This window comes from Peromyscus californicus, unplaced genomic scaffold, assembly GCF_007827085.1.
Source record: "Peromyscus californicus insignis strain IS unplaced genomic scaffold, ASM782708v3 Scaffold_7__1_contigs__length_154581171, whole genome shotgun sequence".
Taxonomy (NCBI): domain Eukaryota; kingdom Metazoa; phylum Chordata; class Mammalia; order Rodentia; family Cricetidae; genus Peromyscus; species Peromyscus californicus.
Window position 1 is genome coordinate 145,191,237 of NW_026294595.1, and position 72,089 is coordinate 145,263,325.

The 72,089-nt window shown below is 45.7% G+C and overlaps 1 long non-coding RNA gene across 1 annotated transcript; it reads left to right on the forward strand.

The window, feature by feature from the left end:
- The first annotated feature begins 56,680 nt into the window (after positions 1-56,680).
- Positions 56,681-60,005, forward strand: LOC128102051 (uncharacterized). Its single transcript, XR_008215307.1, has 3 exons — positions 56,681-57,347; positions 58,169-58,299; positions 59,515-60,005. It is a non-coding gene; the product is annotated as an uncharacterized LOC128102051 (long non-coding RNA).
- Positions 60,006-72,089: the final 12,084 nt, after the last annotated feature.

Below are 72,089 nucleotides of genomic sequence, written 5' to 3' on the forward strand. Positions count from 1 at the left end.
GAAGGACAAATAGCTACGTAAGGGCCAGCTGGAGAAGAGTGGACAGAAACTCAGCAGGACCCTGAGCCCCAGGCATCTCCCCTCATCTTCCCTACATAGTCCTCACAGCCAGTCAGGTATGTGAGTGGCCTGGGGTGCAGTTAAGTCATTAGGGGTACTATGAAGAAGGAGAAAGAAGAAAAAATAAAGATAAAATAAAATGGGCCCATTCAAATTATTTATTTATTTACATATGTACTTTTTTTTTTTTTTTCCAGAGCTGAGGACCGAACCCAGGGCCTTGTGCTTGCTAGGCAAGTGCTCTACCGCTGAGCTAAATCTCCAACCCCCTCGTCCCCTTTTTAAAAAATTTTTTTGAGACAGGGTTTCTCTGTGTAGTTTTGGTGCCTGTCCTGGATCTTGCTCTGTAGCCCAGGCTGGCCTCAAACTCACAGAGACCCACCTGGCTCTGCCTCCCAAATGCTGGGATTAAAGGCGTGTGCCACCACCGCCACCCGGCCTCATATGTACTTATTTAATTAGCTTAAATGATTAAATGAGTATGAGGTCTCTTTATGGCTTTGCTAGGCACTCTTAGTTTGGGTTGATCCTTCTCTACTAGCTCCTCTGCCCCGTCTCCCTGCCTCACTCTCCATTTAAATCGTTTTATGGGACTGGAGAGATGTTTAGTAGTTAAGAGCACCTGTTTTTCTTCCAGAGGACTCAGGTTTGGTTCTTGTCACCTACCTTGGGTGGCCACAACCACCTGTAACTCCAACTCCAGGAATCTGATGTCCTCTTCTGTTCTGTTCTCTTCAGGTACCTGAACTCAACTACACAAACCCACATACAAACACACAAAGAACACAGTTTCTTGTTGTTCTTTGAGACAGGATCTCGCCATGTGACCCTGGCTGTCCTGGAACTCAATACATAGACTGGGCTGGCCTTGAACTCAGATCTACCTGATGACACTCACCGCCAAGTCCGGCATACATACACATAGTTAAAAATAAATATTAAAGAGCCTGGAGAGATGGCTCAGAGGTTAAGAGCACTTGCTGCTCTTACAGAGGTCCTGGGTTCGAGAGTCCCATCGCCCATATGGTGGTTCACAGTCATCTATAACTCCAGTTCCAGTGGATCAGGAGCCCTCTTCTGGCCTTTGTGGACACTGCATGCACATGGTGCACACACAAGCAGGCAAAACACCAATATAAGTAAAATCTAAAAGTTAGAAAAAAATTCACACACTCCTAGCATCTCTTTTTGCCTTTATTTTTAAACTTCATATTATTATTAATGCTGTTATTATTAGATTTTTTTGTGAAACAGCATCATATTACAGAGTTCTGGCTGTGAAAAGTTGTCTGTGAGTTTATGTTTTGTGTATGGATCAGCCTTGAATAAGGACCTACTGAATATGCAAGGTCAGGTGTTGAGAACCTCCATGGTTCTTCTGCAGAGGACGGTACATCAGCTACATTGAACAAGAAGGTGAAAAGTGGTTTTTTTTGTTTGTTTTGTGTTTGAGACAGGGTCTCTCTAGGTAGCCCTGGCCAGCATATAACTCTCTGTATAGACCAGCTTGGCTTTGAACTCACTGAGATCCCTCTGCCTCCTGTGTGCCAGGATTAAAGGAGTGCGCCACCACACTCAGCCCCCCTTTCTTCTTTTTAAAATTACATTTATTGATTGATTGTATGTAAGCAGGGGCGGAAGTCAGTGGATAGCTTGTAGGAGTCGCCTTCCAGCACGTGGGATCCAGGGATCGAACTCTGGTCTTCAGGCTTGGCAGCTCGCTCCTTCAGGCCATCTCACGGGCCTCTGTTACTGTTTTTATTCTCGGCCAGCAATCTTTCTCATTGGACTTCTCGAACAACCAGTGATTGCTTTTCTCGGTCAAAAGTACTGGTTGGTTATGCCACAATCTTCAGATTTTAAGTTGATAATTCCTTTCCTCCTATTTATAGCTCTATATAATGGGCGTATGTCTACGGCTTGGACTTCTACCAAACAAAACACCCGTTGGGGTGTGGGGGAGGGGAGGGGGAGGAGGAGCAGGGTTCGGGAGCGGGGGTAGAGGTGGAGGGAGGGAAGGAACAATACTAGCAAGAAGTCACTTCACAAGCTCCCTTTTTGTTTACACGAAGAACATATCCAGGTCTGACCTGAATGATTAAAAATACGAGGAAACGCCTCCAGGTCCCCAGAGTGCATTCCCCTCGCGGTCCTCACCTGGGGGTCCAGGGAACAGGACCCGGGATGCCGAGGAGGATGGACTCTAAGGATACGGGAGCCGTAGGGGGAAATGCCAAGACTAGGTCGGGCTGTCAGGTTCGTGGCCGTTCTCTGCACTTTTTGGCTCATCTTCCCCCCTCCCCCGCCACACCCCGCCCTCGAATTTGCCCTGAGTGTGCAAGGCTGCCAGGCTGCAACACGCAGCCGCAGTACATTGTGCAAACGGCGTGGCAGGAGGGGCTGGGCTGGGAGAGAGCTGTGAAGGGGGTGGGGGAGGGAGGCACCACGTGATTTTCTGGAACGCAGCCTCCTGGCTTCTTTATTTCGATATGGCAGTAAACTAATTTCCTCTCTCCAGAACGAGTTGGGTGAATGGAAGAACTAAGTCGCGTTCCTCTGGAAAGAATTGCTTTTGAATGTTGTGAAGGAATTTGTCTTTGATTCCCTTCCTCGCTCTGAAGAATTGCTCCCCGTTCAAATCAAATGATTTATTTCTTTCTCCGTCTGAGAAACGCTTTCCAGCCGGGATTTCCCTTTCGAAAGAAAAGCTTTGAGTTTTATGTTTTTTTTTTTTTTTTTTCCCCCTACAAAGCTTTTCTGAATGGTGTAGGGACCAGAGAGTTTGAAAAGTCACTTTACATACTCTGCCCCTTAGTGGAGTGACAGCCAGACCACAGTTGAATCCCAGAACCCGAGGTAGCGTAGGAGATACTGAGTTCAAAGTCATCCTGAGTCACATAACAGAGTTGGAAGCCAGCCTGGGCGATATGAGACCCCATAGACCCCACCATAGGCAAGCAAGTGTTCATCACTCTAGAACGGAGATAACTAGCTCCTGTGTCCAATACACTTCCCTCCTTAAGCTCATTCATAGAAATAAAGTCGCTTCTATGGGACAGATAATAACTGGCTTTTAAGTTCACATTCTTCTCTTGACTTCTACAGAGCCAGTTGTGGGGGGCTTATGACTGTCATCCCAGCACTTGGGAGGGAGTTCAAGGCCAGCCTGAGCTACATAGCAAGCCCCTGTCTGAAAGACAGACCAGCAGAGGGTTGGGTAGGTAGCCTGGCTGGTAGGATTCTCGCCTAACATGCAAGAATCCATGCAGAGATGGGAGTCCATAATCCTAGCACCTGGGGAGTGGAGGCAGGAGGATCCATTTCAAGGCCAACCTCAGCTACGTAGAGAGTTCAAGGCCAGTTTGGGCTACATGAGACACTGTCTTAACAAATAAGCAAATACATATGTATCACATACATGCATACAACCATGCACGCCAGTGGTGGTGTATTTCCTGATATGGCTGGCCAGGACACCCCTGGTTCATGGAATGTCACTTTAATTCCATTTTGCAACAGGAATGTAGGCTGTGGTGGGTTGTGTACCCAACCCACGGTGGCTCAAAGCACCAGCAAGTCAGGTAGGTCTCTCCGCGCTGACTGTGGCGTTCCACCCACCCTCAGCTTGTCTCTGAAGCTGTCTGATTGTCACTGGGCTTCTCGTGTGCAGCAGAGGCCACTACACCTCACCCTGGGCTGTGTTCGTTCTCGGCCTTCAAACGCAGCGTTTTCTATTTCAAAAGCTGTGTGTGGCTCAAGGAGGCCGAGCTCCCCCACTCCTCACGGATTTTATTCTTTTATTAGCTCTCTTTGCTTTTTCAAATGACACCAAAGATGAGTTCCTTTCTTGGTACGGGATATTTTTTTAGGTCAAGAGAAGGGATTGTGTGGTTGAAAAGTGTCCCGTCAGAATGATTTTGAAAAGAGTGGAAAAGTTTGAATGAGCAAACAAGAAAAGCCACAGTGGGTGTCATGTTCATTCATAAGAGAGGTGGGTGAAAAGGAGCAGTTTGGTGGTCTTTTCTTAAATTACTATCATTTTACTTCTACATTTTTATTTTATTTCTATTTATATGTATTTGTGTATGTGTGAGAGGACATCTATGTCCCAGCAGATGTGGGAAGATTGGGGAGTGGTGGGGAGGCTCTGGAACTAGAATTACAGGGGGTTGAGATTATCTTTTTATTAAATTTTAATTTATTTAGTGTGTATGTGCTAATGTTTGCGTGGGCGTCACAACTTGTGGCTCTCTCTTCCCACCAAGTGGGTCCTGAGGACCTGACTGAGTTGTTAGACTTGGCTCGAAGCCCCCTCAGCAGCTGGGCCATCTCACTGGACCTCGGTGTTCCGTACCTTTTTTTTCTTTTCGGCAAGTGCGATGTGTATTTGCACATGTGGATGTCAGAGGACAACCTTCTAGATTTGATTCTCTCCTTCCAGGGATCAAGCTCACCTGAGCTAGCCTACGCGGCAGAGTCCAGTGTGGTGTGCGTCAGATTTGCTGTGCAGGTATCCTGTGGGAAATTCCCCTCACACTTAGGATCCAGGGGACAGCAGAGAAGAGGCTGTGCTCCACGACTCTGCTTCTGCCCTTTGGCATTTTGGCTTCTGTCTCAGACGAACTTGTTAACCTCAGAAAGTGATGCACACATTTCCAGAGGGCATCTGAGTTTCCATAGCAACTTTCAGTTGTCTCTACTGAGGACTTCCTTATTCCAGTGTGGTGATACGATGCTGACTTGGTGCTTGTCCTTCAACGTGTGTGTGTGTGTGTGTGTGTGTGTGTGTGTGTGTCACACACACACACACACACACACACACACACAGAGTCTCATGTAGCACAGGCTGGCCTTGAACTCACTATGTAGCTGCTGGATACTCTGCCTCTATCTCCCGAACACCAGGATTACAGATGTGCTCCAGTGTGCCTGGTTTGTGTGGCACTGGGGATGGAAGCCAGGGCAGGCATTCCACAATTGAGCAATATCCCCAGGTCAATAAAGGAAATATTTTATGTTTCACTTTTTGTTGCTTCTGACTGTCTAGTGCAGATGTGTTTCACCTTACCCGCTATTGTGACTCCACATCTGGTAGGAATGACACAGGAAGACTGTATTTCACTGCTGGACAGGATTATGATAAGATTATGCAGGGAGTGGGCAGACTCGGTGAACAAAACCCACAGAGCATTTTAGCAGGGCCATGGTGGCACATGCCTGTAATCCTGGCACTGGGGAGGCAGATGCAGGCTGGTCTCTGTGAGTTCAAGGCCAGTCTGACTTATATTGGGAATTTCAAGACTGTCAGGGCTATGTAGTGAGACCTTATCTAAATCAGGCAACCAAACAAACAAGCAAACATCATAGTATACAGATGTAGCTAGACTGTGCTTACTGCTGCCTCCCTCACACAATGTGTTTTTCTTTTTAATGACAAAATTTTTTTTAAAGTGTGTGTGTGTATGTGTGTGTGTGTGTGTGTGTGTGTGTGTGTGTGTACGTATGTAGGCCTTGGAGTCAAGTGGAGGTCAGAGCACAACTTGGGGGAGTCAGTTCTTTTTCCACCACGTGGGTCCTGGGGACTGAGTTCTGTTCAAGAGGCTTGGCAGCAAGCAGCATACAGGCTGCGCCATCTCACTGTGTTCGCGTTGACTATCTTTTTGGCCTTAAATGTTGATTCCAGCTGGGTGGTGGTGGCTCATGCCTATAATACCAGCACTCGGGAGGTAGAGCCAGGCTGATCTCTGTGAGTTCAAGGCCAGCCTGGGCTATCAAGTGAGTCCCAGGAAAGGCGCAAAGCTACACAGAGAAACCCTGTCTCGAAAAACCAAAAAACAAACAAACAGAAACTTGGTGAATGAATGATGCAACCTGTATCACCGTCTTCCTTTGCAGTCATGATTCAGGGAGAAACGGAAACAGCTAAATAATTCAGAGTCGAGATCAGTTTCTTGGACGCTGGTTATCCCTGGGACAGCAGTCCGACTGTGTTTGCCACTGTCTTCAAGAAGCTTTGAACAGTGTTTGCCTCAGGCATCCATGGAGTATGGCACGAAGTTGGTGTCTCTGCAAAGCCCCAAACAATGTCTGCTTTATCCATCCAAGTTATTGGGTAATTCCTTGAAAAGCAGGGGCCTTCGTTGTTTACTGTCATGAACTGCTCAAACAACATTTTCAAGTCTTTCTCTGGTCTGGGGTGTGTGACTTAGCAGTGAGCAGCTTGCCCAGCATGGGTGAGGCCCTGGCTTAGCTCCCATGCGCTGCAAAACATAAAAATCCAGGGGTTTTGCTGAAGCAGAGTCAGGGTTAATGACAGAGAACTGATCTGTGTTCTCAGGTTGAACAGAAAGCTGCATTGAGGCAGGCATGGCGGCGCATGTCCGGGAGGGAGCCCAGCACTCAGGAGCTGGAAGCTGGAGGGTCAAGAGTGGCTATCTGAGACCCTCTTTCAAAACTCAAAATGTTCTAAACAAAACAGCTGGTGTCACCATCTAACTTCTGAGTGCTGACAGTGGAGTTGCCAGGAGCATAGGATGAAGGAATAGACTGAAAGTGTGGGGGGGCTATCAGGAGGAAGTGGGCATGCCCTCGGGTTGGAGCAGGTGCTTCTCACATCAAAGGCCTCACTTCTTCACTGTGGCAGGCTGTTGTAAACCAGGCTCCAGTGCCCGTCATCTGGGAGACGGACGTCCAATTTAGCATAGAGAACCGTATCCTGAAGTAGGGCCTGATGATGGTTGTCTAGGGAGGCTTCGCTCTCCGCCTCCCCTAACTGCCTTCATCAAAGCTTTTCGGGGTTGACATCTGAGTCCTTGGTTCAGAGGCTCTCATTCTAATCCTTGTCTTCTGCTCACTGCTGTGTGACTTTGAATAACTTCTTGACTGCTCTGGGCTCTCATTTTTCACCAAGATCATGGGGCTTTAGGAGTTCTTGTATTTTTTTTCTTAAATATTTATTTTATTTTATGTCTATGAGTGTTTTGCCAAATGTATATATGTGTGTCTGCTGCTTAGGGATGTCAGAAAAGGGTGTTAGATTTCCTAAAGTTGGAGTTATGAATGGTTGTGAACTAACATGTATGTGTTGGTAATCGAACCTGGGCCTTCTGCAAGAGAAAGGAGTGCTTTTTTGTTTGTTTTTTGTTTCTTGACATAGGTGCCGTCATGCCCAGCTGTAACAAGTGTTCTTAACCACTGAGTCATCCCTATAGCTCAGTTCTTGTAATATTCAAAAAATTAATTTTTAATTTTCTTATTAGGTGCATATTGGTGTGTCTGTGTGTAGGCATGTGCACATGAGTGCAGTACCCTCAGAGGCCAGAATACGGTGTGAGATCCCTTGGATTTACATCTGCTTTATTCCCTTAAGCCAGAGTCTCAAGGACCTGGATAGGCTGGTGGTCTTCCTGTGTACACTCCTCATCACACTGGGTTATAGGTGCAGAAGCCACATCCGATGTTTTAACATGGGTACTCGGGATTTGAACTCAGATCCTCATGCTTGCATTTACTCACCGAAACGTCTCCCCAGCTTGCTGCTGTTGGCTTTTTGAGATAGGGTTTAGCTGTATAGAACAGGCTGGCCTCAATCTTGTGCCTCCAGAGTGCTAGGATTATAGCTAGATAAGTGTCACCACCACACCCAACCTGCTCTGGGGCTGTCTTAATCCAGTCTAATCAAGATTACCATCATCATAAGAATAGTGATGTTTGTATAGTACTGATTATTACAGGTTCTGGACTTTGACCCAAAATTCACACATTGAAATCTAATCGCTAATGTGATGATGTTTGTAGGTAGGGCCTTTGGGAGGCAATAGGTCACAGTAGTGGAGTCCCCCTGAAAGGGTGTAATGCACCTTATAAGACAGATTGATCATGTTGACCCCTGCCTGCAATTCTAGCATTTGGGGAGGTAGAGGCAAAAAAACACCATGAGTTCAATGCCATACTTGGCTACATAATGTATTTGAGGCCAGCCTGGGTTACATGAGATCCTATGTCAACCAAGAGGAGGAGGAGGGAGAGGAGGAGGAGGCCAATAGAGCTCATTGCTTTTTTTCTAGCCTGTGGGGACACAAGATGTCAGCTGGCTGCAACCTGGAAGAGGGTCCTCAAAGATGCTCCCCTGCTGGTCTAGTGTTTTACCCTCCCTGGAAATAAATTGGAGTTATTAGAGCCCCCGGGCTATGGTAATATGTCAGTTTGAACCAAGGCAGGACATTTTATGTCTCAGATACTTTCCTACTTCAATCATCACTTCCAGAATCCATCAAGGTAGGTGAGTCAGTCTGGAAATAGACCCTGCCCAATGTAATAAAGCAGGTTCATTTTGAAAGACGGCATGAATCCTTGCAGAGCGTCTCTCTCTCTCCTTCCCTTTCTTCTCTTCCTCTTCCCCTCCTCCCCTCAGTCTGTCCCCGACATTTCCTGTATGCAGCAATCTTTACACACTCCTGCCTAAGACACAGTGGGAAATGAATAAAAGAACGGCTGTGGATTAGTAGGAAAATTAAAAATATATATAAGGGGTCAGAGAGATGGTTTAGTCAGTAGTTAAGAGCACTGAGTGCTCTTGTAAAGGACCAGGTTGGGTTCCCAGCACCCATATGGCATCACACACTTATCTGTAGTGCCAGTTCCAAGGGATCTAATATTCTGGCGTCTGTTGGCTTCAGGCACACATGTGGTTCACATACACACATGCTGGCAAGACATTCATACACAGAAAAATAAACCTTACTTAAAAAATTATTATGTTGTCAGGCGGCAGTGGCTCACACCTTTAATCCCAGCACTCGGGAGGCAGAGCCAGGTGGATCTCTGTGAGTTCGAGGCCAGCCTGGGCTACAGAGCGAGATCCAGGACAGGCACCAAAACTCCACAGAGAAACTCTGTCTCAAAAACAAAAACAAAAGCAAAACAAAACAAAAAAAATTAAAGAAACATATTTGAAAAGTGTGGCACAACATTCACTAAGAAGCGGAGACATCTTGTAGGAGGCAGAATCTCGAGTGGGTTTTTGTTTTCTTTTTTTTTGTATTTTTCTTTAAAGTTGAACTCTGTTGTTTTAAACAAAAGCCTCAAGAAGCCCAGAAACAACATAAATGCACAGTGGGGCTGAAAAAAAGGAACAAAGAAAGAATCTATTAATAAGAATTGGACTCCAGCCAGGCACGGTGGCACGCCTTTAATCCCAGCACTCAGGAGGCAGAGGCAGGCCTGGGCTATAGCGTGAGTTCCGGGACAGCCAGGGCTACACAGAGAAAGCCTGTCTCTAGCCCCCACCTCCTCCCCAGCAAAAGAACTGAATTATAACTTTCTCAGCTGCACTACGGAATTGACTCACGCTGAGTGACAGCCCCGGCTGATTCCCCGAGGGCAGAACACCTCTCACTGTACACAGCCACCACACTCAGGGTGTGCTGTCTGCACCGGGCACCCCACTAGTCACACTGCAGAGCAACACAATGCCTCTTTTTTCTGTTCTTTTCTTCCTGGCTTGAGCTACTCATTAGGTCTTCTGCCCTGTGTGACTCACTTCTGAAGCCACATCTACATATAACCACAAGAATGAGTTGAAAAATGATTGAGGGTCGGCAAAACGGCTCAGCGTTTGTAAAGGAGCTTGCTGCCAAACCTGATGACCTGGGTTGGATCCTTTCCTTGGAACCCACATGGTGGAAGGAGACAGCTGACTCCTACAAGTTGACCTTAGACCTCCACACATGTACTGTGGAGCACCCCCCCCCCACACACACACACACAAACAACCCCCAACACACACACACAAATATTTATTTATTTATTTATTTATTTATTTATTTATTAGTTTGGCTTGGTTGAGGAGACATAGCTAGTTAGTAGGGTAGACAGGGTACACATAGCTAGTTAGTAGGGTAGACAGGGTACACATAGCTAGTTTTAGGCCAGCCTGGTCCACACAGTGAGACCCTGTTTAAAAAAAAAAAGAACTAATAGCTTTTTAAATTTTCTGTCGTGGTAGCATATCTTTAATCCTAGACTGGGGAGCCAGAGGCAGGCAGACCTTTGTGTGTTTGAGGCTAACCTTGTCTATATAGTGAGTTCTAGGACAGCCAAGGCTATACAACGAAACCTTGTCTCAAAACAGCACCTCCAAATTTAAAAAAAATTAACTTTTTTTTCAAGACAGGGTTTTTCTGTGTAGCTTTGGAGCCTGTCCTGTAATTTGCTCTGTAGACCAGACTGACCTTGAACTCACCGAGATCTGCCTGGCTCTGCACCACCATCGCCCGGCTAAATTTACTTTTTATGTGTATGAGTGTTTTGCCTGCATGCATGTTTGGGCACCATGTGTATGTCTGGTGCCCAAAATGGCCAGAAGAGTGCATCGGATCCCCTAGAACTGGAGTAACAGGTGGTTGTGAACAGGTGCTGGGAACTGAGTCCAGGTTCTCCGCAAGGGCAGCTAGTGTTCTTAACCAGTGAGCCATCTCTCCATTACTTACAAAACTTTATTAATGGGACGGTGAGGTGGCTTAGTAGTAAGGCACTTGTGACTAAGCCGTATGACCTGAGTTCGAGTCCTGGGACCACATGGTGAAAAGGAGAGAGCACCATTCCCTCATGCTGTCTTCTGACCTCTACATGTAGAGCAAGGCATGTGTGCACCGCTCCCCATACACACACACAATTTTTTTCACATTTGTGTGTGTGTGTGTGTGTGTGTGTGTGTGTGTGTGTGTTCCACAGCACATATGGGGAGGTCAAAAGGTACCTTGGTGAAGTGCATTTTTTCTTCCACCTAGACAGGGCTTTCAAGGATTGAACTCAAGCCATGAAGCTTGTCTGGCAAGGGCTTAGCAGCTGAACCACCATTCCCCTTTACTTACCAACACCATCATTACCCGCCGAACTGTGTGCTTCGACACAAACCTCTTCTGTGTTGCCGGGCGGTGGTGGCGCACGCCTTTAATCCCAGCACTCGGGAGGCAGAGCCAGGCGGATCTCTGTGAGTTCGAGGCCAGCCTGGACTACCAAGTGAGTTCCAGGAAAGGCGCAAAGCTACACAGAGAAACCCTGTCTCGAAAAACCAAAAAAAAAAAAAAGAAATTTTTAAAAAAGGTTTTTGGTAAAAAGATCTTTCTTTCTTTCTTTTTTTCTTTCTTTTTTTTTTCCAAGATAGGTTTTCTCCGTGTAGCTCTGGCTGTCCTGGAATTTGCTCTGTAGACCAGGCTGGTCTCCAACTCAGAGATCCACCTGCCTCTGCCTCCCAAGTGCTGGAGTAAAGGCGTGTGCCACCACCACTTGACTAAAAATGTTTTTTAAAAAAGACAAAAGCAAAATTCACCCTTTATCCCACATGGTTGCATTACCTTCTGGACAATTATTCCAAATTATCCTCATTTTACATGTGCAATACTTTCATTTATTCAGTTATTTATTTTGAGATAAGGGTCTCCTGCCTATAATTCCCTATGTAGCTGGAGAGGGACTTGATTTCCTGACCTTCCTTCCTTCCTTTGGTGAGGTTAGTGCTGGAGAAGGAACCCAAGCCTCAGGCATGCAAGGCAAACAGTCCACCGACCGAGCCAGACTCCCCTACACTTAGGTTACCTCTCAGTATAACCCCCAAAGAGATGCGGATTTCAAGGAACTGATCGGAGTTTGTGTGACTTGGATGTAAAATCTGGGCTCAGCACCGACACAGAGACAACAAGGAAAAGTCTTCTTTCCCAGCTCTTTGGAAACCCTTCAGGAGTCTCTCCAAGTAGAGACGAGTCTAGTAGATCTAAGATGTAATTATGTGATACGTAACGAACAGCCTGCTCCTCCAGTAGAAGATGGAGCCTTCTGAATTTTTCTCTTTCAGATTTCTGCATTTCTTAACAAGGCCAAATGAATGGGGTTCAGAGATGTTTTCTGTACAGACAAGAGCATGCTAAACAACCCTGATTCCCAGGAAACAGTAGACATTCGATTAAAATAAACAAGCAAAAAACAGTTGCTAGGCGTGGTGGCTCATGCTTTTAGTATCAGCCAGGGCTACCCAGTGAGACTCCATCTCAAAAAAAAAGAGAAAAAAGAGAAAAAAGAGCGGACCCGTGCAGGCTCCAGAGGAGATGTCTTAGCCAGGAACGGCAGGTGCTGCCATGCCCGATGACCTGAACTGAGTTTGATCCCCAGGACCCATACGGTAGAAGACTTCCACACCTAGGCTGGTGGCATGGGTCACTCCCAGCACACACACACACACACACACACACACACACACACACACACACACACAAAATCACACACCAAGAAAATATAAATAAATAAATGAATTATTTGAGACAGGCTGAGGGAAGTGTGTGTGTGTGTGTGTGTGTGTGTGTGTGTGTGTGTGTGTAAGTTGAAAGCCTAGGGTAGAGGCAAATTCACACTTGTAATCCAAGTACTTGGGAAGTTGAAGAGGAAGAATCAGGAGTTCAAGGCTAGCCCTAGCTTTATAGCAACTTTGCCACCAACCTGGACAACATAACACACACACACACACACACACACACACACACACACACACACACACACCCCAAATTGAATAAAGTCAAGTCATGCAGCAAAGCTAAAAAGCACAGCACAGCTTTATCATCACATGAATCTAATGCGACAGAATTATTCAGTGACAGTTAATAGGGTAGCTGTTGTATAAGAACATGCTTTAAATAACCTCCGGCTCTCCAAAGGCGGGGACAGCAAGCCGAGGACTTCCCGCACCTTCCATCAGGTTTTGTTCAACTGAGGTGGTATTTAAACAGTCTGAAAATAGTGGTCAGCATTTCTTACGTAAGCTCGTACAGCGAAGCTCCAGTTCCTGGCTTTCCAAAACATACGCCCGTGGAGCCACACGGAGCCCAAACCGCAATCTCCACGGCAGTGGAGGGCCTCGGTGTGGTGCCGGTCCTGGTGCACTGCCACACCCCATCTGCTAGGCAGGGGCACCCTGGCTGCCTGCCCTCTTACCTGTTGGGCACCAGTGGGTGTTTAGACTGGAAGTGTGTGCTCGGCAGGGCTCTTTATGGCAGGCTGCTCCTGCCGTTCAGAGAAGCTGGCCTGTTCTCCCTTCCAGTTTCTAAGACCTGCTAGCTTGTACTTTGTTCTTTGTGTTCAGAAAACCAGCCCGGAGTAGAGAGGAGGTCTCTCTCTCCTGTGACTTGGTGGCATCGGGGACGCTGAAATCCCGGCTCCGGAGCACATGGGGTGGGGGAGGGGAAGAGCGACGGCCGGGAAGAGCAGGGGATTTAGGGAGTAACAGAAACACCGGTACTTACTATATTATTATGTTCTTTTGGGGGAAAAACAAAACAAAACAAAACAAATCTCGTTTCTACTGCTTTTATTTTATTTTTTCAAGTTGCCCCCTTTCTGTGTGTAATTAGAGACCGGGACGTAGTTTGCTGCTGTTAGAATGGCAGGCGTTTTAGACATGGCAGATTCTCCCTAAGATAAACACGCTGCCCAGTTTCCTGAATAAACGAAATGTAGCACAAGCGCCCAGCCTCTGCTGCGACTTGAAGGTGGCCTGGACGGCCTTGCGGGGGTTTCTTCTCCAGCCATAGGTGTTGGTACCAGCGCCTGCTTTTTCCTACTGTAATGCTACCAAACTCTGAATTTTGCCTTTATGAAGAATACAGCTCCCCCATTATTATTTAATTCGATTGTATGCTAGCCTCATCCTCTGCACTCTAATTTAAATGGAACTGTGAAGGAAAAAATGCAAATCCCCTCTATTCAAATCCAAAAGAAAATAAATGGATTTTTTTATGGCCTAAAGGAGCTATTCATTACCAAATCATTTATCTTTTCAGGAAACTCGGCTTATATATCCCATAAGCCAGTGTGCTGTCTTTATTTTCTTCGATTCTCTCCCTCCTTTGATACATTTGCTGTTCTTCCAAATCTCCCGAATCTCTGCCGATAGGGGCAGTTTGTATCAGGCAGAATAAGAATGTAATTAATATCGCTGAACAGAAAGCAAAGCTTGTATAAAAGGCTTGGCCATGCTCGCAGTAAAAACACAATCATACGCAGACCTAAAATTTACTAAGCTGAATTTCCTCCTTCTTTTGACAACAATCACAGTGCTTAAAAGGACTGGCACTTGGCTTCACAAGTTCGTAAGGGTGGAAGAAGAAAGGATCCCCCACCCCCACCCCCACCCCACTCTGAGACAGGGTGTCTCTGCAACAGCCCTAGCTGTCCTGGAACTCGCTTTGTAGACCAGGCTGGCCTCGAACTCAAGAGGGCATGTTTTTAACTGGCTGCCTTTTATTTCCTTAGTGCGGATCTCCTGGAGAGCTAGAGGGACTGTGTGTTTCTTACTGTTGGAAATTTGGCATTTGTAAACCAGAATGGATTTTTGCTAAGCACTGCCCTATATTTATCTCTTGATTAAAGAATCACGTTTGGAGGCATGGCTTGGAGAGGGTACCCCAGCACACGAACAGCTGGGGTGTCCCAGGCTGCACACCTCTCACCTTGCTGGCCCCAGAGCGCCCTCCATTTATATATATATATAAAATAAAATAGAATATTATTATATATTAAGATTTAATTTTTATATTTTTCTTATTATTTATTTCATTTTAGTGTGTGTGTGTGCACATGAAGCCATGGCCTATGTGTGCAGAGATCAAGGAACAGTTCTGTCCTACCCCGTGGGCTCGGGTGATCTGGCTTGGTGGCAGTGCTTTTATCTACTATCTGCAGTATGTCACTGAAGACCTGACTCCATTTTCATTTTCTTTCTTTTAAGACAGAGTCTCATTTTGTGACCCTGGCCAGCCTGGACTCACAAAACTCTGCTTGCCTTAGCCTCCCAAGGTCTGGTATTAAAGGTGTGTGCCATCACTGGCCAGCTTAAAGATTTATTTTTATTAATTTAATTTATGGATCTAGAAAGATGGCTCAGTGTTAAAGAGTACTTTCTGCTTTTCCAGAAGACTGAGTTTGATTCTTAGCACCCATGTTGCTATCACAATTGCCTATAACTCCAGCTTCAGGGGATCCAACACACTCTCCTGGTCTTCCTAGGTACAGTGCTCACCTGTACAAACCCACACACAGACACATTCATATACACATAATTAAAAAAAAAATTAAAACCACGTGTTTGTGGACGCGCATGTAACCAAACGCAGGCTTCCATGGAGGCCAGAGAGGCGTCAGATCTCCTGGGGCTGGAGTTACAGGGTGTTGTCTGCCCCAGACACGAGTGCTGGCAATAGAACCCTGGTTCTCAGAAAGACAGGCCTTCTGAACCCCTGAGCCATTTCTCCACACCCTTCCCCCTTTTTTCTTTTGAGACAGGGTCAAGCTGTCCTCAAATTCCGGACGGCCTCGCTTCCCCAGCCTCCTGAGAGCAAGGATTCCAGGCGTGAGCTACGCTTTGAGGTGAGGAGGAGTACTGGCCAGTACATGGCGCTGGCTTTTATAGTTTCAGACATCAGCCTTTCTCCGTCGGAGTAAAAATCATAGGACTGTGTTGAAGTCACAGCACACTGACTTTCCCCATTTGTGTTTATATATTCCCTGGGATTTCAGAGCAAACTGAATAGCATGCCTCTGTTCTCACTAGATTAAGCCCTGATAGATAATCTGGTTTGGTTATGGCTGCATTGTTTAAATCTCGCTGCATTGTTTAAATCTCGCTAATTACAGTGCAGTGCTGTACAGTAGCGGGCGGACAATTTAAATGCTCACTGGAAGAAGGGCGAAGATAGAGTAAGCTAAGAAACAGTTTCTCAAACCTGTCCCCCAGGGCCAATTTAAAGGCTGCTTTGCCAAGCTGTTTACATTGGAAGTCTTAAACACACCAGGCACGTTTCCACACAGGCAGCCGTTTGGAGGAAATTGGGAGATCTTGGGGGCTGATCCTGAGCTTCCTGCTGTCAAGATTCTGGTGTGACACCAAGCTGCCTCCTGTTCCAGGTCACTTAGGAGGAAAGGATCGAGGAGCGGACAGGCCCATGCACAGCTTCTTGGTCGAAGGCCTCTGAGATGAAACGAAGACAGACAAGAAGAGGGTCTGGAAAGAGTGGGGGAGGGGACAAGGAGGGGAGGAGCTGGAGGTGCGTGTGTGTGTGTGTGTGTGTGTGTGTGTGTGTGTGTGTGTGTGTGTGTGTGTCTCAGTTGTGCAAGCTGAAGGACCTGAGCTCAGAGCCCTAGCATCCATGTAGGAAGCTGGGGAGTCAGTGTGCCCCTGGAACCCCAGAGCTGAGGGAGGTGGAGACAGGAGGGTGGCCGAGGCTTACGGGCCTGACGCTCTGGCTTAGTAGGGTGAGCTTCAGGTACAGGGAGAGATCTTGTCTCAAAATATAGAGAGTGATAAAGGAAGATACCTGGTGTTGACTCCCTCCAAACACACACACACACACACACACACATACACACACACACACACACACACACACACACACACCCCAAACAGTCAACCAAACACGAGGTGAAGGAGGGAAGATTGAAGGTGTAGACACCATGGGCCAGGCCTCAGAACCGAGTCAGTAAGAAATCAGCAGCAAGAGAACCTCTGGGACTAGGAAGAAGGGAAAACAGGGCCGGATAAACCAACGTTAACCTGCACCACTAACATTCGATTCTAGAGGGTGGCTCATAACTTCCAGTTGTCCTACACGTTTTGCTTTATTTGGGGAATTCCTGAGGCAGGGGTATAGGGCACATCCAGGGCTTGGCATGGGGAACCAGACAAACAGTAAGTACATGGGGGTATACTTAGCAGTGGACACTTCGTAGCACCAAGAAATATGACTGAGAATAACTAAAAAGAAATATAAAGTGTTGTTCTGGTATGAAAATCCTGAAATGCTAAGCCTAAGGGGGTGCAGATTGTCTAGGAAGGCACATAGATTGCTTTTTGTTTTTTCTATAAATCATACATCACTTGGTTAAGTGGCTTTACTAAGCAGGGGCGGGGAGGGGGGGCAAAGGCAGCATGTCAGAAGGAAGGAAAGGGATGACAGGAGAATCACAGAGCCAGTGTCAAGGGTGACTTGCTCATTTAACGCCTCCAAACAGTAATGCAAAAACAGATTTTTTTTTTTAAATGGGAATGTGGGGAGAGGTGATTTTCCCTTGTCCCCACATTTCCAGGAATTGTCCAGGATTCTAAGCTCCCGTGGTTTCATACAGGGGGAGATGTCTGAGAGGAAAGATTGCATTGCTTAGCTGTCGGGCTGACCTGCTCCCATGGTGCAAATCCTGGGCAAACAAATCAAGCCTTTTGCACCTCTGGTGTCTAGGCTGTAAGAAGTACTTAATAACAATTCAGTCAGTCTGGCTGTTGTAGGGATTGAAATTGATAAGGCTGGTTGAGCAATGGCTACACATAGCTTAAGGCCAGTGAAGTCCTAATGTGGGGCTGGAGATGAAACATACTTGACTAGTTTGCATGAGAGACTTGATTTAACACCCAGCACTGTACACACACACACACACACATACACACACACACACACACTCACACACACACAATGATCTGGTAAGATGTCAAATTTACATTTTAAATTGTTCCTAGTGGAGCATGCCGGCGCATGCTCTAATCCCAGTGCTTGGGAGCTGGAGACAGGAGGATCAAGAGTTCAGGTCATCACTGATTTAGGCCCATCTAGGCTAAATGAAATCTGACCCCCCAAAATCAAAAGCAACAAACATAAAATTATTTTGGAATCTGCTGTTTTGATGAGCTGACTTTTGCACACTTGCTAGTTAACCTAAAATAGTGTGACTTTCCTGTAAACACATGCACGTGGATAAGTTTCAACGCTTCAGAAAACATGATATTTGGAAGTTGGACTTAATTCCTGTGTGTGTGTGTGTGTAGTTCGGAGAACAACTGTTGGGAGTTGGTTCTTTCCTTCCACTGTGTGAGAACAGTGATCAAACTCAGTCAGGCTTGGCTGCAAATGCTTTAACCCACTGAGCATCTTGCTGGCCTCCTCCTTATTTTCCAAGACAGAGTCTCTCACTGAACTTACCAACTGGGTTAGATGGGCTGGCTAGTGAGCTCCAGAGAGCCTTCTGGTTTTGTCTACCCAGCTCTGGATTACAGGTGTTCATCATCAAGACCCCCTGGGGAGTCAAAGTCAGATCCTTTTGCTTGCACAGGAAACATTTTATCAATTGAGTCATTTCCCAGCCCCGGGGCTACCTAGTTTAAAATATTATTATTATTATTATTATTATTATTATTATTATTATTATTATTATTATTTTATGTGTATGAGTATCTTGCTTGAATATATGTCTGAGTCTGTGCACCATGTGTGCCAAGTGCCTGCAGCGTTCAGAATGGGTCTCAGATCCCCTTGAACTGGAGTTATAGATGATTGTGAGCTTCCATGTGGGTGTTGGGAATTGGACCCGGGTCCTTTTTGAGAACAAGTACTTTTAACCACTGAGTCATTCTCTAGCCTCAGTCTACTGATCTGATGCAAGTACTTTAAGGCTGGTATTTGAGTTGACCGTGACAACCCTTGTGGGCTGAGGCTACTTTAGACAGAGCCGCAAGGTCACAGATATCTGATGCTCATGGACTTGCCAGGGAGCAATAGTTATTTATACCACCAAGGTACAGTGCTGCTCACCTGGCTCCTCCCGTGGTTAGTCTTGAACTTACCACACGATAACCTGAAACTCTGGTCATCCCAGGTAAGAAGAAAAGGGGGAGGCTGGAGAGATGGGAAGATGATGACTCAGCAGTTAAGAACAAATAATTCCTTTCACAGGATCCGAGTTCGGTTCCAAGCACCATATAGGGACTTCTAAAATCGAAGGGCGGCACACCACACAAAATTTCATAGAAACTTCTAGAGAGCCTTTGCTATTACTGAAGGAACTACTGCATGCCACCGAAGTATGGAGCTAACACTCTTGCTAGTGCTTGCTGTATTTTAGAGTATTGGCCAGAGACTTTGGGCTTTTGTTTTAAATTAAAAATTACCCCTCAAAAGAGGTTTATTTCTTTCATAGCAACTGTCCATACCTCATCCTTTATTGCCAAGAAGGGCTGGCCAGGGAAGTTCTAGACAAAACTCTGATTGTTATAAAACGAATGAAGACTTGAGGGACAACTTGGTGCTTCCCTGTTTGTGGTGTGGGAAAGAGCACAGAGGTGCCTGAGGGCCTGTGCCTGCTGCACGGTCGACCCAGCCTGGTGCTGGCATGACTCTCCTCTGTGGCTCTCAGATCTCCCTTAAGGACAGAGCCAGTAGCCTGACCATGGTGGCACACACCTTTAATCCCAGCACCGGGGAGGCAGAGGCAGGCGGATCTCTGTGAGTTCGAGGCCAGTCTGGGCTACAGAGAGAGTTCCAGGAAAGGCGCCAAAGCTACATAGTGAAACCCTGTTTCAAAAAAACCAAAACCAAAAACCAAAAATAAAAACAAAAACAAACAACAACTCCCCCCTAAACAAAACAAAAACATTTATTTAAATGTCCATGTGCCTGTGGTGGTGGTTTGGGGGCATAGGAAGGACCTTTCCTCTCAGGAACTTTGACAAAAACGGGACCACCATGAGCCTCTAGCCTGTGTCTTTGGCCAGCCAAAGTACCTGAGACAGGAATGCGAAGGTGGGGCTGTTCTGCTCAGTTTCCCTCCTGTAGTGGAGGGACAGTTTCTTTCTCTGTTTTCTGTCGATCTGAATGGAGCTGTTCACCTCTGCTTCTGTCCACCATGAGGTGTAGAATCCTCTCTACCAGGTGTTCACACGCCCTGCTGCTCTGTGCCAGCACCCTGGGTTAGACAGCCATGGTCAGAATCCTCTGCAGTGAACCCTGATGAAGTATATCACTGAAATGAAGAAGTAATTCAAGAAAAAAAAAAAAAAAAAAAAAAGCATGGGATCCCGGAAGAGAAGCCGGAGTACAAGAGAAGGGGATGTCCGTGAGGAGGAAGGAAGGTCAGGCACCCTGTAGAAGAGAGCCAGCAACTTCAGGGCAGTCTGCCAGTCTAGAGATTTTTAACAGTTGACAAGGAAGATTTCTCAGAAAGATGAAGCCAATGAAAGCTCTGACTTATAGTCTGTAAGGTGGCTCATTGGTAAAATCACTTGCCACACAAGCCCGATTCTGATGGTAGTGTGAGAGAACCAATTCCTGAAGGTGTTATAAATTATCGCGCGTGTGTGTGTGTGGGGGGACCCCGAGAGTATCCCGAGAGTGCAGGGAAACATGCTGGGCAGATGCACACCATGTGGGCATGGGAGCACAGCTGTAGCCAGTAATTCACAACCAGATGCTGCATCCACGAGGAGAGTTTATTATAACAGAGATGAAGGGAAAGACAGGAAAGAGAGAGACAGAGAGAGAGAAGTCAAGGGTGTGCACCTCGTGGGAAGAAAGAGCAGAAGAGAGAGAGGAAGGGGAGGAGTCTTTCCTTAGAATGAGGTGTTGTTTGAATCTTAGATGGTCTTATAATAAAAAAACCCAGAACCAGGTATTGGGGTGAAAGCTGAAAGATCAGAGAAGCAGAGCAAGCCTCAGTCACTACGTATTACCTCACCAACTCTACGAATCCTCTGACTGAAATCCTCTGAGTCCTCACCCGAATGGGTCTTAGCCGAACTGCTTTAGTTCCTGTTTCCTCACGCCTTATATACCTTTCTCTGCCCTGCCATTACTTCCTGGGATTAAAGGCCTGTGTGCTTCCCAGTACTGGGACTAAAAGCGTGTGCCATCACTGCTTGGCTCTGTTTCCAGTGTGGCCTTGAACTCACAGAGATGCAGATGGATCTCTGCCTCCCAAATGATAGGATTAAAGACATATGCCACCACTCTCTGGCCTCTATGTCTAATCTAGTGCCTGGCTCTGTCCTCTGATCTCTAGGCAAGTTTATTAGGGTACACAGTATATCACTACAATGAGGCTTTTACATCAGGATGCAGGGTGGAGCCAAGGGCTGGGATTTCAAGGGGTGGATCAGAATATTAACATCCCTCCATTTTGATTATTATAAAAGAGGTGAGTCATAGGAGCAAGTGGGGTAACAAGGGCACTGAATTCTTGAGGCTACTTCAAACTGACAAGGGGCGAAGTGTGGGGGGGGAACCCGGGAGTCACAAATGGTAGAAGATCTCAGGAACATTCCTTGAGGGAGCTGAGGAGGCAGGTTGCAGTAGTGCTGTTCCAGGAACTTGGGGGAAAAATGGCTAGCCAAATCAGGAGTATAGAAGCCATGGCATCTGCTATTTCCCTGGAAATCAGGCAGGAACAATGAATCTGCAAAATATGCTCAAAAAATTGGTGGGGTCAGAAATGGGCTCTGGAGATTGTTAGTTTTCATCAGACCAGATTTCTTGATGCAATAGCAAAACTTTTCCCAGGAGCCTGTAGGTATCTGTAAGACAGTTGGAATGGATTTACATCATGGCAAAAGGGTTAAAAATCCATTTAAGGACTCTTTTTTTTTTTTTTTTTTTTTTTTTTTTTTTGGTTTTCGAGACAGGGTTTCTCTGTGTAGCTTTGCGCCTTTCCTGGAACTCACTTGGTAGCCCAGGCTGGCCTCGAACTCACAGAGATCCGCCTGCCTCTGCCTCCCGAGTGCTGGGATTAAAGGCGTGCACCACCACCGCCCGGCTAAGGACTCTTTTTTTGTTTTTGTTTTTCGAGACAGGGTTACTTTGTGTAGCTTTGCACCTTTCCTGGATCTTGCTCTGTAGACCAGGTTGACCTCAAACTCACAAAGATCCACCTGGTTCTGCCTCCCGAGTGCTGGGATTAAAGGCGTGTGCCACCACCGCCCAGCTTAAGGACTCTTAAGAACTCTTTGTAGTCGATGCTCCATCAGTTTATCAAAGCTGCATTTATCAGTATTATTTGAACCTCTGGAGTTTTATCTGAAACCTGTACCATGAAGTCTGTGAATGAGGCATATCTGTCTGTAATTGGAGAGTATATATATATATATGTACATATATATATCTTGGGATTGAGACTGTTAAACTGATACCATAGTCATTAAACATTGTCAGATCTGAGAAAAATAAATTTAAGAAGTGAGACAGCTTTCCAGCTACCTAGGCAGCAATCCCAAGTCTCTCCATGGTCATTGTGGGGATGGGGTGGGCAGAAGCCCCAAAGGCAGCACTTGTTCAGCTGATAGGCCCAGAAGATCTGACAGATTTTTTTTTTTTTTTTTTTTTTTTTTTTTTTTTTTGTGGAGTAGAAATTTGGGGAGACTGACCCACCTTGACTTTGCAGTATGGGGCAATAGTTCCTCCGTTGTTCTGCTTATTCAGTCTTGACAGGATCTCAGCTTTTTGCTGTGTGGCCAGCCTTGCCATGAGCTTCCAGGTGGAAGTCTTTCTGTGGCCATCCATCTTCTTGGAGGATGCAGAGGATGCTGCCAGGAGGTGACATGTCTCTTTATCATAAAAAGGCTTTTATATGAAGTGCCATAGTCTCAGCTCTCTACAGATGTTTGAGGACTGGGGGAACAAAATCTGTTAGATGTATTTATAACTTTGAGAGCATATATATGACTTAAATTTGAATACCCAAGTTTCTCAGTTAGTTACAACTTAATGAAGTTAGCATGGACAGGGGGAGCTGATCTTTGAGTACAGCCAGATTATAATCCTGAATGATTTATATAGAAATAATATATTAAGCTTTCTCCGGAGAAGGCAGTGATGGGTGACAGGGGAAAGATGCCAAGGCCGAATGAGAACAGGAGAAAAGGGGCTTGAGTCAGGGTGCAGCCCAACTCTGAGAAAAGGACCCTCTGAGAAAAGGAAAAAAGACCCTCTTGGTGGCCTCTATACCAGGGTTTCCATCCCTAATCTAGCTCTCCAGCCTGTCTTGGGAACAAGGAGCACAGGATGATGTATTCTCCATAGCTGCTTCAAGCTAAAAAAGGGCACAGGTGGTCAGGACTCTGATCTAGCTGTAGAGAAAGGAAATAATTATGTTTGGCTGGTCCATACCAGCCTTCAGCAAGTCCATGTGTCACAGGTTGAAGTCATTCAGACCGATGGAAGCCCACTGAAACACATGCAGACTAGAGATAGAGTTAAAATTTATGAACTTATTTGAAATCTTTTAGCTCATGGTCTTAGTGATTGGGAAAGGGAGACCAGGAGGGAGAGAAATACCATCCTCAGGAATAGACAGGTAAGGAAAAAATAAAAGTTTTAGATAAATTAGTATCATCAATCAATACTGAAATCCATATTGTAGAAAAGCAGGCAATGCGTAACCAAGGAAAATTTAAAATCCTTTTAAAATCCTGAGCTTGTGACCCAAAGTGTATCAGAATTGTATTAATGTTAAAATCTAAAATTTAAAAACTTAATATAGGTAATCTTTTTTTGTTTGTTTGTTTCGAGACAGGGTTTCTCTGTTGTTTTGGTGCCTGTCTTGGAACTCACTCTGTAGACCAGGCTGGCTTCGAACTTACAGAGATCTGCCTGTCTCTGCCTCCGTAGTACTGCGATTAAAGGCATGCGCCACCACTGCCCAGGAAATAGACTTTGTGAAAGAAAGATGGAGAAGTAGCAGTGCAGCTGGGTGGGAGAGAGGACCCTCCCCCAGGCTAGGGCATGGTACGAGCAACCGCTGCAGGTGAACAAACCCAAACAATGGGTCAGCGGCAGTGGTGGGGGACAGGGGTGGGTGGGTGGGGGTGGGGCATAGGCACATTTTTTCACAATGAGATATAAGGCCCAAGAGACTGACCTCTGGCATTCCAGAGGGTCAGCGAAGGCCAACAATAATGGCACAAGATAGCCAATGGACCATCGTCACAAAGGCTATGGGCCGTGGAATTGAGAGGGCACAGAATGTCTCCATATGCCATTACATAGGAATTAGGGCTTAGGAGTTTAGAGCCCAAAAGACATGTGGTACCAGTGAGCAAAACAAGATGAATCCTCACTTGTGGGAAAATGGCCAGAAGGGAAGGGAGGAATCTTACCGATCCCATAGGGTGAAGAGTCCCCGACAGTGATCCAGGTGGTACAGGATCCCAGAGCTCCTCAGACTACCGGCGGGCAGGAGGAAGCAGTGGGATTGCCTGGCGATATTGGGCACCAATGTTATGAATTATTGTGTTGGAGGGGGCAAGGTTATCCCGAGAATGCAGGGAAACATGCTGGGCAGATGCATGCCATGTGGGCATGGTGGCTGAGGTGGCAGCAGCTGAGGTGGCAGCGGCCAGTAATTCACAACCCAGACGCTGCATCCACGTGGAGAGTTTATTATAACAGAGAGATGAAGAGAAAGATAGGAAAGAGAGAGACAGAGAGAAAAGGGGGGTCGAGGATGGCACCTCATGGGAGGAAAAAGCAGGAGAGAGAGAGAGAAAGAGAGAGACAGAGAGACAGAGACAGAGAGACAGAGACAGAGACAGAGAGACAGAGAGAGACAGGGAGAGAGAGAGAGAGAGAGAGAGAGAGAGAGAGAGAGAGAGAGAGAGAGGAGGGGGGGGGTGTTTCCTTAGAATGAGCTTTTCCTTCAGGGCACAGGGTGGAGCCAAGGGGTGCGATTTCAAGGGGCGGGTCAGAATGTTAACAGAAGGCTGCCCTTGGACGACTGCCACACGTGATGCACCTGCACATGCACACACACACACACACACACACACACACACATTTTAAAAGATTTCTGTTTGTTTTTTTTGGTTTTTGATTTTTAGACAGAGTCTCTTTATGAAGCCCTGGCTTTCTTGGAACTCACTCTGTAGACCAGGCTGGCCCCAGACTCACAGAGATCCACCTGCCTCTGCCTCCTGAATGCTTGGAGGTATGTGTTCCCATCCCTACTAAGATAATTTAAAAAAAAAAAAAAAAAGCTTGAATCTGCTGAGAGAGTCTGACACTAACAGCCTAACAGTTGAGATTTGGGCGTGAACTAACTAAGTTTTGAGAAGACTGTTAGAAAATGAAGTTCTGGCAGAAGAAAACCCCATGCTGACATAGACCAAGACTAAACCATTACTGGCTTTTGCATCTTCCTGCCGTCAAACGAAACCTTGGAGGTAGATTAAACTAACAAAGTTAAGTTAGATTAAAAAAAGAAAAAGAGGGCCTAGAAAGACAGCTTAGCAGCAGCCCCCTTGGTCTGCCGTCTTACCAAGGCCTGGGACTCCAGGGGATCCGATGCCCTCCTCTGGCCTCTGAGGGCACCCTCAGGCATGTGTGCAAGCATACCCAGACACACACACATTTGCACAATTAAAATATAATAATAAGAAGAAAGGGTGCTCCAGTGAGTCTCTGGTTCAGCCAGCCCAATAAAAAGGGTAACCAAAGGACAGCCTGGGTATGGCCAAGATTTCTATCATAGAGGGGGATCTGGGGCTTCCAGTTGCTTCCTGAAGTGACCCGGCAGCTACCTGGTTCTGGTTGGTTTGGGACTTCCCTGGTTTTAGCACTGAAATTCCCATGTCTTAGGGAAACCCCCAAGTACTCAGCAAACTGGAATTGTTGGCCACCTTATCAGGTTACCCTGAATGATTGATTGGGAATTCCAGAAGATTCTGACTTTTTTTTTAAACACAGAGACTCATGTTGTCCAGACTGGCCTCGAAGTTGATATATAGCTGGAATGAGTCTGATCTCTCTCTCTCTCTCTCTCTCTCTCTCTCTCTCTCTTTTTGTTTGTTTGTTTTTTGTTTTTGTTTGTTTGTTTTTTGTTTTTGTTTTGTTTTTCTATGTAACAGCTCTAGCTGCCCTGGAACTCACTTTGTAGACCAGGTTGGTCTTGAACTCACAAAGATCCACCTACCTCTGCTAGGATTAACGGCGTATGTCACCACTGCCCAGCAGCCTGAACTCTTGACCCTTCTGCTTCCACACTCCAAGCTATAATTGTATACCACCATGGCTGATTTTTTTATGTTCTTACAATTTTCCCCCTAAACTTAAAAAAAAATTATATATGTTTTATTTTATGTATATGAGTGTTTTGCCTTCATGTATGTATGTATATCACATGTGTGTACAGTGTCTTTGGAGGTCAGAAGAGGTCATCATATATCCTGGAACTGGAGTTATCAATGGTTGCGAGCCATCGTGTGGATTCTAGGAACTCAACTCAGGACCTCTGGAAGAGTAGCCAGTGCTCTTAACCACTGAGCCCTCTTTCCAGCCCCTCACTATGCCTGACTATATCTGGTGCTGGGGGTGGAACACAGAGCTTCATACGTGCTAGACAAACACGTTCCAACTAAATTCCAGAAGATTCTGACTTTATATATATATATCCACATATAGCTCAGAATTCTAGACTATTAAGAGAGAGTGGGACAAACGGTCCTTAAGGACAGACTATGAATGTGACTCCTAAGTCACTGCAGGTGATGTTACCCAGTCACCCTCCAGACTAATGAAGAATTGATTGAGATATGGTTCCCCAAAACAGTATGTTCTCTGGGGAACTTTTGTGCATATAACCAAGCTTCTCAAAGTATAAAATTCGATCTCCAAGAAGGAGATCCTTATACCAGCCACCGTGGTTAGGTCAGGACCTGGCTTCTCATTTAATTCTGAATAGCAAGTAACATCCCCCCCTCCCTCTGCCCCCATGCCTCAGCTTCTAATGTGTTAAATGGGGACAAGAAAGATGATTCTATGGTGAAGTCCTTGTGTGGGGTGAAGTTCATACCATCTTCCTGAGAATTGGGGAATCCCTACAAGAAGTAGGTATGAAGGACGGTGCTGATCAACCAGAAACGCTTTACAGTGCTTCTCAAGGAAAACCCCAGTTCAACGTTTCTTTTGGCATGTGTGTGCATATGCATGTGTGGTATGGGCATGCCATAGAGAATGTGTGGAAGCCAGAGAACAACTCGGTGGAGTCAACTATCTCCTACCTTAGCGTGGGTTCCGAGGATTGAACTCAGTTCCTCATGTTTCGCAGCAAGCACTTTTGCTGCTGAGCCATCTTGACAACCCCACGACTTACATTTGCTTGTTTATTTGTTTATTTATTTGAGATAAGGTCTCAGGTGGGTCCCCCTAGCCTTGAACTTGGAGGTGAGAATGACTTCGAACTCCTGATCCTCTTGCCTCCACGTCCAGTCTGTTGAGACTGCAGGCAGGCACTGCCATGTCCAGCTCTTCAAACTGCGCTTTTAAACCTCGCCTGGTACTCAAGCCAAAACCAGTTCCTTTTCCGGTGCAGTTCTATTTAGAGACTTGAGGATACACAAGAGTAATTGCCCACAGTCTCACGCTCGCCCAGTTCACCCGGAGTTAGGCAAACTCTGTTGCTACATCTCTTTCCTGAAGGGTGTGTTTACTTGGGTTTTCAAGTTCCTGGCCAGATCACAATTAGAGACTCAGTTTCCCTCTCATTATCAGTAGGTAGGGTCCAACATTAAATAGCCTTTTGTTTTAGGGCACACTTTGTGACTTTTCTAAGATTACAGCTCAGTCTCTTAAGTGTAATCAATGGAGGATAACATTCTTTAGGATACTCAAAAATATTTCAAGAATCTTAAATATTCTATTTCCAGATGGGAGAACACAAGTTTCAATTCCAGGAGCCAAACCCTGCTGCTGTAGAATGTACAACTTCCTGTAAAAGAAGGAACCTCGCCCTGCCTGCACTTTGCAGGCTGTGTGTTCTTGAGCTGGAGGCTGCTTTCTTGGGCTTCTGAGAAGCTGTCTGTCTGTCCGTTTCCTCTAAACCCCTCTGTGGTGGGAGATTTGCTTCCACAGAATCAGCACTCTGCTACAGGAAGGCACTTGCTCGATACTGAATCCCTTTCTGGGTGAGAGTTCAGCTGGAGTTCCTTGCTGGGAAGACAGACTGCCTCTTTTTGCAAATTCCCCATTGTAAGTGGGCAGTGATAACCCTCGTTCGGAAGGACCTATAGGCGTGTTCTTCTACCCAGTACCGTAAACTGCAGCCTCGTCACTTCTGACCACAAAGGTGCAGTTCACAAGAACAGAAAGAGACTGTTTGGGGATATCAGGGAAAGCATGAACGTTTCACAAAGCCTCAGCCCAGGGGAAGTTGATAGACCCATTCAGGGGTGCAGAGGGGGAGCCTTCATTGTGTGTGCTAATTTTAAAGTAGGAAATATTTTCTACTTTACCTTTTTTAAGCATAATGCATGTGTTTCATCATGACATCTTTATACACCTATATAATGTATTTTGGTCGTATTTCCCCCAATACTTTCTCCCCCCCCCCTTCTCTCTCAGCTAGTCTCCCTCTATTTTCATGGTATTTTTTGGTTGTTTGTTTGTTGGTTTTCTTAGGGACTCGGTGCCTTCCTGGGTTACATACATGAGCATGAATGATGGTTATTACAGGAACATTCTATATCACTGAAGAAAATATTCCCCCTACCCTGAACACCCCAGCAACCATCCTCAGGAGATTGGTGGCCTCCTGAGCCTCTCCCTGAATTGACTGTTAATTGTGTAAACCCTCAGGGAGGGGTGCGGCCTCGAGAGTCCCTCCCCTGCCATATCTGATTCAGTCTGATTCAGACTCCCACTGTGGTGTCTTTGAAAGTAGGAGCCGGGACAAGATGACTGAAAGGGCCTGGTGGTGGTGGTGGTGGTGGTGGTGGTGGTGCACGCCTTTAATCTCAGCACTCGGGAGGCAGAGGCAGGCGGACCTCTGAGTCTGAGGCCAGCCTGGTCTACAGAGCGAGTTCAAGGACAGCAAGGACTGTTCTACTTCATCTGAAGACAGAAAGCCTCCAGGCCTTTGGCTCACCTGTCTTTGTTTCCTATTGTTCTTCCTGGAAAGAATTAGAATTTGTTACGTCCACGCTTCCTGCCTCCACTATCGAACTCCAAAGACTCTGCTCATTCTGCAAAGTAGCAGAGGTCCTTAAACTGTTTCAGAGTTCATCATCAACCCAGGCTGTTGTTCAGCAAGAGCCCAACACCCCGAGATCTGAAATGGTTGTTGTATAAAGCACACACACATGAGCACATACACTCTAAGCCTCTCATTGCTACCTCCCTGCTCCGAAATGACCTTCTTTAAAAGTAACCATTACAAGCCGGGCGGTGGTGGTGGTGGTGGTGGTGGTGGTGGTGGTGGTGGTGGTGGTAGTGGTGGTGGTGGTGGCGGCGGAGGCGGTGGCGGCACACGCCTTTAATCCCAGCACTCGGGAGGCAGAGCCAGGCGGATCTCTGTGAGTTCGAGGCCAGCCTGGTCTATAAAGTGAGTTCCAGGAAAGACTCCAAAGCTATACAGAGAAACCCTAACTGTTGCAGGTACTTTAAAAGAGATTTCAACAAAATGTTCTTGTCGGGTTGATGTCAAGCTAATGGCATGTCATGGGTGTCCTTGTTCTCCAAACAGGGGTGTCCCCAGGGCCTGTGGGAAGGATGGTAGGTAGGGAAGCAAGAGCACATCATACTCCAGCATGAGGTTCTGGTTACCGCCTCTAGCTGAACGCCCTGGGAGATCCCAGTCTTCCAGGGAGGAAGGGCTTTCTGATTACATGGTACCCTCAGTGCTTTTGGTCTGGGATGCTCTGGTCTCCACCACTGCTCAAGCAGATGTCTGTGGAGCTTCTCTTCGATATTTATGATTCGAGGCCGGTGTTAGCAATCTCTTTATCTGTCTTTTTTTTTTTTTTTCTGTGACTCTGGAGTCACATACAGTGGCTCAGACTTGTAATCTCTGCACTTGGGAGGCTGAGGCAGGAGGCTTGCCTGTGTTAAATCTGTTTTCTGTAGACCTGCCTTTTTTTTTATCAAGTCAGTGCCATCCTGTCTCTTTAACACTCTTCAATGCCCAGAAAAGCTCCCGGCACCTGGCTTTGTGGAGGGAATAGCATTACCAAACCTAAAAAAGGTGGGCTCACCTGGAAGGGTGCTAGTCTCTGACCCACAGAACCCTGCATTCCATCCCTAGCCCTGTACACACCGGGCGTGGTGTTGCTCACCCAGCAGAAGGATTAGGAGTTCAAGGTTCAGATTGTCTGAGGTCAACCTGGACTACGTGAGAGCCTCCCCCTCCCCCAAAGAAACAGAAACCTGATCAATACCACTGAGCCCATGATCTCACAGACTGGTCCTGTGTGGTGCCTCTTTAAAAGTCATGGCTGGGGCCGGGTGGTGTTGGCACACGCCTTTAATCCCAGCACTCGGGAGGCAGAGCCAGGCGGATCTCTGTGAGTTTGAGGCCAGCCTGGGCTACCAAGTGAGTTCCAGGAAAGGCACCAAAGCTACACAGAGAAACCCTGTCTCGAAAAACCGGAAAAAAAAAAAAAAATCATGGCTAGGGTGGAGAAACGGCTCAGTGGTTCTGGGGACTGGCTGCTGTTTTGGAGGACCAGAGTGCAGTTTCCAGCAAGTGGAGTGAGTTATAGGTGGTGAGCCTGGGAAAAGTATGAGACCTTATCTCAAACCAATCAACAAGATAGGAAGGGGTGGTGGAAAGTGCTAGAAAACTGTTAGGCAAACAGTGGGCTGGAGAGATGGCTCAGCGCTTGCAAGTACATCCTGCTCTTGCAGAGGACCCATGTTCAGTTCCCAGTTGCCATACCAGACAGCTTACAACCACCTGTAAACTCCCCTAGGGGAATCTGACACCCCCTTCTGGCCTCCTTGGGCACTGCACTTATATGTACATACATGCAGACAATTCTAAACAGTCATAGTAAATAAGAAACACAGAGCCAAATACAGAGTCAAGAGCCAAAGAGATCAGAGAGCCACGATTACCTTATCTTACCACCTCACCGCTTCCTCAGAGAGAGCTTCTCCCCGTCTAACCCGTGTTTTTAATTGCCTTCCTGTTCTGCCGTCTCATTGGCTGTAAGCCCAGCCACATGACTTCCTTGTCACTGACTGTCTATACAGACCTCCAGGTCTCTATGGTTGGTACTGGGAATAAAGGCTTGTGTCACCACACTTGGCTCTGTCCTTGACCACACAGAGACTCTGCCTGCCATTTCAGCACAAATAAAATATCACCACACATATACACAGACACATGTATACACAAAACTTATTTTGTTTTTTGTTTTGAGGTAAGGTTTCTCTGTGTAGCCCTGGCTACCCTGGAACTCACTCTATGGACCAGGTTAGCCTCGAACTCAGAGATCTCCTGCCTCTGCCTCCCCAGTGCTGGGATTAAAGGCGTGCGCCACCACTGCCTGGCTACAGACACACAGACATACATATACACATAATTAAAAAAAAAACTTTAAAAAAGAAAGAAAAACAAGACACCCTGATAAGCAATTTAACACAAGATAGTAATGTTTTCATATCTTACAGTTATTGTCAGTTATTAATAACTAACACACTGTCATCTGCTCTGAGTATGATCACCATGTCATCAGGATCATGGGCAGTTGAGAAAAATGAAGTGTGCCTGCTGCTGCATGAACTCTGACTTACAACACTGACACTATACTTTCCAGAACAGTCTTAAAACTCCCCTCTGGGGGAGTCTTCCCCACCTAACACCTACACCCCCTGCCACTGTCCAGCCCTGGCTTCAGCTTTTAATGAATTACTTTTTTTTTTTTTATAGAAAGTTCCTCTTTGTAGTTCAGGCTGCCCTTGAACTTGCAGGGACCCTCCTGCTTTAACCTCTTGAGTGCTGGGATTATGTCTTGGGCTTGGCTTCATGTTTCTAAGAGTTACCGGCATCTTGCATGACTTGTCTGCTGACTGTCTCCAAACCCTGCTTCTAGGAGGTCTCAGGAGGGTGGGGACTTGACTATTATGGAATCCTAATGCCCAGAACAGTGCCTGGCACACAGTAGGTGTTCACTAAAACCACACTGACCCACTGAACTATTGGCTGTGTTACCTCTCCTTTCCACTCTGACCTACTCAGCCAGATCCACAACTTGGGGACACAACCCCGGAAGTAGCAAGCAATTCCGTCCCAGAGCCCTTTGGGCAGATGCCAGCCCCATGCATCTGCAGTCAGCTGAGAGCCACATACTTTCCAGGTGTTTGGAATGGCGGAATAAGGCAGGTAGTGAGTCACCAACCCAGTGTTCTGCCTTTCTGAGGATTTTGCCTGACACATGACCTCAATCCCCAAGGTCCAGAGCCAGCTCTGACTCATGCATGTTAAGGAAGGCCAGGACAGTCTAGGTGAGGACGGTGTGTGATCATACAATCTTGTTTCAAAACAAACCAACCCCACCAGTTTGCTTACGATGGCTTAATGAGAAAACGTTGCCCCGTGTAGTCTGCTGGGCCAGCTGGCTGCTGGCTTCTTCCTCACAGATTCCTCTGGGGAACTCCAGCTCTTTATGGTTGCACCTTCTTTCTTCCCTTACTTTATCTCCTCTGGGCTCCATCCTCCCTCCCGTCCTTCCCCAAGGGTGTGACAACGACTGTCAATTAAGACAGTTCAGATAGGCTATTAAGGCACTTGGCAAAACTTAAATCTCTGGCAACTGGAGATGAGCCCCCAGTCCTTTCCTCAAATACTCGGGGCACTTTGTCTGAGGTCAGTGGGTCCAAGATGACCACTCTTTGCCAACTCAGGACCATGTGGTATGCACTGTCATTTGGGCAGGTTACACATGAATTCTCTATTTGACTGTGTTCTAGCTGTTGAACTGGGATTCCTTACTGAGTTCTTCTGGGCTGTGGCATCATTAGTCTCATTTCTAAGTTAAAGCAGCTAGGTCTACAACAAACTCAGAAATAACCGGATAGGTTGCAAGCGTGGGCACAACATCCATGGGTTTGAATCTTACGACCTCATTCTGGAGATCAGTTGGCAGAGAGAGCCCAGGGGTCCTGGGTGTCCCCATATAGATTCTGACGAGCTCAGCTTGGCTGTGTAGGTTCCCCTGCACACTGAGAACACTTGACAAAAGAAACTCAAGGGAGGAAGGACTTACTCCAGATTAGAGTTGAGTAGACACCGTCCATCATGATGAGGAAGACGTGGTAGTGGGCGTGGCCGATGGCTCTACTGGCGGGAGGGAGGTTGTTGGTTCACAGCTCTGTGAGTCAAGGAGCAGGGAGCTATGTTGAAACCCACTCAGTGGAAGGAGAGACTCCATCACAGAAAGCTGTCCTGTGACCACCACATGAAGACCTTGACACACCCACACCCACAGACACACGCACATTCATAGACACATACACACTGAATTAATGTAATAAAAATCTTTTAAAAATGTAAAACCTGCTGCAACCTTAAATAATACAAAGGGGTATTGGTTCTTTCCTTCCAAAATGACCAACATCCTTCCCCGGAGGAAGCCGGTGCCTGAAGTTTCTCATAGGGATTTTCAGATTTATTCCACAACCATTGGGGCAATCTGTGTGACGTGTGCTGTGAACCTGTGTGACGACGTGCTGTGTGCCTTTTGTTTGTTCTTATCTCCACTGAAGTCTCAAGTAGCCTCCTGTCTGTGAAGTCCAGCCTCATTCTTTATATTGCATCCTGGTATTCCTTTTAATTAATTAATCTGTGAGCTGGTATTTCATGAGTGGATGTTTAAAACTACTTTAGACCACCGTGGGCAGGAAATATCCTTGGGCATTCTGTTGTGTGTATGGAGCTGGGGGAAGATGACATGAGGAATATGGTCTTTGTTTATTTTCATAGCTGTGACCAAAACACCCACAGGAGGAACTCGAGGGAGGGAGGCTTATTTTGGTTCACAGTTTCATCAAGGATTTGAACAGTTCACCCAGGGATGGGTGTAGCTCAACAGAGGAGCAATCGATTAGTGTGCTCAAGCCCTTTGTTTTAATCCCTAGCACCACAGAATAAATGCTTGTAAACTTATCTGTCACCTGAGCATAAGATTCCCTCTAAAGTGGAAGAAGGCCCTGCCACTCTGAGTACTGACACACTTGAGAACTGACTTTTTCCATGATGGACCCCAGAGCAACCCACACTGGCTCCATACTGCTTTCCATGTGACCCTAGCTTGCAGTGAGACAGATATTTATTGATCTTTCTTGCATGGAAAAAGGGGGTTTATTTATTTTAAAATTATTTTTATTTATTTATTTTATTTTTGTTTTTTCGAGACAGGGTTTCTCTGTGTAGCATTGGAGCCTGTCCTGGAACTCACTCTGTAGCCCAGGCTGGCCTCGAACTCACAGAGATCTGCCGCCTCTGCCTCTCGAGTGCTGGGATTAAAGGCGTGCGCCACCACCGCCCTGCTTAAAATTATTTTTAAACTAATTCACTTATATATTTGAGGGGCTGGAAGATGGCTTGGTGACTCAGCCCATGCCTAGCTGCGTGATGCCCCGAGTTACATTCAGCAATGCTCCCCATAAACCCCAGAGATAATTTAGACTTTTTTAGGTCAGATGGTCTTTGTAACCAAATTCTAAATTCTACCCCATTAGTGTGCAAGCAGCCACAGACAGTATGGAAATGAGAGAGCATTCCTGTTTCTTTTTTCTTTTCTTTTCTTTCTTTCTTTTTTTTTCTGTGTAGCCTTGACTGTCAGGGAACTTGCTCTGTAGACCAGCCTGGCCTCAAACTCAAAGAGATCCGCCTGCCTCTGCCTCCCAAGTACTGGGATTAAAGGCGTGTGTCACTACTGCCCTGCTAACATTCTTATTTTTAAAATCATTTATTTTGATGTGTATGAGTGTTTTGCACTCATGTATGTCTGTGCACTGTGTGCCTGGTGCCCACAAAGGTCAGAAGAGGATACTGGGTCTGCTGAGATTAGAGTTGCAGGCAGTTGTGAGCCTCCATGTGGGTGCTGAGAAATTAACCAGGTTAAGGGCAGCCAGTGCGTTTAACAGCTGAGCCATCTCTCCAGCCCCCACCCTCTCCGTTTACATTCTTGAGGTGGTGGAGGGAAGCCAGCAGCAGTAACTGACCTCTTGACTTCTTTTGTATATGGAGTAATCCATCCTCATACGCTCAAGGCATCATTTGTGTTGAATCTCTATTGATTTCCTACCCCAAAATTCCAGTATGTGACAAGGGTAACAGACACACAGCTCAGCTGACTGACACTGAGGAGCAGAGAAGTGTGACTTTGATAACTTCAAGGAGCCATTTATACAGAAGACTCCAAACCCCTTGTTCTGGTGTTCGGTTCTGGTTCCACCCTGACCCTGGTGAATTACTCTCCTCTCTGTGCCTCAGTTTGCTGAGGATAACTACACTACGTGCTTACACTGTTGTTGAAAGACTAGAGGTCGGTGAGATGGCTCCGTAAGCAAAGGTGCTTGGTGCCAAGCCTGAGTTTGATTCCCAGGTCCTATATGGTGGAAGGAGAAAACTGACTCCTGCAAGTTGTCCTCTGACCTCCACACGAGGCACATGCACCCCTCCCCTTGGTACATAAACAGCACACACACACACACACACACACACACACACACACACACACACACAGTGGAATAATCCTTCTTTACATTGTGAATATGTATTACTCTGATTGGTTTACTAAAGAAGATGACCGGCCGATAACTAGAAAGGATAAGGTTAGGCAGAAGAGCCAAACTGAGAATGCTGGGAGGAACAAGGGCGGAGTCAGAGAGCCGCCAGCCAGACCCAGAGGAAGCAGGATGCATACAAAATGAGGTAACAAGCCATGAGCCCCATGGCAGCAAGTAAAGGAGTGGAAATGAGCTAATTTAAAATGTAAGAGTTTGCTAGCTAGTAACAAGCCTGAGCTATTGGCCGAGCATTTACAATTAACATTAAGTTTCAGAGTGATTATTTGAGAGCAGCTGCCAGCACAGGAAAACTCCACCTACACACACACACACACACACACACACACACACACACACACACACACACACACAAATAAAATTTAGTTTAAAAAAGAAAGAGGCAGGAGTGGGGGGCATAGTGGTACACATCTTTAGTTCTGCATTGAGAAGGCAGAGGCAGGTGGATCTATGCATTCAAAACTCCCTGGTCTACTTAGCCAGCTACAGGCCAGCCAGGAATATATAGTGAGACCTTGTCTTAAAAATAAATAAATAAATAAATAAATAAAATAGATGCTGGAGAGATGGGATGGCTCAGTGGTTTAGAACACTGGTTGCTGTGGTGATACTTTGTTTGTACTCTAACAAATAAAGCTTACCTGGAGATCAGAGTTTGGAGCTAGCAACTAGAGGCCAGGCAGTGGTAGCACACACCTTTAATCCCAGCACTTGGAATCGCATCCTTTTAATCCCAGCACTTAGGAGGAGGAAACAGGAAGTGATATGGCTGGGCAGAGAAAGGAAGTGATAAGGTGGGGTGGAGACAGGAGCTCGGTCGCTTCCTCAGTCTAAGGATTCAGTAGAGATAAGATGTGGCTGTGGCCGCTCCTTTGTCTCTCTGATCTTTCAGCATTTGCCCCTATATCTGACTCTGGGTTTTTATTATTAAGACCAATTAGGGTTCATGCTTCAGGTTGCTCTTACAAAGGACCTGAGTCCAATTCCCAACACCCAATATGGTAGCTCACAACCATCCATAACTCCAGTTCCAGGGAACCCAAAGCCCTCTCTTGACCTCTGAAGGTACCAGGCAGGCATGTGGTGAACATACATACACACTTGCAAGCAAAACACTCATAAATATAAAATAAATCATACACAGTGCCTGGCCCCAACTGGGTGGAAGCACCTGTCTGCAGCCCCAGCGCCCCAGGTGAGGACTGGCAGCCAAGATTGCAGAGCTGTGACAAGTACCTGACAAAGGGGACTTAAAGAAGCAAAGGGTCAATTTGGCTCCCAGTTTGAGGGAACACAGTCCACAGAGGCAAGGAAGAGTACAGTGGTGAGGGCAGCTCTAGCTTGGTGACAGGACTGTGAAGCCTTGTTCTGAAATCAGGAAGTAGTTGGAGGTGAGCTTGGCTAGCGTGCATGAAGCCCCGGGTTCAGCACTGCCTAAAAAGACAGGCCTGGTGGTCCACAACCGTAACTTCAGCACTGAGGAGCAGAGGCTGAAGGATCAGAAGTACAAGATCATCCTCAGCTACACAGGAAGTTTGAGGCTAGCCTGGGCTACATGGAATCCTGTTTCAAGACAAAACAAAATGAAATGAAACCAAAACCAAAACCAAACAAATAGAAACACCCCTCCCTGCAAAAAACCAGAATAAAAATCAGCCTCCAAAATAAATAAATAAATAAAAATAAATCAGTCTTACTACTAAGGTTATAATAGAATGCAGAAATAACGAACAGTAATGAAGCTGTGGAAAAATTGAAACCCCCACAGTGCTGTAAGGATATGGGAGCCCGTTCTTGGGTTCCTCCTGGCTTTACCCAGCAGGTCTGCATAGAGGATGATTAGGACCACGGGCCTGAGTGCAGGTGTCTGGGATGGTCTGCACTTGGCTGTGCTGGGGGAGGAGGTCTTTTGCTCCACCCATTGGCATCTCTATAAAAACCCTGGGGCAGAGACAGTCGGGGGCCCGTTGGAAAAGGTTCCAGGCCCTCTCGAGGCTATCCTTTATTTTCTATCTGTTTATCTCCGCAAGATTCTCCGCAATAAATCCTTCTATCTAATATTTCCTGCTGCTCGCACTCAATAAAACTCTGGGGAACTGTGGGGTTGGTGGGTAAACGCCCCACATAAGGACAGTAGTGTGGCCATCATGTTGAAAAGCAGTTGAATAGGAACTTAAAAAATAAACATAGAAGGTGAGGATATAGCTCAGTGGTGGAGTATTTGCCTAGCATATTCGAAGTCCAGGAATTGGTCATGATGGACAAATAAATAAATGAATGAATAAAATATCAAGAGGTAGCCACTCCACAACTCAGCAAAAGTTCAAAATGATAAATTCAGGATGACTGAATGGCTCCATGCTTGCACAATCCTGTGCCCAGGTGTTCACAGAGTTTCTCCCAGAGGCAGAAAGAGTCCGAATGTTGCCCACTTTTTACGCAATTTTATTACGCAAATTTATTACGATGTGAATAAAAAGGTGGATTATCCACCTAGTGGAATATTACATGGAAATAAAAAGGAGGGAAGAATTAACACAAGCCAGGTTTAATCTTGAGAACACACTATCAGGATGGAGCCAGTCATGAAGACTTGCCTAGTTTATAATTCCTTTTATGAAATGTTCGAAAGGGGCAGACACCTAAAGACACAAAGAGGGTTAGTGGTTGCCTGGGACCAGGAAGGGCGGGAGTGAGAAGACCTTACAATGGTGCAGGGTTTCTCTCTGGGGCAAAGGAACTGTTCTTTAATTAGGAAAGGGTGCTGCTTTCACAACTTCCAGAACATTCTACAAACCACTCAATTGTGTACTTTAATTAAAGGGGTAAAACTGGGCTAGCAAGATGATTTATTGAGTGAGGGTACCTGCCACCAAGCCAGACGACCTGAATTTGATTCTCACAGCCCACATAGTGGGAAGAAAGAAGCAGTTCCTACACATTGTCCTCTGACTTCCACACACATGCCTTGGCTCGCACGCCCCAACTCCCACACACAATAGATGTCATTAAAAGGGCGCATGCCATTGCATGTGAATTAATCCTTGATTTCTTAAAGGAGGAAGGGCAGAAGTGAAGAGCTGTTTTATGTACTCATCAGGAGCCTCAAGAGAGAGTCCAAACAGAAGGAACACAGTGCTCTTGGCACACCTGTGAACCAGGTCCTCTCACCACGCTTTGTTCCAACATGGTGGCTTAAACCTTTTACCTCACCATTTAGGCAGTAGGGAATCAACAGGATCAATGGTTCAAGGCTAGCCTTAGCTACATAGTGAAATCCAAATTAGCCTGGGCTGCATGAGGCTCATTCTCAAACAACAATGACAAAAAGGGCTTGCGAGATGGCTCAGTGGATAAAGGGGCTTGCACCGCAAGATTGGTGACCTGAGTTCGATCCCTGGAACCCACATAAAGGGGGAAGGAGAGAATGCATGCCACAAAGTTGACCTTTGATCTCCACCCCCATTATTCATGCATTCATGTGTGTAGGAACACATACATACACACAGTAACAATAGATTAAAAAATGTAAAAACAACCCATATTTTGTCCAAAATGAAACAAATGAGGTTCAAAGGCTCAGACTTGAGGTGACAAGAACAAAGAAGAGTGAGCATGTGAGGGCTGGCAGCCCAGCTCTGTGTGACATGGGACATATATGTCCTTCCTGGACGTAACACACACATTTGCGTGTGTAGTGTTAGATTGTATGCAGGCCCTCCAGAATACTAGATGAGTGCTCTACCACTGAGCTACACTCCCAACCATGGAGGGTGGGGGAAATCATGAGTTACAGCTGGAAGTTGCTCACTGTTGTATCTAACATGGAATTATTATTATTATTATTATTATTATTATTATTATATTATTATTATTATTATTATTGTTGTTGTTTTTCGAGACAGGGTTTCTCTGTGTAGTTTTCCACCTTTCCTGGAACTCGCTTTGGAGACCATGCTGGCCTTGAACTCACAGAGATCCTGCCTCTGCTGCCCGAGTGCTGGGATTAAAGGTGTGCGCCACCACCGCCGGGCCATGGAATTACTATTAACACTACTGTAATAATTTATGTTATTTATGACACCTTGAGTTTAAATAGGGTTGCTTACAGGAGCACCAGTGAGAAGTTGTTTGTTTGTTTGTTTTGTTTTTACTGGAGCATGAGCAACTTGCCATTGGCTACGACACTGAGGAAAATGAGCTCCTCCTCCAGGATCCATCAACTGCCAATAGGTCCTCAGCTAGGGGTGGGGTCTCATAAACCCCTCCTCCAACCATGCTGGAATGTTGATAGGCTTGGATGCATCTCCTGCAGGTAACTGTCTTAGACAACTGTGCTATCGCTGTGAAGAGGCACCATGACCATAGCAAGTCTTATAGAAGAAAATATTTAACTTGGGGTTTGTTTACAGTTTCAGAGAGTCAGTCCATTATTATCATGGCAGAGAACATGGTGGCATGCAGGGCACTGGAGTATCTGGATCCACAAGCAGAGAGAGAGAGAGAGAGAGAGAGAGAGAGAGAGAGAGAGAGAGAGAGAGAGAGAGAGAGAGAGAGAAAGAGATGGGGCCTGGCATAGACTTGAAACCTCAAAGTCCACCCCCAGTGGCACATTTCCACCAACAAGGCTATACCTCCTAATCATTCTATTCCTTCTCAAATAGTGCCACTCCCTAATGGCTAAGTATTCAAATACATGAGCCCATTAGGGCCATTCTTATTCAAACTACCACAGTAACCAAAGCCACAGTGAGCTCATGAATACAGTGTTCATGTCATATCTAGAAGACAGCATTTCACAGCTCTCCTCCCATCCTCTGGATCTTACATTGCTTTTATCCTCCTTTTCTTTTCTTTCTTTATCTTTTCTTTCTTCCTTTCTCTCTCTCTTTCTTTTTCTTTTTTTTTCTTTCTTTTTTGGTTTTTCAAGACAGGTTTCCTCTGTGTAACAGTCCAGGCTGTCCTGGAACTCACTCTGTAGCCCAGGCTGCCCTCGAACTCACAGAGATCTACCTGCCTCTGCCTTCTGAGTGCTGGGATTAAAGGTGTGCACAACTACCGCCACCAGGCCCTACCCTCCTTTTCACTGACAAATTATTCTTGAGAAAGAGGGGGAAAAAACAGAGTCAAAGGTTGAGCAGCAGTCAAGCATTAGGAATTTAGACCTCATCATTCCCAGTCTTCAAATGAAATGACTGTGGTCCCTGAGACATGAAGTCACTTGACAACAGCTTAAACCCAATACCAGACTGGAACTCACACTTGGACAGTCGTTGGAAGCGCTAAGGATGGTTCAACTTCACTGTCAATGTGACAGGCTTTAGAATCACCCAGGGTACCCACCTCTGAGTCTGTCTGTCGGAGCTTTTCCAGAGAGGTTTAGGCTTGAAGGGAAGACCTACCCTGAATCCCCTGTGGACTGGGGTTGCAGACTGAATAAAGAGAAGGGAGCTGAACACCAGCTTTTGGTGTTCTGCCTCTGGATTGTGGAGGCAGCTCTCTCAAGTTCCTACTGCTTGGACTGCCTTTCTCTGTTGGCTGTCCCCTTAAACTGCAAGGGAATACATCTTTTCTTCCTTATGTTGCTGTTATCAGTATTTTGTCACAGCAGTGAGAAAAGTAACACAGATGTGTGTGTGAGAGAGAGATAGACAGGCAGACATATATATATATATATATATATATATATATATATATATATATATAGAGAGAGAGAGAGAGAGAGATTGTTTAGTATGTATGTGGTTATGGGCTTTAACGTGTGTGTGTGTGTGTGTGTGTGTGTGTGTGTGTGTGTGTGTGTGTGTTTAAAAGACAGGGTCTGACTATGTAGCCCTGGTTGGCCTGGAACTCTCTATATAGACCAGGCTATCCTCATGGACATCCAACTGCTTCTGCCTCCCAAGGGCGAGCGTTGAAGGTGGAAGCCACAAGGCCTGTGCTTTCGCTTTTAGTGTATTACTTTAAAAAAGATTTTGTTTTATTTTTTATTTTGTGTGTGTGTGTGTGTGTGTGTGTGTGTGTGTGTGTGTGTGTGTTTGTGTGTGTGTGCCCTTGGAAGCCAGAAGAGGGTGTTGGATCCCCTGGATCTGGAGTTATCAGTTGTGAGCTTGGAACAGAACTCAGGTCCTCTGCAAGAGCAGCAACTGTTCTTAACCACTGAGACATTTCTCTAGCCCTGGTGCATTATTAATTTTTAGTTATATTGGTGTGGGGTGCGTGCACCATTACAGGGGAATGTGAAAGCCAGAGACTGACACTGGCTGTACTTTTTTATTGCTCTCCTTGTATTCCTTTAAGACAGGATCTCTCACTGAACTGGAAGCCTGCTATTTGGGCTAGATTGATTGGCTGGTGAGTTCTTGGTATCTGCCTGTTTACCTTTGCCTTCCGATGTTGACATTACAGGTGTGTGCAAACGTGCTTGGCTTTTTATGTGGATGGTGAGGATTGGAACTCAGATCGTCATTCTTGTGTAAGAAACTGCTCCTACCCAACAAGTCATCTCCTCAGCTCCACTTCTGTTGGTATATTACTTAAATTTTTAAATTAAAATTATGTGCATGTGTTTATGGATGTACTTGTATGTTTATAGGTCAGAGGATCATTGGCAGGAACCAGTTCTCTTATTCTACTAAGTGGGCTCTGGGGATTGAACTCAGGATGTCAAGCTTAGCAGCAATCCTCTTGACTTGCTGAGCCATCTTGCTGGTACCAGGATAATACATTATTATCAGTCCTTAAATACTACTTCAAATTTAGTTATCTTCTTTATCATTTTGCAGATAAGAAAACCAATGTTTTAAGAATTAAGGAAATGAAATAGATAAATGGTTGTTTTAGCCACTAAGCTTTGATTTGTTAGTGGAAAAGCTAATAGGTAAATCACAGTTGTATAAGACAAAGGTTTCAGAGAATGGATCTCAACAGGTAGATATTAAAAAAACAAAACAAAAACAAACTCAAGCTGAACACAGTGGCCCAGGTCTCTAACCCTAACATTTGGTGGAGGTGGAAGCAGATAGATCTCTGTGAGTTTGAGGCCAATCTGGTCTACATTGTGAGTTCCAGGACAGGCAGAACTATATAATGAGACCTTTTCTTGAAAAAAACAAAACAGACAAACAAACCAAAACAAAAAACCTCAGTATAGGGGCTGGAGAAATGGCTAAGTGGTTAAGAGTACATATTGCTCTTGCAGAGGATCTGAGTTAGGTTCCCAGCACCCACATCCAGTGACTCATAACTGCTTGTAACTCATGTCCTGATTATAATAATTATTATTTACTTATTTATTTTTATTAATTTGACACAAACTAGAGTTATCTGGGAAGAGAAACTTCAAGTTGAGAAAGTGCCTCCATCAGATCGCCTGTGGACAAGTGTGTGCGGGCATTTTCTTGATTGATGGTTGATGTCTGAGGGCCCAGTCCAGTGGATAGTGCCATCTCTGGGCAAGTGGTCTTGGGTTCTCTAAGAAAGAAGACTGAGCAAACTATGAAAAATAGTCAATAAGCAGCTCTCCTCCACAGTCTGTCTCAGTTCCTGCCTCGGCTTCCTGTCGTGATGAACTGTATCCTATGAGCCAAATAAATTCTTTCCTCCCTAAGTGGTCTTTGGTCATAGTGGTCTATCACAGCAATAGAAAGCAAACTAAGACAGTCCAGTAGTGGAAAGGTGACCCAGTGCCTCTGGCCTTCTTGGGCACCTGTACTCAAGTGCGCATACACAGAGTTTAAAAATATAAAAATAAACCCTAATGAAAAAACAAGGAGTATCTTATGAAGCTCAGTGTGGTGGAAAATGGCTTTAACCCTAGCACTTGAAGCAGAGACAGGCTTATGGAAGGGCCCTGACCCTGTTTAATATGGAGACGAGGGTATGTTTATGTTTTCTCACAGAATGAAAATGAAACTCATTGGCTGCCTGAAAGATTGTTTCAGTGTATGGAACAGAGAGATGCTGATCCTGATGTTGCTCATGACCATCCAGAGATGCCAGAGTGAAACCTATTGGGCCTATGTTCCTGATCCACCAATTTTATATCCTGCGACTTGGGAAGGAAAAGAAATTGTGGTTGCAATTAATGATACCAGGCTTTTAGATCAACTTGCCACCCAAGAGTTCCAGATTGCTCCCAGTTTTCTTATATTGGATATTGGTAAAGGGATTCCTGTATGTTTTGCAAAAAATATTACTTTGGAGGGATGTCTTGGATTGCTTCCTCAAGATGGTTGGTTAATGGTTGTTGGGGGGAGGGTGGGGCGTTTTCTTTAGTGGTGTAGCCACTGAACAACTGCCCATGCTCCTGAAAGCAGCCCCCCAACCCCTCAACCCTCCACTCCACTTTCGTAAGCAAGCCCAATAAAACTCATTAGGTCACTAAAACACAGGCATGAAAGCAGAATGGAGGGGAACTTGGTTGGGAAGAGGAAAGGTATCAGCTTGAGTGGGAGGGGCACAGGAGAGGGTAATGGTGGATTTTTCTAATTTCATTTCTGTTGTTGTGATGAAACAACCCTGACAAAAAGCACCCAGAGGAGGAAGGGCTTCTTTTAGCTTCTAATTCCAAGCATAGCCATCATTTCAGGAAAGTCAAGGCAACAAGAACTTGAAGCATCCAGTGTCATCACATCGGTAGTCAAGGGCAGCAAGAAATAAATGTATGTGTGTGTGCTTGCTTGTGCTTGGCTCTTCGACCGTTCTTGTTCTCCACTCTTACACAGTACAGGACATCTTGCCTAGGGAATAGTGCCACCCACAGTGGCTGGGTCCCTCTAAATATCAATTAATTAAGACACACACTCCCAGATATGCCCACAGGCCCTCCCAATGTATACAGTCCCTCACTGAAATGCTTCCCAGGTCATTCTAGATTGTGTCTAGTTGAAAAAGCCAAGTATGTTGGGAGTAGTGGTGCACACGTTTAATCCCAGAACACATTCATGTTCTGGACTGTAGTACCTCTGAAAGTGATCTTATTGGAAGTAGGGTCACTAAAGGGATATTATTACATTTACACATTGTGTGTGTTAGACAGAGAGGAAAGAGAGAGAGAGAGAGAGAGAGAGAGAGAGAGAGAGAGAGAGAGAGAGAACATGTGCATGCCATGGTGTACAGAGAAGTCAGAGACAACAGGAGTGGGATGTCTTCTACTACCATGTGTGTCCTGGAATAGAACTCAGGTCACCAGGCTTGGCAGCAAGTCAAGTGTCTTTAGCAGGTAAACCATCTCACCAGCCACACAGATCTAATTCGTGACTATGGTCATATAGAAGCAGGGTGGACTCCTAACTCAATGTAACTGCTGTCTTTGTAAGAGAAAGGGAGTGTAGGAAGGAGAGAAAACAGACAAAAACAAAAACACAGAGAGAGACCTTGTGACGATGGCTGGAGTAAGACAGCTGCAGGCCTCAGAGTGTGGAAGATGGACCATCAGCTGCCCTGAGGTAAAGAACGCTGCTGTGAGGTAAGGAACAGCGTGCTTCCATAAAGGTTCTATGGGAACGGGGCCCTGCCGCCATCTTGATTCTGACCTTCTGTCCTCTGAAACTATTAGGTGGTGAATTCAAGTTGTTTTGAGCTCCCTGATTGGTTGTAGTTTGCTATAGAATTTTTTGAGAATTTAGACAGAAGCCATAGTGGGATTTTAATTTATGTTTCAAGAGCAGTAGGGAAGCTGACACGGGGGGGGGGGCGGGGGGCGGGGGGGCGGGGGGCGGGGGGCGGGGGGAGCTGGCTATGGTATGGATAGGTACTGGCTAGCTTTATGTCAACTCGACACAAGCTAGAGTCATCTGAGAGGAAGGAGTCTCAGTTGACAAAATGCCTCCATAAGATCAGGTTGGAGGCAAGCCCGTAAGGCGTTTTCTTAATTGGTGATTGATGTGGAGGGCCCAGTCCATTGTGGGTGGCGTCATCCCTGGGCTGGTTATCCTGGGTTCTATAAGAAAACAGACTGAGTAAGCCATGGGGAGCAAGCCAGTAAGCAGCACCCTTCTACGGTCTCTGCATCCGCTCCTGGCTCCAGGTTCCTGCCATGGTTGAGTTCCTGTCCTGACTTCCTTTGATGATGAACAGTGATGTGGAAGCAAAAGCCAAGCAAACCCTTTCCTTCCCAACTTGCTTTTTTTTTGTGGTGTTTCATCACAGTGGTGGTAACCCTAACTAGGACAGGAGGGAAGCAAGAAGGCATGAAGGAGACCAGTCAGGGGTGGGTGTGGTTATTCAGGAAGTGGGGACAGTAGCTTGGACCCTGGGTCACTGAGGGTGAAGACAGAGGCTGAATGCACAGATCCTGGGTCACAGAGAGGGAGACAGGGATATTAACAGTGGCACATGGCGTGTTAAACAAACACAAAACTTTCAAAAACCTGAGGCAGGAGGATTGTTATGAGTTTGAAGTAGGCCTAGGCTTCAGAGTGAGTTATAGGTCAGGGCTACAAGAGGGCCCCCTCCCTTTCAAAAAATAAATACTATATGTCATTTTATAAAGTATAGTAGTAGTAGTTACAAGCATATTATAAAGTATATTTACTATATGTTATGTATGTGATGGTTAGCTTTTCTTTAAAGTTTTTTTTTTTTTTTGGTTTTTCGAGACAGGGTTTCTCTGTGTAGCTTTGCGCCTTTCCTGGATCTCGCCTGTAAAGTTTTTTTTTGTTTTTTTTTTTTAATTTTAAATTATGTGGGGGTGGGGGCGTGGGGTATGTGCATGTGAGTGCAGGTGTCCTTGGAGGCCACCTGGATGAAGCAGGCACTGGATACTCTGGAGCTGGGGTTATAGGCGATTGTTAGCTGTCTGATGTGGGTGCTGGGAACCAAACCTAGGTTCTCTGACAGAGCAGAACACGCTCTTAGCCTCTGCGCCAGCTCTCCAGCCCTAGTGATAACTTCCTTTTAACTGCCAGCTTGACGAACTCTAGAATCATCTGGAGAGAGTCTCAGTGAGAAACTGTCAGGATCAGGTTGGCCATGACCTTGAGGCAGGAAGACTCACTCTGAATGTGAGAAGTATCATTTCATGGCCGATGACAGTGTGGCAGAGGAGAGAGAGCTGAGCGCAAGGGTGCATTCATCTCTTGCCGTCTTCTGTTTATGTACTGCAGCTGCTTCTCCCCAGCTCCAGCTGTTGTAACTACCTGCAATGATGGACTGTAGCCTGGCACTGTGAGCCAAATAAATCCCTCCTTCCCTGTGCCAGCTGGTCTCATGTCAACTTGACACAAGCTAGAGTTGTCTGCAAGGAGGGAGCCTCAATTGAGAAAATGCCTCGGTAAGATCCAGCTGGAAGGTATTTTCTTAGTTAGTGATCAGTGGGGGAGGGCCCAGCCTGTTATGAGTGGTGCCATCCCTGGGTTGCTGGTCCTGGGTTCTATAAGAAAGCAGGCTGAGCAAGCCATGAGGAGCAAGCCAGTAAGCAGCCCACCTCCATGGCCTCTGCATCAGCTCCTGCCTCCAGGTGCCTGCCCTGCCTGAGTTCCTGTCCTGACTTCCTTTAGTGATGGGCTGTAAGGTGGAAGTGCAGGTGGAATAAACCCTTTCCTCCTCAGCTTGCTTTTTGTCATGGTGTTTCACCACAGCAATCGCAACCCTAAGACACTCCCTCAGTTGCATTTGTCAGGGTGTTTTGTCATAGCAAGAGGAAGTGAAACTAGGGGAAAACATATATGTATAATGTACACACACACACACACACACACACACACACACACACACACACACGCACGCACGCACGCGCAGGCGCATGCGTGATTGTGAGAAGTGGCTCAATCGTGCATTAAGCAGTGCCTTTAATTTTACAGAATTACATTCTGGAAGTCAGTCCAAATCAGCTTGTGGAAACAAGCCTGTTAATGACTGCCTGCCTGCAAATCTGTCACGTGTGCATGACGTAACTGACTTCAGCCACCTTCTATTCCTCTTCTCCACTCCCCACCTTTCTTAAGTGCTCTCTCTCTCTCTCTCTCTCTCTCTCTCTCTCTCTCTCTCTCTCTCTTCCTTTCTTTTAATTACATTGCTTGGCTGTGTATGTGTGTGTGAGTACAGGTGTGTGAGTACAGGTGTGTGCCTGCCACGGCACATATGGGAGGCCCAAGGCTTGCAGAACACAGAAGCATGCATCCTGAAGCACCTGGCTCTGTATTTCTATCCATGGTAGCACATGCTCCTTTAAGACACAATCATCCAGCAGGACATGATAAATGTCCACTGTGTTTCACTCAAACACTCACCTCATGCTGTAAGAGCTAAAGACACCCCAAATTTAATAATCTCCAGAAAAGAGCGTCTGCAGCCTCACACCCCTCTGCCTCAAATCCCACCCCCCAACATGGTGAACACTGCCCTCTGTCAGCACTGGACTGAGAACACAACAATCTCCTTCCTCACTTCTCATTCAGAGGAAGTACTAAGATCCCCCATTATTTATTGATCCCCCAGCAGAACGATAGAGTCCTTAAGCCTAATTATGTGGGGGAATGGCTGGGATGTTGGCAGAATGGTAAAACTCCTTCGGCTAACGCCCGGCATATGTTGGAGGGATTCAGCTAGCTCACATATCTGTCTGTACTGTTAATAGAGTAGGTTACATGCCAATTACCCAGGCATCCATCAGCCGGGGCTGGGTACAATGAAGGCAGTGTTCACACACTTGATGGGCACATTCCTTCTCCACATCAGAAGCAGCTGGGCCAGATAAAAGACCCCTGGGTTTCAAGATTTAGGAGTGTGCTAGGGTTGAGATGAGATTGCCCTGTCCGCAAGCTCCTGCAGGCATCATTCACCTGGATTCTTTGGGGGGGGGGGGGGGCAGAGGAAAGTTCGTGCTTCTCACTGGTGTTCAGCCCATTTCCTGCTCAGGCTTGCTGGCTGTCTGGGTGGAGGTGCTGAGGAAGAAGAGAGACACAAAGCCACAAACAGATTCAGTGACAAAAGACACAATAATCGGAGAGGGTAAATAGATCCAATAAAGGGAGAAGCCGGCCCAAGCTCTGGTGGCTGGTTTTAGAACGCACCGTCTAAGACAGCTCCCTCCTAAGAGTTTGTCCCCGTGTGGGGAGAGATGCAGCCTGCCCCGCTCTCTTCCCTTTGATGTTTCTTTTTCGTTCTTTCTTCCTCTGATGCAAGAAAGGTGGTTTGGAAATCTTGCAGTATCACCAGAAAAAAAAAAAAAATGTTGCTTCTGGTGGTATTTTTAACCAAGCACGGAAGCCAAAATGTCTAGAACCTGGATAGAGAAAGCAAGCAGCCCCTGCTCTCTTTCGAGTATCCTCCAATGTTGCGGGCAGAGAGCTCGGCACCAGAGACGGAGTCAAAATGGCAGATGTTGGAGACTTGGGGGTGGGGGTGGGGGTGGGGGTGGGGGGCAGGGTCATCTGAGACTCCCCAGCGATTTCTTCCTCGACTCTACGTCTCGGTCCCCAAAATGAAACAGTTGCTGTCCACTTGCCTAAGACTACACAGCCAAGTCCCAGCGCAACAATAAACAAACAAAACCGAGTGGGCCCTAGGACCGGCTTCTCAGGGCTGCCTTGGCACCCCGCTGGCCGATCTCTGATAGAGCCGGGACCTCGCTGCTCTTTTAAAAAATTACCCACAGCTATTGAACAGGCAGATACAACACGCTAGCCATCATTTGTGTGTGATTCCAGCTTCGTGTCTTCTCCCTCGATCTCCCAGATGAAAATACGGTAATTAACTCCATGCAGAAGGGGGAGGGGAGCTGTCTCCTCTCTCTCTCTCTCTCTCTTTTTTCTCCCTCCTTAGGCTCCAAAAAGAGTTCTAGCAGATAATTTGGACTGAACATGAAAAGGCAGAAGCTGCTTAGAGCCGCCCAAATGAAGTGCTAGGTTGGTGAGACCTCCGAGGCTGGGCTGGTGATTTCGTGACATGAAAAGCAGACATTTATCTGTTCCATGGAGATGCAATTTCTACTAGTCAATCAGGCACGGGGGGAGGTCAGACAATAGGCAGTAGGTCCTTTTTCCATCTCGAGAGACACTCAATTCTGGTTGTATTTGAGCATTTTAACTAAATTTAAAGGCATCAAAATGATTCCTGAGAAATACCTGTAAACTAAGCTGTGACAATTTCAAGTGATCAAAATGAACTGGGAATCTCAGCTTCTCTAAGGAAGAAGTTGGGTTGTGACTGCCCACCCCCCCCACCCCCCCCAGTTTCAAATCCTCGAACTGTTCCGTCACAATCCATCTTTGCATTAAATTTGGTTCCAAACTTGACCCCACCCTCCTGAATAAAACAGTTAATGAGGTGATAAATTAAGTGTCTAACTTTCCCCCCAAGCACAGCTGCGGGGCCAAGGAAGGGGGGGGTCCCAACAGAAGAACACCCTGGGGAAACAAGAGAAAGACACACTTGCCCGGAACTGTTGTGGGTTCAATAAATTATAAACCAGCTTCTCAGTATTTCCTTGCCTGGAAAATACACATGCAGAAGTGATCAGGGGCTGTTCTGACCTTCCGTGTGGTGTTATCAACCCCAGAACACACAAATAGTGTTCGTTTGCAACTTGTGTTTATTACAGTAAATGCTTGGCGAGGTGAGCCCCCTGAAACACATGGAGACTCCCCCCACCTCCCCGCACAATCTTACAAGTGTCTTTCCTCCCACCCCCCTTTCACCATTTTTACGCATGCCTGAGGCGGAAGAAAAATGGAACAGAGAGCTTCCAAGAGTTAATTGGGGAGGGAGAAGGCATTTTCAGAGGTTCTGTTTCTAAACGCTGTTTGCGGTTCTGGCCCCACGTGGAGGGGCACAAGACCTGATGTGACCAGGATGGTGAACAGAACTGCCCAGGCAAGATAGGATTTCATCTTTAAGCAATTTCACTCTTGTTAAACTCACAGGAGGTTCTGTCCTGGGTTACAATCCGGAAGCTTCTCTGTCTCCCTCCTCTTCAGGAGCCAGCAGGGAACAAAGACACCAACAGGGGGGGGAGAGAGAGAGAGAGAGAGAGAGAGGGAGGAGAGAGAGAGAGAGAGAGAAGAGAGAGAGAGAGAAGAGAGAGGAGAGAGAGAGAGAACCACCATTTGGCGCAGTCCCAGCCATAATGCCAGGGGAAAAAGGTGCCATTCCTATGTGGGCGACTAATAAATGACATCCCAGGTCTAGTAGGCAACAGAAATTCACCTGGGATGTACCGGAAGTGGACGGGCATGATTACTGCGGGGTATTTGCTCATGTTTGCCTATTTTTTCTCCCATTTAATAATTTTAGTTTAAACACCCTTTCAAAAGGTTCACACAGTATAAATTAAACTCACCCCCTTAAGCGTGGGTCTCACTGGATATGGCTAGTAACCACTTAACACTGACAGTTCCAGACATCTTCTCTAATACGTATTTAAATACACTAGTATCATTTAAACGCACTGTTGTGAACTTTGGTTTACCTTAAAAAAGGGTCTATCGTAAGCAGTTTTCAGTATACGTATTTTAAAGAGTAAGCTTGCCAGTTTAAGGTGTTGGTGGTGGTGAGTGAGCATTTGTTACTGGGGAACACACAGTGTGACCTTCCCTCCCCCACAGACAGTGACTGCAGTTGTCTGGGCTCCGTTTCAGGGTCACATAGATTGCACTAGTGTGTATCAGACACCTTAGTTTTTACGCAAATATCTTTTGTCTTCATGATAGGAAAACTCGATCACTTTAAATGATGGAAAGATATCTCTTTTGAGCGCTATTCCTCAGTGTTTCATGTGTCCCTCTGACCGCTTTCCAGGTGGCTTTCAGCCTTTGGTTATGTAAACATCGACGTGGTAAGTTCTCTATTCTCTTGTGTACCCTGAGATTTTTCTGCTCCAACATAGTCCTCCTTTTGTCGGGATTCCTATTTCCCCACACTTGGCCCCAAGATATCTGAATTCAAAGAACTACTGGTCAAATTTAACTTTTTGTTAAGTGACGGTATGACCATGCCGTTGGACAGGCAGCACAAACCGTGTCTCTCGTGGTGGGTTTTTGTTTGTCTGTTCTCTTCCATGGCTCAGAGTAACCCCCGCCCCCCCAATCTTCCTCCCCCCCTCCCCCCCAGCCACCTTCTTGCCGTTTTAAACATCTCCTCCATCGTGGGCAAGAGAGACTCTAGAAAAACAAAGAAAGTGGGTGTCCTCCAGGGGTCAGCCACCCCAAGATCTCCCCTTTGGTAGCTTCTGCCTGCTTTGAATTGAATAATTCTCCCATGCCTTTCATCCCAGGCTCGGGCGAAAGATCGAAACCCCCACTAACAACTTAGGTGTTGCCCGCTGCACTCTGCGGGCAAGAGCGAAGCCATTAGGACTTAGAACAAAAGTATGTCCTTGGAAGAAGTGGGTGGAATTTTATGCTGAGGAGGCGGGAAGACATCTTTTCTGGGGGAGGAGTCTCATTTTATAAAACTGCCGAAAAACCTTATGGAAAAAAAAAAGAAATCAAGTGTCCACACCTCATCCTCGGCTCTGCTGATGAAATGTCCCTGTCCTTTGTCTTCACGTGTGCACAGATCTCCGCATTGTTCTGGGAAGGAGGAAATTTGTATTAAGGAGGAGGACCACTCCGTAAGCCTCGAAACAAATGAGCTAATTGAGAAATTCAATTCAGGAAGCAGGGAGGGGAAAGTGAAAGAGGAATCCCGCAGCCACTGTGCGGAGCGAGAGCCCAAGCAGCTGCCTTCAGCTAATGTCAGGGCTGGAGAAGGACGGAAAAGAAACTTCCCAAGCTTGTTTGCTGTTTATCTTCAGGATTCCTGGAGCTCCCTGGCTGGTAGAGAGAGAGAGAAAGAGAGAGAGAGAGAGAGAGAGAGAGAGGAGAGAGAGAGAGAGGAGAGAGAGAGAGAGAGAGAGAGAGAGAGAGGAGGTCTAGGAAGCCAGTTTAAGAAAGGGAGCTGTTTAGAAACCCCAGAGAGAATGGGAGACCTGTGAGTATTTGACACAAAGAAACAGGAGACAGAGCCAAGTGCTTGATGTAAAAATTTGGGTGAGAAAGCCAGCCAAGGATCCAAAAGAAGAAAAGAGTGAAAATTCCAAGAGCTCACCTCTCCTCTGTGATGTTGCTTAGTGGAGTAGATGTGTGTGTGTGTGTGTGTGTGTGTGTGTGTGTGTATTGTGTATGCACCAGAACCCAGGACTTTATATATGCTGCCCCCAAGGTTTGTTTTACTGTGTTGCTCAAGTAAACACTGTATTAGAGAACATGCTTCATAGTATAACCTCAGAGGCTCCCTCCAGGTCAGCATGAACCACACTATCTGGACTTTGAGATTGGAACTGGAGGGGCATACTCTTGTCAGGAGCATAAGGCTCTCTCTACAGGACAAAAGTGCCCCCCCACCCCCCACAGGCACTCAAGTGCACTTGGGTCATTTAAATATTTCTGCATGCACATGGCTCTGAACCTGCAACAGCTCAGGAGAGAGGGAAGAGGCATTGGAAGCCGGAAGGTACGCTAAAACCAAGTCAGCGTCATTGGGTAATGGAAACCACTTCCTTCGGGTGGGTTGCTTCATTTCCCTACTGTGAAGAGGGCAATGATAATAATGAGGGACCGTTTATAGATGTGTACTTTATGCACAGGCCTGTAAAAATAATTTTAGAATGTATTTATTTTGTTTTACCTGTCCATGTGTGTGTTTGCTGTGCCAGAGTGTATGTATGTGCATTACATGCAACCAGGAGGCAGGGGAGGTCAGAGGAGGGTGTTGACTCCCCTGGACCTGGAGCAACAAACAGTTGTGAGCTGCCTGGTGTGGGCTCTGGGAACTGAACTTGGATCCTCTGAAAGAGCAGTATGTGCTCTTAACCTCTGAACCCTCTCTCCAGCCGCCCCCATCAGTTTTTTTTTTATGTTAATAAAGAATGATACTGGGGCTGAAGAGATGGCTCAGTGGTTAAGAGAACTGGTTGTTCTTTCAGAGGACCCAGGTTCAATTCCCAGCACTCACATAACAGGTCACAACTATCTATATAACTCTAGTTCCAGGGGATCTGATACCCTCACACAGACATACATATAGACAAAATATCAATGCACATAAAATAAAAGTAAATAAAGCATTAATGAAAAAAAACCCAAGAATGATACCTTTTGTATTCTAGGCCTTGAGCTGAAAATTCTGAACACTCTATGCCAACAGTTATTCCTGATAAATCTATAAGGCAGGTGTCACTAAAACAAATTGTGTGTGTGCATGTGTGTGTGTGCGTGTGTGTGTGAACTCAAGTTTTCAGGCTTGGTAACGAGAGCCTTTCTTGGATGAATCACTCACCCATCACCTGCCACCTCTCATTTTCTTTCCTTTTCTCTGTTTTGGGAAGCAGGGTCTTACAACCCAGACTTTGAACTCATCATGTAGCCAAGGATGGCCCTGTAACCAGCAGTTTCTCGGTCCTGCCTGGCCCCAAGGTACCACAGCTACTTATAAAATAATCACTCAGAGGCTCATATTACTTTCAAACTGTATGGTCTATGGCTTCAGCTTCTTGCTAGCTAGCTCTTTCATCTTAAATTAACCCATTCCTATTAATCTATATGTTGCCAAGTGGCCATGGCGTTACCGGTCTGCTGACATCTTGTTCCTTGGGCAGTGGCTGCCATCTCTCTCTCTCTCTCTCTCTCTGTGTCTCCCTCCTCCGTCCTTCTTCTCTCTGTATCTCTGCTTGGATTTCCCGCCTGGCTGTAAACTTCTTGCCACAGGCCAAAACAACTTTATTTATTATCCAATGGGAGTCACACATATTCACAGCATGCAGAAAGACATCCCACAGCATGACCCTGAACTGCTGAACCTTCTGCCTTCTCCTTCCGGATGCTGGGATGACAGGCAAGTGCCATCATTCTTCCTAACACTTTTGTTTTCTAAGTATGAAGCTTGGGGAGGCAAGGTGCTCCAGATCCTATGAGAATGAATGTTCCTGACCCCAAGTACAATATACCTCCTAAGAGGAGGCTTGTTCCCCACTCTTTACTCAGCTTTTTACTTTTTTTTTTTTTTTTTTTTTTTTTTACATTCCACAGCTTTTTACTTTTTACTCAGCAAACTCTTACACACTCTGGTCCATACCATGAGCCAAGCCCTGCACTGCACTCTGGGAATTAAGTTGTGAACGAGACAGACAGCAACTTTGTCATGAGTCAACGAACAGGGTGTTTTCAGAGGATGTGGGGCAGGGCTAAGAAGGAAAGAGAACAGATGGGATGGAGAGTGATCAAAGCTAGAGTAACAGTCTGGGGTGGAAGACCACGAAAAAGACACGGATGATCAGCCTGGATGCTACATAAGATCTAGACTCCCAAGGAAGACTCTTTTGCATCTAGGCTAAGGGAGCATGAAATCAGGTCTCCAGGGAGGAAAGATCTGGGTATGTTGAAAAGTCCAACTGATGTTGTCTTCCCTCCCTTGTTTTAGTGTTTTTTTTTTTTTTATGATTTTATTTAATTATTTAAAAAATGTTTTAAGAGTTTCATATGCATCAGCAGTTAAGAGCACTCGCTGTTCTTCCAGAAGACCTGAATTCTGTCCCCCTCATCCATGTTAAGTGGCTTACAACCATCTGTAACTCCAGCACCTGCACTGACATTCCCATACCTGGATACAAACACACACTTACCCTTAGATGTGTACTGTATTCATGTCATCCTCACCCCTAGTTCCTCCTGTGTTCCCACCACCCCACAAGCTCTCCAATTCATGACCTTTTTTCTTTATTATATTATTTATTATATATTAATATATTTATTATACATTATATATACTTTTATATAGTGAATAAGCATACAAATACAACCTGTTGGGTCTATTTAGCATTGTTCATATGTATATGTTTTTAGGACTGACTGCTTAGTGTTGGATAAACAGTTAGGGGGCTCATGCCTGGGGGAGACTGACTGATTGCCTTCTCTTAGTCATTAATTGCCTGTAGCTCTTCATTTTGCTTTTAAAGTAAATAGTCTTGCTACGTAACTCTGGCTGGCTCTAGAACTTGTCGCAATCCTCCTGGCTCAGCCTCCTGAGTGCTGGGTGTACAAGTGTCTACCATCACCTAGTATCTTTTTATGCTTTTCTTATGGAGCAGTATGTGTGTTTGTGTGCACGCATATGTGTGTGTGTGTGTGTGTGTGTGTGTGTGTGTGTGTGTGTGTGTGTGTGAGAGAGAGAGAGAGAGAGAGAGAGAGAGAGAGAGAGAGAGAGAGAGAGAGAGAGGGAGAGCACATTATCCCAGGTATCAAATAAAGAGGATAATTTGAATATGGCTCAGCAGATAAAGGTGCTTGGTGCCAAGCCTGATGACTTGAGTTCAATTCCCAAGACTCACAAGGTGAAAGGAGAGAACTGAGTACAAGTTGTCCTTTGGTCTCCACACATGTGCCATGGCATGTTCACATACAACAAAATAAATTAAGTGTAATTTTGTTAAAGCCTAAAATATTAACTACCTGGAATTTTACAGGAAAAAAAATGCTGAGGTCTTCTAGTCTCAAGCAGTCCTGGTATCAACAGGTATCCCCAGGTGGCTGGGGTAAACTGGTAACAGTCAACGACTTTATCTATCTATCTATCTATCTATCTATCTATCTATCTATCTATCTATTTTTAAATAGTTTTCTTTCTTTTAAAAATTAAAAAACAATTCATCTGGTAACAGCCAACGACTTTATCTATCTATCTATCTATCTATCTATCTATCTATCTATCTATCTATTTTTAAATAGTTTTCTTTCTTTTAAAAATTAAAAAACAATTCATTTGTTTTTATCTTATATGCCTACATGTCTGTCTGAGGGTGTCAGATCCCCTGAAACTGGAATTACAAACAGTTATGAGCTGCCATGTGGGTGCTGGGGATTGAACCCGAGTCCTCTGGAAGAGCAGCCAGTGCTCTCAACTGCTGAGCCATCTCTCCAGCCCCCCAGCCCATGACTTTAAGCCAAGTTCTTCCTGGGGATGAAGATGGTTCCTTATAAAGAGATGGGCAGGAGGCAGCTCTTTTCTTTCTGCCTCTGAATAACCATAAGATGGCTCCTCATCAGGTTTCCTAAAACCACTAAGAGACAGGACACACATGTAATGTGGCAGGGAAGAAACATGAGAAGAGGGTAAATCTCTGCAGATGCTTGCTGCGCCCTGGCCAAGTGCCACAATGCCCTATCTCCAGATTTGGGTTTAAGTTACGGTCCAGTTCCTGAAGCTGAACTTGACCTCAAAGATAAAAATCTCTTGTTTTTTTTTTTTTTTTTTTTTTTTTGTTTTTTTGTTTTTGTTTTTGCGAGACAGGATTTCTCTGTGCAACAGTCCTGGCTATCCTGGAACTTGCTTTGTAGACCAGGCTGGCTTTGAACTCACTGAGATTCACCTGCCTCTGCCTCCCAAGTGCTGGAATTAAAGGCGTGTGCCACCACCGCCCAGCTATGTGTAAGAAACCCAAGTTTCCCAGAGAAAAAAAGGAGCTGTCCAGGGCAGCGTGCATGAGAGGTCAGTTCTGTCCAACGCTAAGCACAACTTCCTATTTTATGATCCCACCAAGGAGAAACAACAGGATGTTGGCATTTGGCGCCTTGCTTGAATAGGTAAAATGTCTGTGACCCAAGGAGAATTGACACTGTGGGTGACTGGGGTCCCCTCCCAACAGTTACTGTCTCTTTTCCCACTAGCAGACCAAGATCTGTGGAATGAGGATCAAAGCACATCATGGAGTCCTATTTCCATTTTGTAGAAGGTTTCATCTGGAGTCCATGGAAGGGGGTGTAGGAGTCCACATCTGACTAGCTGCCGGGTTGCAAGGCTTCTTTCCACAGAACACATTGTCACGGGCACCATTCTGTACCAGAGGTGGACAAGCCTTCTCTGTGAAGGACTAGGTGCTTTACAATTAGATTTCTGAGGTCCTTTGGTCTGTGTTTCAACTGCTGAAATCTGGTGAGAAAGCAGTTCAAATAATGTTTCAATGAGTGTATGATTCTGTGTTCTAACACAATGTTGTTGACAAAAATAGATTGTGGGCCAGATTTCGTAATGAATCATAGTTTGCTATCATTTTGAATAGACCCATCATGATTCATTTCTCAGCACTGCACACATCTTCAATGATTAAGATATTGACTAAAGGGGGCTGGAGAGATAGCTCAGAGGTTAAGAGCACTGACTGCTTTTCCAGAGGTCCTGAGTTCAATTCCCAGCAACCACACAGTGGCTCACAACCATCTGTAATGAGATCTGGTGCCCTCTTCTGGCCTGCAGTCATACATGCTGTATACATAATAAATAAATAAATCTTTAAAAGAAAGATATTGACTAAAGGCTGCATCAATAGATTCTCTTAGAAAGGACATCATGGATGGTGACTCTTAGTGTGTTCTAAGTCAGTATTACATGGAGTAAGTCTTAGGCTCTTTGGCAGAGAGGTGAATGTTAGCCCTTATGATCTAGTTATAGATTTTCGTAAATTTAAGTCTCCAGGGCTTGGAGATATGACTCAGTTACTCACAGCTGCCTCTAACTCCAGCTCCAGGGGGATCTGATGCCCTCTTCTGGCCTCCACAGGCAACTGCACTCAAGTGCACATACCCCACACAGACACATATGTACACACATAATTTAAAAAAATAAACAGAATAAAATCCTTGTCTTTGTCTCAATTGTGCTACCTTTATAGACAAATATTCATAGTAAAATAGGTACGAGAGTTCCCATAACTAGTTCTGGAAGCTCCTTAGTGTCCCTCTTCTCCATTCTGTCAGAGCTTGGGTCACACCCCAGGAGAAAGGTGTGCCAACAGCAAGCAGTACAACATTCCCAAGCTGGACCCAGTGCTCTCTGAACTGCATGATGAAATCACAAGCTGTCAACCATTGGCTGGTCACAGACTCAGGTAGGGAATGAGGCAGGAAGATGATAGGTAAAGGATGGATTTCTGGATTCCCTCTTGCATCTGAATGAAGCCAAATGTCTCAAGACCTTCCACAAAGTCAGTAAAAAGCCATTGCTGTGGGATGGTCTGTATGTCAAATGTGTTGCTGATTAGTCAATAAATAAAACACTGATTGGCCATTGGCTAGGCAGGAAGTATAGGCAGGACAAGGAGGAGAAAAAAGCTGAGAAATGGAAGGTTGAGTCAGAGAGACACTGCCAGCTGCCACGATGACAAACAGCATATGAAGATGCCGGTAAGCCACGAGCCACGTGGCAGGGTATAGATTTATAGAAATGGATTAATTTAAGCTGTAAGAAGAGATAGCAAGAAGCCTGCCACGGCCATACAGTTTGTAAGCAATATAAGTCTCTGTGTTTACTTGGTTGGGTTTGAGCAGCTTTGGTACTGGCAGGTGAGAGAGATTTGTCCTGACTGTGGGCCAGGCAGGAAAACTTCAGCTACAAATGGCGCCCAACGTGGGGCAAGAGTTTCCACCTAAAAACTGAGAAAAAAGATTCTAAAACGGAGCTAAAAACAGTTCCTAATTGTCTCTCTCAAATGAGCGGCAGCTGCTGGTTTGAGCTACTGGTGGGTTCCTAGCGTGCGCGCTCGACCTGCAGTATGGCGGGAATGAGGCCTCTGCAAGTGGCACATTAAGCTGCATGGTGGATTTAGCCTTTGCAGGTACAAAACAAAAAAAGAGGTTTCTGGACTACACGCTGCTTGGATAAAAGCATAGACTCATGATAGCTCCCAGAGCTGGTGGTAAACGTAGCCATGTTGGGAAGCTGAGGTGGGCGGAGCCAGCAGCCACAGCTGCTGCAGTTTAAAGCAATAGATTCACAATAAGACAGATTCAGATGTAATAGTTTACAATGTGTGTAAAAGATACGTAGGCTTGAAAGAGACAAAAAAGGTGATATATAGAGTTATAGAAACAAATACATAGTTTAAAAAAATAAAGTCTTTAAAGAGACAGTAAAAATAATATAGAAAATAAGCCATGTAAAGATGAATATTACACAGAGAATCTGGATTGTGTTGTCTTTGGGATTTTTAACTGCAGAAAAACATTTGATCGTAAAAGATGTTGAGTTAAACCAATATGTATATTTTAAAGATACCTTGACTTCAAAATTTGGATGTAAGGATATGTTGCTTTTGTTCCCACAGAAAGCCAGAGGCTATGGATTTGTTCCAGATTAAGATACATCAGGTTTGACCAGCCAAGACCCCCTGAAAGGTCTCGGATGACACCATGGCCCAGATGATCCAACATCCAAAATGGTTTGAAGGCAACTGGCTCAGACGATACAGCCTCACGGACTACTCCATGATCCTAAAATTTTCTTTGTGTCCCCATAAGATACAGCGCCCCCCTCCAGTAGGAAGTAGTAAGAGAAGCTATGCCCAAATTCCCAAATTATATGTAATTTTACTTTGTTAAGGTTAAAACCTTCCTTTTTGAAAAGAGGGAAGTGCTGTGGGATGGTCTATATGTCAAATGTGTTGCTGATTAGTCAATAAATAAAACACTGATTGGCCATTGACTAGGCAGGAAGTGTAGGCGGGACAAGGAGGAGAATAAAGCTGGGAAGTGGAAGGCTGAGTCAGAGAGACACTGCCAGCCGCCACGATGACAAATAGCATATGAAGATGCCGGTAAGCCACGAGCCACGTGGCAGGGTATAGATTTATAGAAATGGCTTAATTTAAGCTGTAAGAACAGTTTGCAAGAAGCCTGCCACGGCCATACAGTTTGTAAGCAATATAAGTCTCTGTGTTTACTTGGTTGGGTTTGAGCAGCTTTGGTACTGGCAGGTGAGAGAGATTTGTCCTGACTGTGGGCCAGGCAGGAAAACTCCAGCTACAAACCATTTCTTTTTTTTTTTTTTTGCATATGATGTTCATGTGGTGTGCATGCATGTGTATATGTGTGTTTGCATGTGTGTGGGTGCACATGTGTATAGGTGCATGTGGAGGTCAGAGGTTGACATCAAGTGTCTTCCTCCATTGTTCTCCACCTTATTCATTGAGTCAGGGTTTCTCATTTGGACCCAGGATGGGTTAGTCTAGCTTGCTCCATGGGTCCCCTGTCTCTGGCTCCCAAGCACTGGGCTATGGGTGGGCCACCACTCCCACCCAGCATTTCTATGGGTGCTGATGATCTGAACTCTAATCTTCACGTTTGTGTGCCAAGCCTTTACCCATTGATCCATCTCTCCAGTCCTGAAGACTCATTTCTCATGCTACCAGAGTCACTAGCTATCAGCACATCACTAGCTTCTCCAATCAAAATGATTCCTGAATGGAAGAAGAAATCACCACAACAAGCACCGCTGGCCCATGGACACTGTCTTAGTTCGGGTTTCTATTGCTGTGAAGACACCATGACCATGGCAACTCTTATAAAGGAAAACATTTCATTGGGTGGCTTACAGTGCAGAGGTTTAGTTCATTATCATCATGGCGGGAAGCATGGCGACATGTAGGCAGACATGGTGCTGGAGAAGGAGCTGAGAGTTCTACATCTTGTACCACAGGTAACAGGAAGTGAACTGAGACACTGGGCATGGCTTGAGCATATGAGACCTCAAAGCTCACCCCCCTACACTTCCTCAAATAAGGTCATACCTACTCCAACAAAACCACTCCTCCTAAGAGTGCCACTCCCCATGAGCTTGTGGGGGCCGATTGCATTCAAACTACTGTAGATGAACAGTCTTATTAAATAAGAAACACAGAGCCAATTGCAGAGTTAAAAGCCCAAGAGGTCAGAGCAATAGCTAAGAGCTAAAAACCCTTTCTTACCCTTCACTGCCTCTGCTGTCCTTCCCCTCAGCAAAGAGGCCTAATTCCTTTGTGTCTGTCCTTTTATTGACTTTCTGTTCTGCCTTCTCATTGGTTATAAACCCAACCACATGACCTCCTCGTCACTGCCTGTCTATACAGACCTCCAGGTCTTCTAAGGTTGGTATTGAGATTAAAGGCGCGTGTCTCCACGCTGGCTGTATCCTTGAACACACAGAGACCCGCCTAGCTCTGCCTCCCAAGTGCTGAAATTAAAGGTATGTGCCACCACTGCCTGGCTTCTGCTATGGCTTGCTATTAGCTCTGACCCCCAGGCAATTTTATTTATTAACATACAAATAAAATCACATTTCAGTACAAATAAAATATCACCATAAAGCATAAAGCACTACCACACACACACACACACACACACACACACACACACACACACTCACTTGCACTTTTTGTTTTTGTTTTTGTTTTTGTTTTTGTTTTTCGAGACAGGGTTTCTCTGTGTAGCTTTGCGCCTTTCCTGGAACTCACTTGGTAGCCCAGGCTGGCCTCGAACTCACAGAGATCCACCTGGCTCTGCCTCCCAAGTGCTGGGATTAAAGGTGTGCGCCACCACCGCCCGGCGCACTTTTTTTTTAATAAATTTATTTTATTTATTATATAAACAGTGTTCTTTCTGCAAGTTTTGCCTGTATGCCAGAAGAGGGAATCAGATCTCATTATAGATGGTTGTGAGACACCATGTGGTTGCTAGGAATTGAACTCATGACCTCTGAAAGAGCAGTCTGTGCTCTTAACCTCTGAGCCATTGCACTTCTATGCCCACCTCCACCCCCACTCACTCTCCACAATCCTGGAAGGATGCGTACCTACCTCCATGTATTTATCTTTGTTCAGAGAACCTGTCAGAAATACAAATGAAGTGGTAACAGCTTTTATTCTGGGAATTGTCTGCCTTGTGGCTTCCCATTCTTACCTCATGTTCTTACTCCATAGAGGTACAGATTAAGAAGGGAGCTCCAGATGGGGTAACAGCTGGCTTTGAAAATATTCTACTGCTCCAGAGTTGTGGAAGTGTATAGGTAAGTTATGAAAACTTTTGATAGGCTGCGGAATTGCAAAATCAAGTCACCCCTCTCCAAACAAGGAGTGAAGGAGAAGGCAGAGTCAGAGGAGATGTTGAGCACTGTTGGGGGAGCAAGATGTAATGGAACACAGGCAATGCCACAAAGCCACGTGGCAAAACACAGATTAATAGAAATGGGTTAATTTAAGATGAAAGAGCCAGCTAGCAAGAAGCCTGAGCCATAGACCAAACACTTTGTAATTAATATTAAGCCTCTGAGTGATTATTTTATAAGCTGCTGCAGGCCAGGAGGGACACAGGAAAACTTCTGGCTGCACCCATCAAGTGGAATATAAAAGGTGACTTGGCTTTTGCCCTCTGGCCTTGTCATGATGGGGCCTCCCTAGCAGAGTGGGCCTAATGATGGTGACCAGTGGGCAAGACAGGCTTGTGCAGCCTGGCCCCATGCCCTCATAGGCAATCAGTGTTTGTCATCACCCTTATCTTGAGTGGAAGGCAAGATGCAAACTGGGGGACCTCACACTGCCCCAAGACAGAGGCAGAACCCTTGTGAAGACCAGCTATTCAGTAACACTGCACACTTGGAAAGGACATGGCCACAGTGTGGACGATCCCAGACTTTTTTAGACTCTTAACACCTGCCAGCAGTTTCAACTTTACGTGTGTGTGAGAACATAGGGTCAAGTGTGGTGGTGCAGGATCTCTCTGAGTCTGAGGTGAACCTAGTCTACATAACAAGTTCCAGGTCAACCAGGGCTACATAGTGAGACCAACCAACCAACCAAACAAAAACAACTAACCAATCAAACAACAACAACAACAACAACAACAACAACAACAACAACAAAAACAATAAAAGAAGTGAGAAGACTTGGGAAATACACATTTGTGTGTTTGTTTGGTTCTTGTTTTGTTTTTGTTGTTGTTTTAGAGACACAGTTTTTCTGTGTAGTCCTGACTGTCCTGGAACTCACTCTATAGACCTGGTTGGTCTTGAACTTAGAGATCTATCTGCTTCTGCCTCCCAAGGGGCATTTAAGGTGCACCACCACTGACCAGCTTATATTTTTGTTTTTTTTGAGACAGGGTCTCTCTATGTAGTCCTGGAACTCACTATGTAGACCAGGCTGGCTTTGAACTCACAGAGACCCACCTGCCTCTGCCTCCAGAGAGCCTGCTCTGATGTTTTAATAACACCAGTGTACAGGATACTTCTTCTTGAGCTGAGTTTCTCTGAAGATAAACACAGCATGCCATTGGCTAAGGTTTCAAACTCCAAGGTCTCTGCTGATAATGTATGTTTTAGGCAACTTGGTAATGTGTCTCACTCTCAAACAGAAAAGCTTATTTCTGCAATCCAATTCAATTTAGACATGTCAAAACAAGAATTATACTGTATTTGGAGTTTGAAGAAATGAAATTTAAAGGGTTGGGGAGATGATTCAGTGGTTAAGAATGCTGCTTAACCACTGTTTGTTGTTCTAGAAGACCCAACTCCAGTTCAAAGCACCCGTATCAGGTGGTGGCTCAAAATACCCTCTTCTGGCCTCTGCGGGCACCATCACACCTGTGGGGCGCACACACACACACACACACACACACACACACACACACACACACACACATACTAAATAAAATAAATATTAAAAATGTTTTTATTTTATGTTTGAGTGTTTTGCCTGCATGTCTGTGCACTATGTGCATACCTACCTGGTGCCCACAGAGGCCAGAAAAGGGCATCATAACCCCTGGAACTGGACTATGGATGATTGTGAGCCACCGTGTGGGTGCTGGGAATTGAACCCAGGTCCTCTGGAAGAGCGGTCAGTGTTCTGAACTGTTAAGCCATCTATTTCTCCCACTCTCCACCGTGTGTTTTTAAAGACACCATTTGTTAGTTTCTCACAATGACATTTAGGGAGTATTCTGGTTCATTCTCTAATTTGGTTGAGGATAATGTGGCTCAGAGACTTGCACAAGGTCACCCATCCCAGAGGTAGGGCTGGATTTAGCACTAAAGTCTGGAGACATCCTTGTCCACCCTGTCAAAACCAAGAATGCATGATATAAAGATTTTTTTCTTTTCTTTTTTTTTTTTTTGTGCCCGTCAAAACAAACTATTCCAAAGTTAAGGTTATGGCCTGGATATACTTTTCAAAAAATATGACAGAATTTCTAGCCTGCAGTTTATGAATAGAATCCCAGCCAGGACCTTGTGAATGGAGATAAGGCCTGTGCCCTGCCCCCAGCCTAGAGCCTATGAATGGAATCACTAGCCTTGAGGTTATGAATGGAGTCCCTAATCTGGAGCTTGTGAATGGAGCCTTATATGGAAAGTGGTCTTGACAGATATGGTCTAGTTAGGATGGAGTGCTTACAATGTTGGCTCAATAGTGGTATCATATGGTAGAATATGCTTTTCACTCCCATCCTTTCAGAATTACTGAGAGTTTTCCAGAGTCTTTAGAAAATGTGACATGATAACTGGCCAACCGAACAGCAGCTAGGCAACTTTATTGGGCTTCTGTGATGCTTTCTGTCAAAACACTTGGAAAAATGTGAAAATGAAATCTTGTATAATATTTGAGGGACCAGCTTTAACATTATACATCCCAGGGGCTCAGGAGAGAGAACTAATGGCGAGAACTATTTTTGGGAAATAGAATCTAAGCACACCGAGCTCTGTAGTTCACTAGCTTTAATTCTTCTGGCATAACATCCACATATACGCAGCTTCACTTCTGTTCTCGTACCTAGCTCCTTTCTTGCCTGATTTCTGTTTATCTACTGCTCCCGCTTAAGTTCTATCTTAATTCTCTCATCTTAATTCTGCCTCATCTAGGTCCTTTTCATCTTGTTCTTACCCAGCTAGTACTTTCCCATCTGATTCTTCCTCATCTTCCATCTCATTCCTCTAGTACTCTCTTCTAGCCCTTCAATCTAGTTCTTCTCCATCTCAGTTTGTTCCTCTCAAGTTCTTACCCATCTAGTTCTTCCATTCTCTTTTCTCTTCTCTGTCCCGTGCCCTGGCAGTCCTGGTATAAAAAGGGAGGGTCCGAGCTAAATTGTGTAAAGCTATTACTTAATATCCACCTCTCCTAGGCAGTGTCTCCTTGTGAAATTTACCTTAAGTCAGGAGACTTGCATGTGGGCTGCTATCATTGTTAGTCCTTGAAAGTTGGGTGCCCATCTGGGCGGTGTCTCCTGTTAGTCCTTGAAAGTGGCTAAGGGAGGTATCTGATTCCAGAGATAGCCTTTCCTGAGGCTGTTCTCCAAATTCCTGGAATGTGTATGTCTAGAGAGTGATCAGTCCACACTGTTAGCCCTTCTTAAGGGAAAAGTCAATTGGGAAAACTATGAAGACACACATGATTTTCATAACAGAATACAGCTGATATATAACAAGCCAAATAGCACCAAAAACTCCTTGGAATTTGGCTTCCTCTGGAGAAATTCCCTGATCCCTCCACGTAGTGACTTTGCCATAACCAGCTGAGTTCTTAGGATATATTCCTGTGGCCTGCAGCAATGAAGTCACACCACTCACTGACTTTTGGGGATAGAGAAAGGTACGTGTGCTTGTTCTCATGTGTGTGTGTGTGTGTGTGTGTGTGTGTGTGTGTGTGTGTGTGTGTGTATGTGTGTGTGCTCACATCTGGCATGCTGAGGCTAGAGGAGGGTGCCAGGTGCCTTCCTTCTTCCTCTATAGCTCTGTTCCCCGTTTCCTTGAGACAGGGTCTCTCACTGGGAGCTACACTGGCAGCCAGCAAGCCCCAGCGATCCTCCTACATCTTCCCAGCCCCTACTCCCATACTGGGGTTACAGGTGCAAATGGCCACATATAGCTTTTTAACTGGGTGTTGTGGATCCAAACTCTGGTTCCCAGGCTTGCAAAGCAAGCATCCTTACCCACTGAGCCACCTGCCCAACCCTGAAAATCATTTTTCATACAGATGCTACTCATGTCAGTGCACCACAGAATTTATCACATCTATTTTGCTGTTATATTCGTGCACACACAAGTATGTGTATACTACATTGCGGTGTGTGTGGACCCCTACTGAGCTACAGCCTATATATCCTGTTGCTTCTTAGTAAACACTTCATCAGTGTTTCCTTTTGATTTTGCTTAGGGTAAATATAGACACACAAAACTTGACGTGAAAAGCTTTTCAGAGCCTGAGATGGCTCTGTGGGGCACACAGATATCCTGACACTGGAAGATTTGAGCATGACTGGCTCAGGGACAAAGTCCTGCCTCTTTTCCGGAGATGTGGCAGAATAAGATGGTTTCTTGTAGAGTAAAGACAAATTTGTAGCTAAGGGTGCAGGCCATGGCCTGGGGGTGTGACTGAGTTGGTAGAGCTCATTAGCATTCAAGAAGGCCTGAGCTAAATCCCCATTTGTAGCTATAGTTTTCCTGCCTGGCCCACAGTCAGGACAAATCTCTGTCACCCGCCAGTCCCACAGCCGCTCAGACCCGACCAAGTAAACACAGAGACTTATATTGCTTACAAACTGTATGGCCGTGGCAGGCTTCTTGCTAACTGTTCTTATATCTTAAATTAACCCATTTCTATAAATCTATACCTTGCCACGTGGCTCGTGGCTTACCGGCATCTTCACATGCTGCTTGTCATGGAGGTGGCAGCTGTCAGTGTCTCTCCCATTCAGCCTTCCACTTCCCAGAATTCTCCTCTCTCCTTGTCCCGCCTATACTTCCTGCCTGGCCACTGGCCAATCAGTGTTTTATTTATTGACCAATCAGAGCAATTTGACATACAGACCATCCCACAGCACCCAGGACCACATAAACCAAGTATGGTGGCACACACTTATAATCCCAGTATTTAGGGGTGGAGGTCGGAGACTCAGTTCAAGGCTGGGCTGGCTGCGTGGCTCAGTGGGTAAAGGCACTTGCTGCTGAGCTAGAAGATCTGGATCCCCGGGATCCACATGGTGGCAGGAGAGAACGGACCCTTGTGGGTTGCTGGCTGACCAAGGCATGTGCATACTCCCCCATAAATAAATGTCATACACATTTAAAACAAATCTAGAAGTATCTTCAGCCTTATAGTGTGTTTGAGGTTAGCCTAGGATATGGCATGCTGTCACAGATAAACGCCTGTAAAAATGGGGACAATAAGATCCATCTTTTTAGAGGAGTTGCAAGGGGGATACAAGGGTGAACCAACCCTTGGCCTTGTTCTGTGGAAAAGGGAATGTTCTCAAGAGGGCACCCCCCAGAGCTTCCCATGGGAGTCTGTCTTGGGGATGTTGTTAACGTGGTTTTGGACACAGAAAGCTTCCTTGTCATGGTGACCTGGGACCAAAGAAATGGCTTGGCAGTTAAAAGCCAAAAGTCCAGAGGACTCAAGTCCAATTTCCAGCACCCACATAGGGTAGCTTAAAACTGCTGTTACTCCAGATCCAAGGGGATTGCTCACCCTCTTCTGGCCTCCTTGGCACCCAAACACAGACACACAGACAGTTTTTACGTGTGTGTGTGTGTGTCTGTGTGTGTGTGCGTGTGTGTGTAATTTCTTTTTTTAAAGGATTGACAGATCCTGAGAATCCATGTTTCTGACAGCCCCCCAGGATCCTGGTGCTGTGTGTCATACGTAGAAGCTGTGGTCCCCAAACACCCTTGAGACTCAAAGGCCAGTTTCTCTCCTCTTGCGTGCTGAACCACTGTTCTGGGCTCACGCAGGCTTTTCACACAGTCAGTCACTCCTCAACAGAGAAGAACTGAGTGTCTGTCTCTTGATGGGTCCCCAGGGACCTTGACCACCTGTCATTGGTCCATCCATCTTTCCATCCACCCATTCACCTATCAGATATTGATTGAGCTATTTAGGTTGGAGGAATTGTGTGAGGCCTGGGGACCGAGGAAAGAATGAGACACCTTCTAGTCTTTACGGGGACACAGAGCTTTTGAATACTGGCCAAGAGCTTCTCTAGAAATGCAAATCCAGTCACACCCATGCTCCACTCCATCACGGAGATCAATGGCTTCCCAGTGGTGGTGGGGAAAATGTTCGCAGTTCCCTGCTGTGATCTGCTCCAGCCTTCTGAATGGCACACTTCTGGCGGGCCCTGGCCTCAGGCCAAACAGCAGAATCTCTCCATTCCTGCTCCAGTGCTTCTTCTCCCAGGCTATCCCTGACTATTGATTCTTAGATGTCCCAACTAGAAGGCTCACACATCATCCTCCCTCCAAACATTCATTATTCCATTATTTAATTTTATTGATGCCCCTGACTAGCCTGTGTGAGGTCCCTGTTACAGTCACAGCATTTTGAAATTTACTTTCTGTTTTATTAGCTCTTTGAATCTTCAGTTTTGTTATGAGGCATATCCTGTTAAGACCCATTTAACAGGCAAGGAAACCAGAGCCCTGAGACTTGAGAGCTTCTTGCTTCAGAGTACGTGGGTAGTGAGTGGCAGAGCGGGGTTAGGGATTAGCTGTCTGACTTCTGGGGTGTTTCCTTCCCCTGGCTGCACCACAGCTTTTCAGTTGTCTGTCTCCCTGGCTGGTTTCCGGCTGCTTCCAAAAGTCAGGAGGCTGGTCTTCGTACATAAGGATCAGTGACAGCCTTGTTCCATGGTGATCCCCTGGTATGATGGAGAAGGACCTTGGTTCTATTTGCCTCAGGCACCTTTGTGAATCATCTGGCCGGGTTGTTGTGATGCCTGGGATTTAAGAAAGGGAAAGGCACTTTACAGACCCCCCAAAGCCTGAGGTGAATACAAATGATCGTTTCTATGATTATCCATACATTTCCTAAGGATCAAAGCACCTACTTTTCAGATTTGTTGTTGTTCATTTGTTTCTGAAACAGGGTCTCAAATGACTGAAGCTGGCCTCACTGTGTAGCTGATCTTCCCGCTTCTCCCTTCCTAGTGAGTGCTGGGAGGGATTTATATTTTACAGGCATTTATACTGTGCCTGATTTATGCAGTGCAAGGGGATCAATGTCAGGGCCTCATGCATGCTAGGCAAATATTCTACCAACTGAACTATATCCCCAACCTGAAAAAAAATTTGACATCCAAGACTGTATTGTTATTAACCTTTAAAAGAAATGCTTTATTTGTGAGCTACAATAATCATTGACATGACAAAGTATGCCCATAAGCACAACAGTGGTACAGATGTAATGAGTGTAACCAATCACTTTCTGATTGGATTTATGGTCCACTCCAAAGAAGAAAATATGTTGCCTGGGATTGTAAATCTGGCAAAGAACCCATGGTTGGGCAGCTCAGGCTCAAGGGTGAACCTACTGCTATTATTTTGCTAAATAAGCGTAGTATCAAATCACTTTCTAATGAGGTTATCAGACCTCATCAGAGAAGTTTCTTTGTGCAGCACAGAAACTCACAATTGGTCAAGGTGCAGAGGATAAGCGTCTATGGAGTGTTCAGCCACAATGGACATCTATATCACTTCCCCTTCCCCCAAGGCTTGGTTGGGAGAGCAGGCAGGAGGATTGTAAGAACCAGAGGTTGGGTAGGACTAGGGTGAAACAGTGTCTTCTGGATATTACAAGGCTGCTTTGCTCATCAGTTGACAGCAGCTGTGTTTTCTGGCACGCGATCAGGCCAGTTAACATTCTGACACAGGGGCAGGGGGAGGGCACAGGGTGGTGTGGGGGGCTATTCTAGCTTCTTTTCTGTTGCTGTGATGAAACACTCGGAACAAAAGCACGTAAAGGAGGAAAGTTATTTGGCTTACACTTCTGTCGTGGAATGTTTAACTATGCAAAGATGTGTTGCATTTGTTTAACTATGTAAAGATGTGTTGCATTTGTTAAACTATGTAAAGATGTCTCACTGTTTGACCTTGCCTGTCAAAGGCACCTGATTGATTGACTAAAAAGCTGAATGGCCAATATCAAGGGAGGAGGTATAGGTGGAACTTCTAGGCAGGGAGAGTAAGTAGGAGAAGAAATTTAGACTTGAGAGAGAAAGAAAAGGAGACGCCAGGGAGATGCCAGGGGCCAGCCAGCCAGACAGGGAGGAAGTAGGAAAATGGGACATACAGAATGAAAGAAAAGTAAAAAGCCCCAAGGCAAAACGTAGATGAAGAAAAACAGGTTAAATTAAGTTATAATATCTAGTAGGACAAGCCCAAGCTAAGGCCAAGCATTCATAATTAATAATAAGTCTTCATGTCTTTTTTGGGGAGCTGGTTGGAAGCCCAAAGAAAAATTCCAACTACACACTTCCAGGTCACAGTCCTTCACTGAGGGAGGGCAGGGCAGGAACAGAAGCAGAAGCCATGGAGGACCATGGCTTTACTGCCTCAATCATACTCATGCTCAGCTGGCTTTCTTATTCAACCCAAGAATGGCCAGGGAATGGTATCGCCCACAGTGAACTGGCAATCATAACAATGCCTTACAGACGTGACTATAGGCCAATCTGATTGAGGCAGTTGTTCAATTGAGGTCTCTCTTTCCAGGTGTCACTACACTGTGTGTCAAACTGAAAACCAAAAACTAGTCAGGTGCTCATGAGTCCCCACCTCCAGCTGAGGGGCTAGTAACAGTTGATGTTTTCTTTAAGTGTGTGATGCCGGGTAGGTTGACCACACTCTAGTGGATGGTCTTTTACAGGTGAATATGGGCAGCACAAATTGGCTTGGGTGGGTTATTAAAAAAAGGGGGAGCTAAAAAGTTGGGAGGGCATTGGGGATGGTTCAGGGAGGAGTCGTCAGAGGGAGGAGGAGGGGTGAATGTGATCAAAATACATGGTACGCACATCTGAAATTCTCAAATAATTAATAAAAATATTACATTAAAAATAAATACAGGCTCGTCCCTGCTCTTATTTGAATGTGGAAGATCCTTCAATGTGTTTGAATCCTTAAAAACACCAACACAAACCCACCAGGCTAGGTTTTATTGGTGGCAGCCAGGAAGCATGGTGGGATGGACTCAGGTGTAAACAAAGCTGGGGCTGAGTTCTCCTCCTGGGCTCTCTGCTGTGGGGGTGGGGGATGCTTGTTTCTCCTCTGTCAGAGCATCTCACTTGCAAGCTGGGACTGCAACTGGATCTTTACAAGCAAACACCTGCATCTAGACACAGACAGACAGATGCATGCACAGATACAGACAGACACATACACAGATGCACACACACACATACACACGCACAAGCACACGCACATGCACAGACACACACACACACACACACATACACACGCACAAGCACACACACACACGCACAGACACACACACACACACACACACACACACACACACACACAAATAATCTCTCCCTGTCTCTGAGAGAAGGTGCGTGCTCTCTGATTTTCCGGAGCTCCGCGGCTGTCTGTTGTTTCTGCAATCTCGTCTTTATGAACAGGTGAAAAGTATCACTCATCCACCAGGCTGGAGCACAGATGCTCCTCCTGTAGGGCAGGCAGGCTGAGATGAGCAGTTTGTCACTGTGGTTAAGCCTCTGGCTCCATCAGGGCAGTGCTCCTTGCAAAGAGTTTGTTACTGACTCTGTGCTCTGATTTTAGGAGTTATGTTGGTCCTGAGAAGCCAAAGCCACAGCTAACAGGAAATCAGTATCATTTGACCTTTGGGCTTGTGGATTAGGAGAGAAGATCGGTACTGTACTGGCATCATTTCCTCCATTCAGGAGGAAGCCAGACTTCTCTTATGAGTTCAAAGTCTTCTCTGAGAGGCGCTGAAGTCGCCTCTAAAGTGGAAAGTTTAGGTGATTTAAGTGAGCAAGTCTTCAAACAAACAACAACAGCTCAGAGGAGTAACTAGGCGACAGGTGTGGCCAGCACTGGGATGCCTTCCTGAAGACTGGATCGCTGGAGAGGCAAATGGTGTCT